This window comes from Chiloscyllium plagiosum, chromosome 44, assembly GCF_004010195.1.
Source record: "Chiloscyllium plagiosum isolate BGI_BamShark_2017 chromosome 44, ASM401019v2, whole genome shotgun sequence".
In the NCBI taxonomy this organism is placed as follows: Eukaryota; Metazoa; Chordata; class Chondrichthyes; order Orectolobiformes; family Hemiscylliidae; genus Chiloscyllium; species Chiloscyllium plagiosum.
In genome coordinates this window covers 8,498,894-8,570,982 of record NC_057753.1, presented here as the reverse complement: position 1 = coordinate 8,570,982, position 72,089 = coordinate 8,498,894, and positions in this window count along the sequence as shown.

Below are 72,089 nucleotides of genomic sequence, written 5' to 3'. Positions count from 1 at the left end.
TTAAAGTCCCCCATAACAACCACCCTATTACTTTCACTCTTCTCTTGAATCATCCTCGCAATCCTTTCTTCTACGTTTCTAGGACTATTAGGAGGCCTGTAAAAAACTCCTAACAGGGTGAGCTCACCTTTCCTATTCCTAACCTCAGCCCAAACTACCTCAGATGGCGAGTCTTCATCCATCGTCCTTTCCACAGCTGTAATACTATCTTTGACAAGCAATGCCACACCTACCCCTCTTTTACCCCCACCTCTGATCCTACTAAAATATTTAAACCCTGGAACCTGCAACAGCCAATACTGTCCCTGTTCTACCCATGTCTCCGTAATAGCCACAACATCGAAGTCCCAGGTACCAACCCACGCTGCAAGTTCACCTACCTTATTTCGTATACTTCTTGCATTGAAGTATACACACTTCAAGCCACTTTCCTGTTTACAGGCACCCTCCTTTGAAATTGATGCCATGTTCCTAACCTCCCTACACTCCAGGTCCTGCACCCTAAAGCTACAGTCTGGGTTCCCATGCCCCTGCAGAGTTAGGAAATCCCCGCAGACACGGCAGAATGTGCAAACTCCACACAGACAATTGCCTGAGGCGGGAATTGAACCCGGGCCCCTGGTGCTGTGAGGCAGCAGTGCCAACCATTGTGCCACTGTGCCACCCAAATATAGCAACAAACAATAACTCTGTGAAAATCCCGTAGAGTGTGCATCTAACCAGAGACTGCATCATTGCCGTTCAATCTCATATGTTTGTACAGTTATGTACTGGGTCCAAGGGGGAAAAGAAAGGGTTTATTGGTCACAGAGTCACACAGCATAGAAATCAAACCCTTCTGTTTAACTTGTCATTCGACCATTTTTCACGAACATAGGAATCCAATTTGCCTACGTTTGGCCCATAACCCTCTAAACCTTTCCTATCATGTATATTTCCAAATAAATATATTCTAAATGTTGTAACTTTACCTGCATCTACCACTCTCTCAGGCTGTTCATTCCACGTTCGATCCACCCTCTCTGTGAAAATGTTGCACATCAGGTCCCTTTTAAGTCCTTCGGTTCTGTCTTAAAATGTGTCTTCTAATTTTGAGCTCTCCTACCCAAAGGAAATAACCTCCCTAATCCCTTCTGTATACCCTAATGATTTATAAACTTCTATACGATCATCACTCCACCTCCTGCGCTACATTGAGAAAGGTCCTAGCTTACTCATTTTTTTTCTCCTTATCACCAAAACACGACAATCCCAGTATCATTCTTGTCAATATTTACTGAAACCTCTCAAATTTAATAATGTTCTGCCTACGCCAGTACAATCTGAATTGTACATTGCACTCCACAAGTAGCCTCAACACCATAATGGCAGAAAGGTGGAAATACTATATTTTCCCGTGACAAACTGGACCTGCTGTAAATGATGACAGGTGACTTGTCGAACGTTAAAATGGCGGCTATAAATCTTGTGAGGAATGACAACTTCCCATGGCCCTACAGAGAACAGACTTCGGGTGATTTGAGCACATGCAATGTTTATACAACAGGGCCCCATCAATGAAGCAAAGATCTCAGCTAATGAAACTACAAAGATATTTTAGAGGCACTGGTGTAGGAAATGGGAATCTTCCACATCGGCCGCCTAGAGCCCAGAGGTCTTGACATTGAATTATCCACTTTCAAATAACCTCACTTCCCATTCCCTAACTCCCTTCCAGCCCCTCACCCTCCCTTACATTTCTTTAAGCCACCAACCAGAGTCATCCCTCCAATCCACCAAACAGATTGTACACTCCACCTGTCTCCACATATCCCCACCTCACCATCCTGTCCTATCACCCTTTATCTGCAGTTCCCCTTGCGCCCACTGCCAAGTTATGGAGAAGGTTACACCTGAAACGTCGAATTCTCCATCTCCTGATACTATCTGGATTGCTGTGTTCGCCCTGCCTCCTGCTCGGCAACCTCATTCTTATTGAGTGTCAGAACTCAAGGGGTGCGAAAGCCCACTTCTGCTTCTAGGTTGTGTGCATTTTTCTGTATACTTTTTATCATCTGTCTCCTTTTCTTTCATACTTCATAAAATTGCTGGCAATTAAGTAAAATATATGAAATGCATAGTTGACATTCACCAAGGCTCCTTCAGCAGCATCCTCTAAAATGCAAGTACATGCATTGAAAATGACAATGTTAACAGGTGTATCCGAATACCATGACTTGCAAGTTCTCTTTCAAGCCATCAACAACCTCACTTGGAAATGAATCATAGCTCTATTAGTTACACTGGATCAAAATTCTGAAGTTTTCTCCAACATGATATTTTGGATCCATGTGCAACAAACAGACCGCAGTAGGCGAAGAATGCAACAGGCTACCACTTTTGTTCCAAGAAAACCAGGGATTGGCAATAAATGCCGACTCGGGCTATGACACCACGTCCTCGAATGAATTGAAAACAAGTCAAACTATTACGTACGCTAATATTTCTGGGTGATTTTCATTCTCATGTCCATGTGAAAAGAAACAATGTGTGCACATCGCCTGCAGTAGGTGACCTCCTTCAAAAGTTTGTTACATCGATGGACAGCATCCTGGGAGACAACGCATATCACATCAACTCCTGGCTGGCAAGTTGCGGACCAAAGAAATTCAAATAAATTCTGTGAATTTCATGGCTACCGAGACCAAATTCCACATTTGGTTGAGACTCCACGTGTTGTGAAAGGGGTCGTCCAGCTTTGACACCACCTCTTGTATGAAATGCATTTGTCTCACGACGTGCTCTAGTTTACCGAGTCGTTGGACAAGCGTTCCTGAAAAACTCGGTGAGCGTTTGGGGCGAGTCAAAACTGCCTCATGTTTCTGATGTAAATCACATTGCGCCTTCTCCATTGTTACAAATCTTCCCCATACATGCAGTCTCTTCCCAATTTACCAGTTATGTTGCAGATTCTCACTAAACCTTTGCAGAAGCTCACAATCAACCATCCAAAGAAGATCCACTAACGTTCTAATGACAGAAATATGTAAAATTCCGCACATGTTCAAAACAGTTTCCTTCCCTTTCCTTTTACTGTTCTGCTCGTTTTCCTTTCTGCACTTATTCCCAACAGCCTGAACAAAGGAATACTTGACGCCTCATCGCGACATAGAATTCTTTCACATCTTAACACGCACCATTTTCTGTAATTCATCATCCCCAACGTCAGCATCAGTAGAACTGTGGAGATTGATACCATGTTCAAGGGAGAGAAAGCGAGGGAAACGATTTCACGTTTGGTCACGAACTGGATGCATAATGAACAGAAAAGAATTTCCAGGAAAATTGATGTAGAAAAATAGAAGGGGCCTTTGTTTTAAACAGAATGTGATTCTCATGTCGAACAAACCTGCTGCGGAAATGATGGATTGGGTACAAAACAAAGGGCTTTTGGATAATTACATGAATGGGAATGGTTTAGCGGATCTGTGCCAGGAACAGGCAGGTGGGGCTACTTTGTTGTGGCGTTATGTTCAGAGTGGACCGATCGATTTGTTTACGGCCTGTATGACGCTATGTCTGTAGGAATGAGATTCTTCTTTCTTTTCAATATTCATTCATGACATGTAGGCAATATTGGCAAGACCAGATCTTGTTGTGAGTACCGAATTTCCTTCAGTTGTGTGGCTTGTTCGGCCATTAGAAAGACCAGCTCAGAGCCAATGACATTGTTTCTCATCTGGAGTTGCCGATAATGCAGATTGGGCAAGGAATGCAAATGCCATTTTTTTGTATAGGGCATAGATGAACCACCAAATTTCAAACAAATTCACTAAAATCTACTCCCAGTAATGGCTAGCACTGTTATGTAGTAAATTTTACCATTTGCTAGAGGGGACTTTGAGCCTATGTTTCCATAGTATTTGCGTGGATCTCTGGGCGACAACTACAGTGACATTACACCAATCCCTCCGTCTCCCTATAAAACATTGAAGAGAATGTGGCATTTCTAGTTGTATTATGCACACTTGTAAGTGTGGCCAGAAGAAATTTGCTCATCTAAATTTAAACAAAACAAATGTTCAGTTGATGGTTTATTCAGCATCTGGACTGAGACAGGGTGGAGACTGAGGATGTTATGGAGCTGATGGGAGACAGGATTGCTGCTAGAGATATTATGGCGGATGAAGTCAGCTCATGGCAAAGTTACTGCTCGAGGTGGTAATTAGTTTGGATTCGAATCAGACACTGCCACTTGCATAGTTCGAAAGGAATGGAGTTCATGAAAGTGAATTACTACAATGTCTGTCTTATTTTCAGTATTTATGTAATGCGGACAGTATTTCAGTTCAACGCGATTTACAGATGGATAACACTTGGAAGGATAGCCACTCGGATAAAGCAACTGGCGCATTCAGGTCACTAGCATCACGAAGATTTAGCAAGTAATGTGTGTCGAATCCTAGTCGATCAGTGTTCATAGTGGATTTACAAACGAAAAACAGAGAAGCATTTCTGTAACTCTGACTGAGACTCCACAATGGTGCGTTGTGCCCTGACACCAGAGTCAAAGGTATATCTGAATGGGCACAGGCCATTCTGAACACATGTGGTCCGTACTGTTGCAAACAACATCGGCAGAAAGACAGATAAGGTCCTGAAATGAAAATTGATGGTATTGAATAGAAAATGTAAAATCAAGATTTCTCGGCTTGTGATATCATTATTAATCCCTGTGCCACGTGCTATTGAGGCTACAACTGGGAAAACAATTCAGTTAAATGTGTAATTAAGGAAGTTATGTAGGTGAGAGAGTTATAAGCATCTGTATCACTGGGATATATTCCAGAGCATGTGGTGTCTGTGCAAGAGTAGCCAGTTGAAGTTAAACTAGAGGCGCTCCAATATCCTAACAGAGACGTTGGCTTGTGTCATTCGGCGTTGGAGAGACACGTTAAAATATTGTGATTGAGGGAAGAAAACCAGAGAAATAATTCAACATATAGAATGTGTGAATAGAAGAGAGAAGCTAAATCGAGAATGCATAATATGAAGAATAACAGGTCCAGAGTAATGAACACAGCAGGACTGAGCTCTGGAATGTATTTATTTTCATGGAAGCAGAATAACACATAAACGAGATGAGATTACAAAATGGAATATTACATGTAACTACGATGCTGTCGTCATTACAGAAAATCGGTCAACAGAAGGACAGGACTGGATGTTCAATTTATTAAGACATAGATTTTTCAAGAGTGATACGAGAGATGTAAAAGTGTTGTGGTAGTTAGAATGTTGATCAAGAAGGAAGTCACAGCTGTACAAAGAGAGAACATCGTGCAGGAATCATCTTGAAAGGCCATATGTGTATCTTTCAGAAAGGGTGAAGACTCTTTGGTCCAACTCGGCCAGGATTGCTAAGTTAACGTCGTCTAATTTCCAAACAGTTGCCCATTCTTTCTAAAACTTGCCTACCTACGCACTTGCCCAAGTGTTTTGCTAATGCTCTAATTGTGCTCATCTTGACAACTTCATTTGATACATTTTTCTATGTATTCTCCGAACTCTGTGAAAATGTTGCCGCTCTAGTCCCTTATTTTCAACTTTTCTTTCTCATGTTGAAACTATGCCTCATCTTTTGGAATACCTCCCTTAGGGGAAAGTACCTTGTCTATTCATCTTATCTATACCCTTCATGATTTTATATACATCTAGAAGGTCACCACTCAACATCCCACACTTCAGCAGAAAAGAGTGCCAGCCTATTCAGGCTTTCATTCTAACTCAAACTTTTCACTTCCAGTAAAATCTATGAAATTATTTTTGCACCTTCAACAGTTTGATAGCACCCTTCCGATAGTGGAGCGACCAGAATTGTATGAAGTCCTCCAAATCTAGGCTTCTGAATGTCTTGTGCAGGGGTAACATGATGTCCTAACTCCTACACTCAGTACTCTGACCAATGAAGTGTGCCCAGCACGTTCACCATATTTTCTATCTGTGCCACCACTCACACAGAACTATATACCTGCACCATTTGCATTCTCTGTTCAACAAGCCCTCTTAGGGCTGTATCATTAACTGTTGTAAGTTCTGCTTTGGTTTTCATTACTAAAATATATCAGTCTCTCAATTCATAAAAAATAAACTTCACCTGCCAGTCTGTAGCCCACTGAAAGTAGAGATAAATCTCTTTGTACTTTGAGATAAATTTCTTCACTGTCTAACAATTTTTGTCTCATTTGCAAACTTGGGACAATATCTCACACTTTCTCATCCAAATCATATATATATAAATAATGAATAACAGTCGATCTAGAATGAATCTTTGTGGCATACCGCTGATCACAAACTTCCAGTCTGAACAACAAGCGATTACCATCACACTCTGTCTCCTACCGCCAGCTGTTCCTGATCCCATAATAATCATCCTACTAAATAGTCTACCAACTTGTGCCATGTCGAAGACCTTGTGAATGTCCGTGTAGATCAAATCTATTGTCTGCCTTCATTGACCTTCTTGATCACTTCTTCAAAAACTGGGTCAAGATAGACAGACAAGATTGAGCACACACAAAAGCATGTTCAGGATTCTTTATCAGTCGTTAGCTTTCCAAATGCATATGGATCCTATCTCTCAGAGTCCCCTCCAACAATGTATCACTAGTGATGTCAGCCTCACCAGTATGTAGATGGACAGACACGATTCACCACACACACAAAAGCATGTTCAGGAGTCTAACTCAGTCCTTAGCTTTCCAAATGCATATGCAGTCTGTCTCTCAGAATCCCCCCCCAACAAAGCACTCACTATTGATGTCAGTATCACCAGTATGTAGGGTCATGGCTTTTCCTTGCAGTCTTTCGTAAATATTTGGGCAACTTTATCTAACCACCATTCTCTAGCACCACACCCGTGGCTGTCATGATACTAATATCTCAGCAAGGGGCCGGCAATTACTTCCCAAGTTTCCATAATACCTTGGGTAGACTTGATCAGGTTCTAGGAATTTATCTACGATTATGCCTTTTAAGATATCCAGAACCTCCTCTTAGAACATAGAACATTGCAGCCTAGTTCAAGAACTTCAGTCCCCGACGTTGCACCGACCCATAAAAACAATCTGAAGCCTACCTAACGTACACTATTCCATTATGATTCATATGTTTATCCAATGACCATGTAAATGCCCTCAAAGTTGACGAGTCTACTACTGTTGCAGGCAGAACATTCCATGCCCTTACTACTCTCTGAGTAAAGACACTACTTTTGACATCTGTCCGATATCCATCATCCCCCAATTTAAATGTATGTCCTTATGTGCTAGCCATCACCATCCGATGCAAAAGACTCTCACTCTCCATCCGATCGATAGCTCTGCTCATCTTGTATGTCTCTATTAAGTCAACTTTCAACCTCATATCTAATGAAAGCAGCCTCAATCCCTCAGACGTTCCTCGTAAGATGTTTTCTCCATACCAGGCAATATCCTGATAAATCTCTTCTGCATCCTTTCCAATGTTTATACTCCCTTCCTTCCAGAAATACTGCAAGTGCAGCCACACCAGAGGTCTGCACAGCTTCAACATGACCTCACGGCTCAGAAGCTCAATCTCTCTAACAATAAAAGCTAACACACCGTATGCCTTCTTAACAACTCTATCAATCTGGGTAGCAACTTTCAGGGATCTACATACATGGAGACCCAAATCTCTCTGCACATCCACACGACCAAGAATCTTACCATTAGCCGAATACTGTGTTTTTGTTACTCCTTCAACAATGATTCACCTGGCATTTTCCACAATAAACTGCATTTGCCGCCACTCAGCCCAGCTCTTAAAAATCGCGAGGCGCGATCTACCTATCACAAAACCGTGTTGGCTACCTCTAATCAAATCAATCCTTTCGATATGATTATAAATCCTATAATCATATAATCATTTATAATCATTTCCAACACTTCAACTACAACTGAAACAAGGCTCACTGATCAATAATTAGCAGTGTTGTCCCTAGTCACTTTCTTGATCAAGTGGGTAACGTTTGCTACTCTCCAGTCTTCTGGACTATTCCTGCAGAAAATGATAACATAAAGATCCAAGCTCAATATTCTACAATCTCATCGTTAGCTTAGCAGAGAATCCAAGGAAAGCTCTTATCCAAACCAGCGTGCTTATCTATTTTCACACGTTCAAGGATTGCAAAACCACCTCCTTATGAAACTCAACCACATCTAGACTAATAGCCTGTATCTCAGTAATCTACTTGACAACATTGTCATTTTCCAGTGTGAATACTGGCGAAAAATATGCATTTAGCTCCTCTCCTATGTCCTAGGACACCACGTCCAAGTTTCCAATACTGACCTTGACTGGCACTAACTTTACTCTCGTCATTCTTTGATTCCTGACATTCTGAAAGAAAGCTTTAGGGTTTTTCTTGATTGTACCTGCCAAAGAATTCTTGTATCCCCTCCTGGCTCTTCTTCACTGTCTGTTTTGGTCCTTCCTGGCGAACATGTAACTCTCAAGCGCCCTAATTGAGACTTCACGTCTCATCTTTACATAATACTTCTTTTTCCTCTTGACAAGAGATACAAATTCTTTAATAAACCGTGGCACTCTCGCTCGACCACTTCTTTCCTGCCTGACAAATACATATTGGTCCTGGAAGACTGAGGTGTAGCATATGTTGTGCTATTACTCAAGAAGTGCCGCCAAGAAAATATTAGAGATTATAAATTCGTCAGCTCAACATCTGTAGTGTGTAAGTCTCTTGAGAACATTCTGAAGGATGAGATGAACAAAAATTTGGAAAAGCAGGTTTTGATTAGGAATAGACAACATGGCTTTGTATCTGGAAGGTCATGCCTTACAAATTTGTCAGAGTTCTTTGATGAAGAGACCAGCAATGTTCACGAGACCAAAGATGTAGGAGTAGTGTACATGGATTCAAATAAGGCATTTAATAACGTTCAACATGGTAGGCTGCTCTGGAAGTTTAGATCATATGGAACCCAAGGCGAGCTGGCAAATTCGATACAAAATAGGCTTGATGATAAGAAGCAGACGATAATAATGGAAAGCTGCTTGTCGGTTTGGAGGCCTGTGACTAGTGGAATGCGTTCGGGTTCTTTGCTGGGCCCATTATTGTTTGCTATCTGTATCAATGCTTTCAATGACAACGTACAAAGCATGATTAGTAAGTTTGCAGATTACAGGAAAATAGGCAGTATCGTGCAAAGTTAGGAAAGTTATCAGAAGATGCAGCAGAACCTTGATCAGCTGGGAAAGTTGCCTGAGAAATGGAAAATAGAGTTTAATGTACATAAATGTGAGGTAATGCATTTTAGAAAATCAAATCAGTTAGGTGTTTCAGGGTGAATGACACAACTTTAAGATGAGTAGTGTAAAAGAGTGATCTTGGACTTCAGACTCACAGTCCTCATAAAGTCGAGTCGCCGATGGAGAGGCCAGTTCACATGCTGAAATTCATCAATCAGGGCATTGACCATAGAAGTTGTGAAGTTTAGTTGTAGTTACACGGGACGTTGCTAAGTATGCAATTAGAGTATTGTGCTCAGTTTTGTTCATCTTACTTTAGGAAGGATGTTATTAAGCTGGAAAGAATGCAGAAGAAATTTACAAGGATGTTCCCTGGACTTAGAAGTCTGAGTTATAGGGAGATATCGGACAAGCTGGGACACTTTTCTTCAGAGTATAGGAGACTGAGGGAGGCGGGTCGTGTAGAGCTGTATAAGATCACGAGAGACATGGATAGGATGAATGTACTCAGTATTTTTCCCAGGATTGAGGAAGAGAAGATAAGAAGGCATGAGTGTAAGGTTCAAGGGGAAAGAATAAAAGGGAACCCGAGGGGCCACTGTTTTTTACACAGAAGTTGGTACACATATGGAATGAATTGCTAGTGGAAGCGATTGAGTCGAGTACATCAAGAACTATTAAAAGGCATTTGGACAAATACATGGATCGCAAATGCTTAGAAGGATATGGACCAAGAGCAGGATAATGCGGGTGGCGTGGACAGACACTTTTGTCAGCACGGACCAGTCTGGGCGAATGGGCCTGCCTCCATGCTGTCTCCATACGACTCTATGAATCTAAATCAACATTGTGTTTGTTACATCGAAGTCACTTCCATTTTCCTCTTCTGAAACCATTGAGACTGTGTGCATGCATTTTATTACTTCCCAGAATCCCTTTAAATGTTAAGGTAATTATTGCATTTAGACGTTTTAGAATATCAAGGCATTTGAGATTTAACGTAATTTTTATCAGGATGTATGGAAGTGTACCCAGGCTCAGTGCATTCGAGATTCCTGATGTTCACTGCAATGATGTTTTCCCACTCTACTTCTCCAACACAGAAATGTTATTGATGAATGGCTTTATGGGTTGAGGTTGCCTCATGAATCACTATAATTCGAAGTTGAAATTCTACAAATAGGTTCAGACTTCAGTGTTTCTATTTTCTAAAAGGAAAAATCAGGTTTATCCATTCCACATCAAGTAGAATGGGTTAGTTGGTATTAATCAACTACGGGTAAACGAAAGGGGTTGGGGAGTAATTTCGTGCACATAAGAACGACATCCATCTCTACTGTCAAGTGGGTATGTCCACCGAGATGGGAATTCGATTTGCAGACGTTTCATCACCTGTCTAGTTGACCTCTTTGGTGCTTTGGGTCCTTTTGTGAAACGCTGCTGTACTGCACCTTATGGAATGTATTTGGTTCCGTATTTGTTCTTCCAGCTGCCGTTTCCAGTCGTTCACTGTAGTGACCGGTATATTGGATCTTGATCAATGTGCTTGTTGATGCGGTCTGTGGCTGGCTGCCATGCTTCTAGGAATTCTGTGGCTGACCTACGTTTAGCTTTTCCTATGATCATTGTGCAATCTCAATCGAATTCATGGTCTTGGTTATCACAACTGGTTGTGACATTTAGTGGAAGTTGCTGTACATGGATGCAGGTTGTTAGTTGCATGCTTTTTTTCCAATTTGTAGTGTTTTGTGCAGTCTTTCTATAGAATTCTGCAAATTATGTCTGTCTTGTACATGATGGGTACAGGGTATTTTGTTCTCGTGAGTAGATGTCTGAGTCTGGCTGTCAGTTTATGGTCTGTTGTGAATCCGACTGTTCGGTGAAGTCTGGCAATCAGTTCTGATACCTTTTCATGTAAGTTAGCGAGGCCAGTGAGTTATGTCGTGGCATGCCCTCGACGTGTTGTTCGTCTGTTAGGCAGCGGCAGATGAAGTTGCAGGGATATCGTTCTTGACAAATACATTGTAGAGCTGTTCTTCCCTTCGACGGTCGGAGTGTTGCAGTACACTGAAGCCCATTTGAGTAGGGATAATTGCAGCCTCTCTTGCACATGTTTGGGTGTTTCTACAGTAATTAAGGACATGGTCGTTATGTGTGGCTTTCTTGCTCACTTTTGTGGTGCATTCAATATTCTGTGTTCTTGTACACATCCAGAAATGGGAGTCGATTGTTGGCTTGTTTCTCTTTCAGAAATCTGATCCTTGCAATTACGGTGCTGCTAATCTGGTGTGTATTCTCTTAATGATTTTTTCAAAAGTGTCATCTTCGTATATGATCCAGAGTTTGCACTGGATTTGCCGAGAGCTGTTTGTTTCAATCTTTGCATCGCTGTTTCTGCTATGAACCCAGAAATGGGAAAGACGAAAGGTATTTCATTGATCTGTTTCATATATTTGGTTGTTGAATGTAACGTGTGTCGTCAAGGCTAGGTCTCCCCCAATCCCTCCTCCATGTCGTGGACACTTAGATCGATGGATGGTCTGCAGGCTTAGGTTCATTCCTACCAACTTGCATTATCCCGTTCCAAGGTGAAGTTTGATGACTTGTAACGAAACTCCTTCGTATATAGTGTAACAAATGGGCAGTACACAAAATCAATTTTCATTATGCTATCTGTGGCACAGAAAAAAAAATCATATGGCTCATTCAAGATCATGCAGCTGTCAAATATCATCAACAGATTTAGCCCTTCAGCCCATCCTATAAAATTACCTCTCAACTGATTAAATGAGGTAGGAAAAGGTGAACGCAGGTAAGCGGTACGACCTGGTTGTTCGATGGGAGGAATTGATTCAGTTGGTATCTGGAAGGATTGGTTAATGAGAGGAATAAAAGGCGGGGGAAGGGCTGGAAACGGAGTCGTGGGATGGGACGGGAGCATTTTGAAATTGGAGAACTCAGTGTTAAGTCTTCTGGGCTATTCGTTGCTCAAGCAGAAGTATAAGCACTCGCAGAGATCTTGCGTAATGAAATAAATAACTGGAAGATGCCCAATTCATTTTGAGGTCCGATGCCTTTAGGGAAAAAATAATAAAACTTATCTCCTGGAGATCTCTTTGTGAGCCAGTCTGTTTTCCTCTCAGCAAATTTATGCCACCACAAAGAACATTATCCACAAAATTGATTTACCCATAGAACTTGTCCTGCTTGGGAATGTAGTGGACACTTGGCACCGCAGTGAGCACAAACGTATTAGGCAGCTTAATATACTTCCATGAACTATTTAGTTAATGATGGACATTAACATTTAATAGCACATGATGCATCAATTTATTGAATACAAATCAATTTGAGTCTTTTCACATAGGAATTTTACAGCGTGCATTTATGTGTCACTGAATGTTTAGATGCCTGATAAAACTTTTGGAAATATCCAAATTATTCAACAAATGCGCATGCTTAAAAAGATTTTTTTTGATGCAATAACGATAACATTAATGATTAGACTCTCATTCAGATTGTTGGGACGAAGCTGTGTTCAACTGGCAGCATCACTGGGGCAGAAGTGTTTACTGGATTTGGCATCCTTGCTCCATTTCTACGACCTGTTCCCATAAAACCATAAAATAGTCAGAGACTTGAATCAATACTGATAACAGGGATTCAAAGAAGTGTTATTTACACTTTGTGGTCATTAGAAAATGCCTCTGCATTGATTGTTCCCTTTATAATTTCAGGCCCGTTTCATATTGTGTAAGCACATATAATTGCACCATTCTGTTGTCGCTGAATACCTCACTTGAGGTTTTATTCAAATCCAGTTCAGGAAACGTAACTTTGTCTGAAAAGGTATATGCCATCGTCACAGCAACTACACTCATTTATTACAAATAAAAATGTAATCAAGGAGAAAATATCAGACTTTCTAATTGTATCCCTAGAGCATGAAATAATGTATAAATGTGACAATGTTAACCGGAGTGTAACAAATGCATAGAACTTCTATAGAAATGCATGTGTCACCACAAGGTCTCCTGTTCGAAATCTACTATCCTGCTCTTGCAGTTATCGGCTTTCCAGGTAGAAGTATATTTTATTTAATTGGAGTTTCATGAAGTGCTGGTTTATTGAATTAGTTTTCCGAATCACCACTTGCGAATCTTTGCGATACTGGTATTCATTCCCTGAACTATAACAGCATGTTTAGCTAGTTCAGCCAGAATTTCTTCTTAATTGGCAGACGTTTTTCTTCACATTACTTTTTTTCTTATATATCTTATGAAGCATACTAGTTCCACATTTTGAGGGTATAATTTATTTCGTTCATTCCCACAATTTATTGTTAACATATGTAAAAGTATTCTACAGTAGCAGCGTCGCTTCCCCATTCATTAGCTTAGTCTATGCATTATTTCTCATGAACATGTTCCAACATATTATGACACGCATGTGGAGAAGTTAGGACATCAAGCCGGTTCTCAACAACTTACTCTATTCACATTATTTTTATCCCGCTTTAATTATTTGTCATTTACCTATGAGGGGAAAAATATTCACCCTTCACAAATGTAATTTCTCGCACTTTTGATTTTGACTACTTGGGCTGGGTGCTTCATGAATCTGAAACTAATTTCACAGTGAAAACAGGTTATATTTTACTGTTCAAAATTCTATTACTATTCAGTGACTGTAGAGATGCTATGTTACAAGTTTAATTCCACTGTGTTAATGTCACAGTTGCTCTGTGTGAATATTCTTTCAGTTATCATATGTAATTAACGTGTGCTACTGGCTTGTTTTTTGGGACTTACGTTTCATAATATCTATCATGCCTTAATAAACATATATCTATTGTTGCATTTTTAATGTTACATGTGATACCTTATTACAAGGGGACATAAATTTAAGGTGAAGGGTGGAAGGTATAGGGGAGATGTCAGGGGTGGGTTCTTTACCCAGAGAGTGGTGGGGGCATGGAATGCGCTGCCTGTGGGAGTGGTGACCTTTAAGCGGCAATTGGATAGGTACATGGATGGGTGCTTAAGCTAGGACAAATGTTCGGCACAACTTCGTGGGCCGAAGGGCCTGTTCTGTGCTGTATTGTTCTATGTTCTATGTTCTATAATCGTCTCAGTGTAAGTGTACATTTATTATGTTATTTGTACTCCTGCTCAAGACATGTTAAACGCAAGTTATATTCTGTTGCTGACATTCATTGTAGCGTAGCACTTCACACAATTAACTGATTGAACAGGAGAATTAAATGTTTAACTGGCTTATAAATTTACCGAATGAAGTCATTAAATTGGTATCAAAGGAGGTGTGGTTTTGGCAGGATGCAGGATAAATGCAGGAGTTCTCGTTTATAGAATCATTAACATTTGACTCGATCTGAAAAGGCTAATGCCCAAAACGTCAATTCTCCCGCTCCTCGGATGTTGTATGACCTGACGGGTTTTTCTAGCACCACACTCTCGACTCTGAACAATCAATTCCAAGAATCTCTGTACGAATCGTAGCTGGTTAGACCACATTGTCGTTTTGTTCTGTTCTCCCGATTAGTTGATTTTCTGACTTCCATGCATTGAACTCCACAAACGTTTTCTTGCTCCGTTCACTTCGTAATATTGCAACCAGTATCATTTTCGTTCTTTTTCTCTCTAGAATGAATAAAGCTAGAGCAGTTGAAATGTCTCATAACTGAGACTAGAATTTTTGATTTCAAATTCCCATTATATGAATAAAAATCTCACACAACACCTTGCAACTTTAAGATTATACATTTAGAAACAGACATTTCTCTGAATGAAATCTCATTATCTCTACACTACAGTGGTTCAGTTCGACATGAACAGTTCCAAGTGACTGTCATGGGAAGAGTTAGATACTTTGTTGCATTCTAACCAGTCTTTTCATTGCAAACTCAAAAATATGTCAATTGTCCGTTCTGCCGTTCCTCATGAGGTTTTTGTTTTGTCAAAGTTGATTACAGGCATTTCAAACAAATAATTTGATGAATATCGCTATTTTTGAAACTCAAAACATATAATTTTTCTTGACTTACTGTTGTTTTTGTTCCTTGCGTGTCACACATTCGACGCATTATTCCTCGATTTCTTTCTCCCATTTGGTAATTCATTTTACCTATTCTACTTTTGGTTTTGAAGATTTTTTTGTATTAACTACGTGTTTCTATTATATTTCACTACTGACTTCGCTGCATCATTATGCTAATTTACTTTTAAGTTGGTTGATTGTACCAAATGGAGAAACATTGCTATACAAGAGATATTTGTTAATACAGGTCACTGTTTTGGAGATACACAATTGATTAAACGCTCTGAAAATTTTTAATGGAGGTTAAACTACATGTTTTCATGTTCGATCTCTGAAGGATATTAATTGTATTTTACCCTCGCTTTTTTTTCGATTGCAGCAAACTTGGCGGTAATACTGATATTGTCTCGAAAAACATGCGGGCTCTCTAAATGTATCACATATTATCTGGTGTCCATGGCAGTGACAGATCTCCAGGTCATTATCACGGCTGTGATATTAAGTCGCATTGCTGGAATTTTCTTCCCATTGAGTTTTCTGTCCATCACACCAGTATGCAGTCTTCGTGTTGCATTAATTTATGAAGCCATAGACAGTTCTGCTTGGTTGACGGTCGCTTTCACCTTTGATCGATTTGTGGCGATTTGTTGCCAGAAGCTGAAAATAAAATACTGTACAGAGAAGACAGCAGGCTGGATTATTGGAAGTGTTTGCACACTGAGCTGTATAAAGAATGCCTTCTGGTATTTTGTATTCGAACCTTTGTACATACTGAATGACACACCTTGGTTCTGTGTCCATAAATTAATGTTCTATGCATCACCCGCGTGGATTGTATTTGATTGGATGCGATCCATTTTAACTCCTTGTTTTCCCTTCATTTTAATTTTATTGCTCAATGTTCTGACTGTCAGACACATTCTAGCAGCCAATCGAGTCCGCAAGAGATTTCGATCCCAGAGTGCTGAAGAGAACCAAAATGATCCAGAGGTTGAGAAGCGGCGAAAGTCCATTGTGTTACTCTTTGGTATCTCAGGCAGTTTCATTCTGTCATATTTGCTATATTTTGTAACTATCTTCTACGTTCGAGTCAGAAGTGTGACTTACTCTTCGGGTTCCAGTGTAACTGATTCAATATCATTTCTTCAGGAAAGTGGATATATGCTTCAGTTACTGAGTTCCTGCATCAATCCATTTATTTATGCCGTGACACAGGGTAAAATCCGAGATGAATTTAAGAATGGATTGAGATATCCACTTAATTTGTTTGGTAAATTATGTAAATGTTGAAAAGATACAAATATTATCTGTATTCTGCATGATTTTAGAAAAGGTTCTTCAAATTGCCCGTATTAAGTCTGACTTTCATTGAAAGCTGCATATATTTTGGAAACTTACTAAGAGTGCGACTGAAAAAATAGCATTAATATAAAAATTGATGTTGCAAATCGTTCTGATATTGTAATATGCTGTCAGATCCAGTGAATTTCTATCTGTCATGAGGGTGTCAGAATATCAGAATTAATGCTGAGCAGCCACTGAGTCCGCATTTGGTTTATTAGTAAGCAGAACACAAGCTTCCTGCATGCGTTCAACACTGGCTTTCTCATTTTTCATCAATTGAGAATGATGACTGTATGCTTAGATTGGGGATTTATCCACAAAGCATACATGGCAGTACAAAGCCTTTTGAAACTGATCGAGGCATTCTCACGTCAGGAGTTCTAACTTGAACATCTTTTATTCAACTTGTTTGTTCAGAGTTAGGTCATCAGCCTGAAGTTAGTTGTGATGGGGATAGAACACAACCTGAACAAAGAGATAACAAATGTCAGTTCTGTAGCCACCAACATGATTTCGTCCGACTGGGCGTAAAAAAAAACACACTTCATAAACTGAATCTAACAATAGGGCTGAACTTCATATGGCATTTCTCTTCGAAGACTTATTCTCTTTCAATACGGTAACCAGGTATGTGAGAAAAGCACATGACGAATCATATCTGCATCATCTGTATGCATCAGTTTTATATATCGAGGTAATCGCCTACAGGCAGCGCGAAAGTACAATATGTGTCTTGAACAAAATCATGTGTAGTGAAATACCTGTCAGGAGATGACAAAAGTTTTGTGCATAGCTCTTTTCCTGCCTTCTGCTATATTGCTATCTTCACGATTTTTCACTGTTCCATCGGAAATAAAACCTTTCAAAAATGAGAGCGTCCATTACTTCAGAGGTCCTTTCTCCAGGTCACCACTCTGAAGTCGCCATTGCCACCAACTTCTATATATTCTTGCCCAGAACAGTGAATTCTAAATTCTAGTTTTAGGGCCAAGACATATCTTTATTTACCCACTTTGTGATTTTCCGTCTCGCAGAAAGTGGCAGCTTCCTTGAAAACGGGTTACTGTATCGTTGTAAACTGATGAATTATGGTGGTGCTAAATTAATTCGTTATTTTCTGTCTTATTGCTGTAAAATCAGCAGATTTCTGCGTCAATCTTACATTTGCATATTTACAGACGCTAATGTATTCCCGCTAGACTCTGGAACATTTCTTTCTTCTTCGCAAGTATTGAGATACTCATTGTTTTCTCACATATTACAGCTGCACGTGACAAAGTTTAAGAACGTATGATTGCTAATGTTCAAGAGAAAACGAATCAAAGACCAAATACCCCAATCAGTTTGAGTCAAGAGAAACTCGAATGTGTTTTACCACTCAGCCATTGTCCGGAACTGGAAGTTACGTCGTCGTACCAGGGTCAACAAGATTTTTTAGGTGAATATGTAGTTCAAATATTTGTGAGAGAAATGGGTTTGAATTTAGCGGGCATTGGCACTACAACAGCGAAAGATATAAGCAGTTCCAATGGGATTGGTTTTATCCATGTCTTGCAGAGCCTTGGGTAAAAACGTAGCTATGATTATGGATACATCTTTGAATTATAACTTAGGTTCCTGAGATAGTATAGGGAGGTGGGAGATCAGTTGCTTTGAACATTAGAGAATGAAAATTAAGCGAAGACGCAGAACAGCAAGGTAGTGCTGAAGCTGATTTTCTTTTCTAGTTACCAAAATGTAACTAAGGCGTCAGAACATTCAACCTTCAATTATTCTTTGAGGAGGTCACTAACCAGGTGGATGAGCGTTAAGCAGTATATATGGTGCATACGGATTTCAATCAGGCGTATGGTAGGCCATTGCATAAAATACGGAGGAGTGGGATTTAGGGTTATTTCACAGATTGGACCAGATATTGTCGAGCTGAAAGAAGACAGGTGGTTGATGGGAAACATTCATCCTGGAGTTTAGTTACTATTGGCATATCGGAAGGCTTCATTTTGGTGCACTGATGTTTGTCTTTTTTTTGTAAATGACCTGGATGAGGGCGTAAAAGGATGGGTTAGTAAAGTTGCGGATGCCAGAAAGTCACAAGAACTGTGTAAAGTGTGGAAGGCTTTTGCAGGTCACAGAGAGACATAGCATAGCTGCAGAACTGTGCTGAGAGGTGACAAATTGAGTTTAATGTGAAATGATGGGAGATTATTCACTTTGGAAGGAGTAACAGGAATGCACAGTACTGGACTAATGGTAAGATTCGTAGTAGCATGGATGAGCAGAGGATCTTAGTGTCCATGTGAATCAATCCCCGAAATTCCCCATTCAGATTGATAGGGTGGTTAAGAAGGTGTACGGTGTTTTCGGTTCTATTGGTAGAGGAATTGAGTGTTGAAATCACGAGGTCATGTTGCAGCTATACAAAACACTGTTGCATCCGCTCTTGGAGTATTGTGTACAGTTCTGGTCACCACATCATAGAGAAGATGTGGAAGCATTAGAAAGGGTGAGTGGGAGATTTTACAGGATGTTGCTTGGTTTGGTGGCAAGGTCTTATGAGGAAAGTCTGAGGGATCCGTGGCTGATTTCGTTCGAGAGAAAGTTAAAAGGGGAGTTAATCGAAACATGCAAGATGATCAGAGGATTAGATAGGGTGGACGGCGAGAGCCTTTTTCCTCGAAAGATGATGGCTAGCAGGAGGAGACATAGCTTTGATTTGACGGGTGGTAGATACAGGACATACGTTAAATGTTGGTTCGTTACTCAGTGAGTAGTCAGGGCGTGGTATACCCTACCTGCAGTAGTAGTAGACTCGCAAACTTTGAACACATTTCCATTTCCATTGGATAAACAAATGAAAGACAATGGAATAGTGGAGGTTACATGGTCTTCAGATTGGTTTCACAGGTTGGCGCAACATCGAGGACAGAAGGGCTTGTACTGCGCTGTTATATTCTAGACTTTATGTTCTATAAGTTTCTCAGCCCATTTTCACGCTTCCTCCCGGTAACCACTCATCCTCTTCATACACAAAAACTTATCCGTCTCTGTCTTACATGTATTCAATGAGCTGGCCTCCACAATCTTCTGTGATAGTGAATTCCATAGATTCACCACTGTCTGGCTGAAGACCTATCTCCTCATCTTCATTCTAAAAGACCGACCCTTTATTTTAAGGCTATGCCATCGGATCTTAATCTCTCCCAACAATGGAAACATCTTCACCATATCTCCGCTTTTCAGGACATTCAGTATTCTCTATTCTTCAGTTACATGCCCCTGCAACCTTCTGAACTCCACGAGTATAAACTCAGTCCTCAAACAATTCTCATATGTTCAGCTTTTCAGCTTGGGACCATTCTCATGAACCACCTCTGAACACACCCCAGGGTCAATACATCTTTCCTGAGATATCGGATGCAAAGCTGCGCGCAATACTGGAAGTGAGGTATGACTAGAGCCTTGTAGAGCCTCAGAAGTACATCTCTGCTTTTATATTCAAGTCCTCTCAAAATAAATGCCAGTATTGCATTTGCTTTCCGAATCACTGAATCAGCCTGCAAGTTTAGCTTGAGAGAAATCGGGAATATACCTCTCAGTAGCTTTGCATTTCAGACTTCTGGTTTTTTCTGATTTAGAAAATAAACCATGCCTCAATTCTTCCTATCAAAATGCATGATCTCACATTTCCCACGTGGTGCTTCATCTGCCACTTCTTTGCCCATTCTCCTAACCGGTACAAATCTGAAACCTCTCCACTTTCTAAATGCTACGTGACTTTTGACCTATCGTTGTATCACCTGCAAACGTAGCTGGAATGACCAATCATGTTGGTCATTAATGTGTAAAGTGAAAAGTTGTCGTCGCAACACTGAACCTTGTGGACTTGTCAGCGGCTGCCATCCTGAGAAAGACCATTTTATCCCCACTCTCTCCTTTCTGCCAGTCAGCCAAGTCATTCATGCTAGCAGGAGAAAGTGAGGACTGCAGATGCTGGGGATCAGAGCTTAAAAATGTGTTGCTGGAAAAGCGCAGCTGGTCAGGCAGCATCAAAGGAGAAGGGGAATCGACGTTTCGGGCATAAGCCCTTCTTCAGGAATGAGGAGGGTGTGCCAAGCAGGCTAAGATAAAAGGTAGGGAGGAGGGACTTGGGGAAGTGGCGTTGGGAATGCGATAGGTGGAAGGAGGTCAAGATGAGGGTGATAGGCCGGAGAGGGGGTGGGGGCGGAGAGGTCGGGAAGAAGATTGCAGGTCAAGAAGGCGGTGCTGAGATTTTGCTAATCGGTCTGTAATTCTCCGTTTTTTCCATTACTCCCTTTAAAAATAGGGTGTCAATTTAGCGATTTCCAGTACTCTGGAACCTCCCATATTCCAGCGAATACTGGCACATCATCACTTCCGCCTCCTCTACCTCTTCTGTGATCTCCCTTATACCTCTAGGGTGTAGTCCATCGTTTCCAGGTCATTTATCTGTGTTCAGGCAATTCATTTTTAGCATCTTCTCCTTGGTGATGGTCACCATACTCAGCTCTGCCATATCACTCTCTTGAATGATTAAATGCAGGGAGATTATGCTTTAAATGTATGAACAATTCCTTCAGCTAAAATGAGAATAGTATCGTGTATTCCACATTAGAGCAGAGATATTATTAGAGATATGAGACTGATGAGGCTGCAGGGATCTACCAGAATTTGACTAACCATTTGGTTGTGAAGACAGTTTTGACCGACTGCGGTTGCTTTCTTTGGAACAGAGAAGACTGAGAGATATATGATTGAAATGGGCAAAACTGTGAGTGGCACTGAGAGGAAGAAACATTTCCTATTTTTCACCACTAGAAGGATACTGACAAATAACACTCCCAACAGTTTCTACGGATTTCTCCAATTCTTCACCATGTATCAGACAGGATAATGAACCCAGATTCTTCAGAGTACACTCTATGAGCCTACAACATTCAGAAGGGTCAGTGTCAATGCTCACTGCAGGAGTGATCACAGATTGACTGTCAGGTTCACACCCTCATGGATGTTCCAGGATGTGACGATTCACGCATTCTGGTGTATAGCCCACACGCACCAATTAAGCAGGGAATTCTAATAGAATAGAACAGAATCCCTACAGTGTGGAAACAGACCGTTCCAGAGAGAAATTAAGTGGTTGTACTAGTGTGAATGGGTTTGTGTTTCAGCAGATACATTTTGCTTCAAAGTCTCTGCCCGTATGAAGAACTTTGAAAAAGATTATTTTTAGTGTGAACACGTTGTTGTGTGTTGATGTGGGAATGATTGACTGACTGAATTTACTCCTATAATAGAAGCTACTGAAAGGTTTCTCCTCAGTGTAAGTGCGCTGGTAGACACTGAATGTGAATCTAGGAATGTGCGAGCACTTCTAATGAATTAATGAATTCATTCACACACAAGACAAAGTTGACTGACCTGTCCCCGGGTGAGCTTGCTGTTGTTGCTGAATGTTTAACAATCACCTGAACTTCTCCCACAGTGAGAGCGAATAGAAGGAGTGGAAAGGCGGTGAATACACTGGTGCAGCGTTACTGAGTGGTGGGAGGTGTCTCAATCGCGGTGACAAAGAGGCTCCGTGACCTTCTCACACTTGCTGATTGATGTGAGGGTGGAGAATGCAGGGGAAAGAGGCAGAATCTCCAAGGCCCAAAATATCAGAATTTTAGAAAAAGCCGTTGTACAATTTTACACAAAGCTGATTGATTCGCATTTTATTTGGCAATTTAGCATGTAGAATTGACCTGGAGTTTCGCAGGAGATTGCTGTCTAGTGAGAATGTCGCTGGGCGAGTGATCCAGATGTTAATGCTCAGGTGATACAAGATCACAGCATTTGATGGAGTTTAGATTCTATTCAACAAATCTATAATCTATTGGCCATGCTATAAAACTACCATTTCTTGTTGAACAACTGATCTAGTTCATCAATGTTCTTGAAGGAAAGTATTCGGCCATCATTTCCTGGTCTGGTCTACATGCGATTCCAGAACCAAAATAATGCGGGACACTCGAACTGCCGACTAAAATTATCCATACAGCCACTTTGTTGTGCAACAAAGAACAAACAATCACATCCAACCATTAAAACAGCCTTGTTTGCTAAAATCTGCAGAAACAGACCCAATAAAGTTAGTTCACTTCTGGAAGTCATTAACAATAAAATCCAAGCAGTTGTGAACTTGGAACTTGTTGTTGCAGCAGTTTGGATGAGTGAGCAATGTTTTACCCACAGTTAGAGCAGGTGAATAAAATCTCTGGTGGACACTGAGTTGAGAAGTTCACTTGAACACAGTCCACAAGTGAGATGACCTGAATGGTCACTAGCCAGAGTGAATACGTTGATGGCTCATCACTTCCCAGGAATTTTTACAGCACTTCCCATAGTCTGGGTGTTTGAAAGATCTCTCTTCAGTGAGTACTCGCTGGTCCATTAGCAGGTAGGATAACAAAATGAATCAATTCACACACCCATAGCAGATGATTGGACTTCCGGCAGCGTGGACTTGCTGGAGTCTCAGCAAAGTGGAGAAACAATGAATCTCCTGTCACACTGTGAGCAGGACAATGGTCTATCCGCAGTGTGAATTCGCTGGTCTCTCAACAAATATCGTAACTGACTGAATCATTTCCCAGACTCAAAGCGGGTGAATATTTTTGTTTCCCCATTATGAATCCGCTGGTGTAAGTCGGGATGTGTGACTGAAGCAACTGCCCGTTTGCTCCTTAGTGTAAGCAAATTGATGAGACATCAAGTCACTGAAACCTTCACAGCAATTACTACAATCGCACCATTTAAAAAAAGCCTCCAGAATGTGAACTCGCTTGTGTGTCAGTGCATTGGATAATCAAGTGAATCCCTTAACACAATCGGTGCAGATGAATGGTCTCTCCTCAGCCTAAAGTCGCTGGAGTAATATGAGTTGAGAGGAGTATCTGAACCCACTCCTTCCGTGAGAATATTTGAATGTTCTTTGGTCAGTGGGAACACATTGATTGGACGTCAGTTCCTTGGAAGGTGTAAGTATCTCCTAATGTCTGAATATTTAAAAACGTTCCACCTACTGTGAAGTCGCTGGTGTTACAGAAGATGGGATATCTGACTTAAGGCTTTCCCGCATTTGGAACAGGAAAATGGACTTTCCCCAATGTGACTGCGCTAATGTCTTTCCACCTCAGATGGGGATTTGAAGTAATTCTCACAGTGTCCACATTCCCATGATTTCATGCCAGTGTGAATGCATTTATGTGCCAAGAGGTCAGGTGATTTTTCTAAATCCTGGCTCAAACATAGCATATATATATATATATATATATATATATATATATATATATATATATATATATATATATATTCTTCACAATATAATTGTTGCTTTTATTGTTCATGTTCAAAATCGACGATATTTAAGTTAGAACACATTGTGTGTCAATATCAGATTCTGATGTGACATGTGATTTAATTTCCAACTTCGAAGCTCTCCCTCAATAAATTTCAAGTAGATAAATAGAATGAAACAAGCCCACAAAAACACAAAATTTGGGCATCGAGCTCATTAAATTATCTAAGAATTGTATACGAATTTACAAGCGCCCTAAGGGTGACCATGAAAACTGTTGATTTGTCCCTAAAACGGTGAAGGGCAAGGGCAGCAAAACCCGGATGTTCAGGGATATCTAGAGTTTGATTCAGATTACTTACAGTGTGGAAACAGGCCCTTCAGCCCAACAAGTCCACACCAACCCGCCACCCACTCAGACCCACTCCCCTACATTTACCCCTTGACCTAACACTAGGGGCAATTTAGCATGGCCAATTCGCCTAACCTGCACATTTTTGGACTGTGGGAAGAAACCGGAGCATGCGGAGGAAACCCACGCAGACACGGGGAGAACGTGCAAACTCCACACAGTCAGCTGCCTGAGCCAGGAATTGAACTGTGAGGCAGTAGTGCTAACCACTGTGCCACCGTGCCGCTCCTGTGCTACCGTGCCGCCCCTTTGAAAAGGCAAAAAAATGCAGAGATTATGTCGATTGTAATAAAAACAAGGGAGGTCCTTTAAAGGCACAGAGAGTGCTCTGTGGGTATTTAAAATATTAATTAGGAGGACGAGTGACCACAAAATATCTTCAGCACAATTTATCAATGGAAGTCTTGAAAGCATTTTATTCGTGTATTTACAATAAGATTATTGCCAGGAAAACCGGGACGCAATTTAGAATCAAAAGGGGCAGAGGCACGTAGAGCCGGCGGACGTTCAGTAACACATTTCATTTGTATTCACAGTAGAGAATGACTTTGCAATTGAGATTTCAGTCCGATTGCTAAGGTTCTAGAACACATGAGGAATGTCAAGGAGCGCATGCGCGATGCTTTGCGGGCATCACTGTATATAAAGCCCAGAGCCTGTTGAGATATTGAGTCATACAAGTATACAGCACAGACACAGACCCTGCTGTCCAAAGAGCCCCTGTCGAGCAGATGTCCTAAATTAATCTAGACCCACGTTCCAGCATTTGGCTCATATCCATCTAACTTCGTCCGGATGCTCACTGAAGCTGTTACTTAGTATGATGACGAAACGTCTGAAAATCAGCCTCCAGCTCAGCGAGCATAGCGAATCCCAGAACCTCAACCTGATCTACAAATTTCGGTAAGTCAGATAAATGCTGTAATTTCTTCTTTCATGAGTGACGAAAGATCATCAGTTCATCAATGCAAACAATACAGTTAGGTAACCCAGCAATGAACTTATTCGTCAGTCTGAAAGGTAGCTGGACCGTTTTTCATACCAAATGGCATGATTGTAAACCGATATAGTCCATTTGGCATTACGAAAGCCAAGATTGTTTTTGCTCTGTCTGACAGAGGTATCTGCCAGTTGCCTTTGAGAAACTCCAAATTAGAAATATAAGTTGCTTATCCACATCTTCGACACAGTCCTCCAACCGCGAATTGTATAACATTAATCTCTGTCATGGCGTTGACTTTGAGTTAGCCCACACATAACATTTGGGTACCATCTGGTTTTGGTGTCATGACTATGGATGAGCTCCAGTCACTGTAACTCACTTTGATTATGCCGTCATGTAGCATGCGCTCTATGTCCTTCTGAAATTGCACCAACTTTAGAGGATCATGCCGATAAGGATGTTGCTTAATCGGGACACCATCTGTTGTATCTACATCATCCACAACGCGGTTAGTACTTCTCGGCTTATTTCCAATATCTGCCCATGTGACAGTAATTTCGATGTTCTTGTGGAAGGTAACACGATGACGAATCCCATTTTTTGCCAACTTCTTTAGTGTCCAATTTGATTTGAGACATTAGAATAGATTACTTACAGTGTGGAAACAGGCCCAACAGCCCAACAAGTCCACAACAACCCTCCGAAGAGCAACCCACCCAGATCCATTCCCCTACATTTACCCCTTTACCTAATACTACGAGCTATTTAGCATGGACAATTCACCTAACTTGGACATCTTTGGACTGTAGGAGGAAACCCACGCAGACACGGGGCGAATGTGCAAACTCCACACAGATAGTTGCCTGAGACGGGAATTGAACCCACATCTCTGGCGCTGATGAGGCAGCAGTGCGAACCACTGTGCCACCGTGCCGCCCCTGTCCAATTCAGAATGCTCTGAACTTGGTTCTTCCTTCTGTGCTGCAATTATTAACACCTTTTCCTCTTGCTTTCCTTTCCTGTCAAAATACCTTTTGAGCATTTTCACATGACACATTCTGTGAGATGGATTCCTGACTGGAGTCGTTATCAAGTAATCTACATCATTCCATTTCTTCCAGATTTGATAAGGTTTACTCAACCTTACTTTTAAAAGTTCATTTATTACTGGAAATAACACCCATACCTTATCCCCAATGGCAAATTTTCGAATTTGTAATTTCTTATCTGCATCCTGTTTCGTTGTATGCTGCGATTCCTGAAAGTGCTGTTTAGCCAACTCCACAGCTCTACTAAATCGTTCTCTAAAATTTGATACATAATCCAAATGTATGGTCTCTGAATTCTGACTTATTATTTTCTCCTTAATCGATTTCAACGGTTCTCTTGCTTCATTCCCAAAAATGAATTCAAAATGACTGAATTTGGTGCATCTTTGTTCGCAAAAAGTTCAAACGGAGGCTCCCTTATCCCAAACATCAGGATAGTCCTGACTGTAAGCCCTCAACATGGTCTTTAGTGCTTGATGCCATCTTTCTAGTGCTCCCTGCGATTCCGAATGGTACGCAGTCGATTTGAATTGCTTTATTCCTAAGTTATCCAAAACCTTCTTGAATAGCTTGGATGTGTAGTTTGACTCTTAACCTGACTGGATCTCTGTAGGTAGTCCGCATTTAGTAAAAAGAAGTGATTAATATTCTATAACGCTTGTAGCTGTGATATTGCATTTGGGATTGCCTCTGGAAATCTCGTCGATATATCCATTATTGTTAATAAATAGCTGTTCCCCGTTTTTTCATTTGAGATAGGTGACCTACGCAATCAATCAAGAATCTTGTAAGAAATTTTCCAAATGCTGGAATAAGCATTAAAGGTGCAAGGTTTATTACTGCGTATGGTTTTCCGATTAGCTGATATGTCGGACACGTCTGGCAAAATTCAACTACATCCTTGTGTAGTCCAGGCCAGTGAAAATGTCTTTGTATCTTAGCAAGTATTTTCCTCAGGCCTAAATTAACACCAAGTAGTAGCTTATGCGGCACTCACAGCACCTGCTTTCTATCAACGAGGCGCAAGTGAGATTGCAGATGCTAGAGATTACAGTCGAGTGGTGCTGGAAAAGCACAGCAGTTCAGGCTGCGCTCATTTCGAATGAAGGGATCCTGCCCGAAACATCGATTTTCCTGCTCCTTGGATGCTGCCTGAGCGGCTGTGCTTTTCCAGAACCACTCTAATCTTGCTCCTGCTGCCCCTACTGTCAAAACAAAGTGAAACTTCTGTTCATTTCTCATCTGCTTGGATGTGTGATGGTCTCCACTTCCTCATTAGACATCATTTGTTAAGTAACAACACACGGGGATGTATTCACTCTCCTTCTCTGGATACGCCTTTTGATACAACTGTTTTTTAATTATCATCTTTCTGCTGTAACTCAATAAGCTCAGCAGAGCGAAAGAAACTTGCATCTTTACTTAATTGGTCCTGCTCTGTCCCACTTATCTGATCAAAAAAGACTCTGATAATGCTATTTCAGCTTCCTTATCGGTGCCTTTTGATCGCTCCTCCTTCAGCTTGTGCATCTGTGACCTCGGTAAGACGCAACCACAGGAAATTTGTAAATACTAATGCTGCAATTGCCTGCGTCTTCACTGGCCTTTCAACTAGTGTAGGCAGCACGCCTAACAGTGAATCAGATATTTTTCTTTAGATTTCCAATAGTGTGGAAACAGTCCCTTCAGCCCAACAAATCCACACCGACCCACTGTAGAGTAACACACCCAGACCTATTTCCCTCTGACTAATGCACCGAACACTCTGGGCAATTTAGCATGGTCAATCAACCTGACCTGCAACTCTTTGGCCTGTGGGAGAAAACCGGAGCACCCAAAGGAAACCCACACAGACACGGGGAGAATGTGCAAACTCCACACAGACAGTCTGCCCGAGGCTGGAATCGAACCTGGGACCCTAGTGCTATGAGGCAGCAGTGCTAACCACTGAGCCACCGTGCAAGGACAAATTGTATTTCTGGAGCTGAGAGTTTGTTCAATGCTACAACTACAAATTCTCCACTCTTCTCTGGACTCTAGCCTCAATTTACACAATTGAGCACTTCTTGTCTCACCATAGATTCATGTCACGAGCACTTTTTGGCAATAGTCCTTCATGAGTACGTATCTCCTCATCCTTCAGCATCACAGACTGAGAGGATCTTTTGTCCCTTAATATTGTGATCTCTTTACACTGCTACTCCTGGTCTATGTGCATAAACATGGCGCTTGCATGAATACTTTTTAAGCAGATCTGGCACTTCTGCTCCATCAACCTCTGATTCAAGTTTCTAGCTCCCATTGGGCTTTTTGTTACCGTGCCATTAAAACTTCAGGGCTTTTCCTGCTTTACTACATCTGGCTTTCTTCTAGTGCAACACTGTGATTTCATGTGGTCCACTTTATTACAGTGAAACACGGGAGCTTTCGAACTGCTTTGTCCCCTTCAAGGGTTTCCTGCTTATTCTGTGGTAAGTGCTCTTTATGATCTTCAAAGAACAAAGAAAATATATAGCCCAGCAATAGGTCATTCGGCCCTCCAAGCCTGAGCCGATCCAAATCCACAGTCTAAACCTATCGCCCAATTCCTAAGCATCGGTATCCCTCTGCTCCCCACTAACTCATGCATCTGTCTAGACGCACCTTAAATGAATCTACCGTGCCTGCCTCTACTACCTCTGCTGGCGACGCTCTAGGCACCTACCCTTCTCTGTATAAAGTACTTGTCATTTATATCCCCCTTAAAATTTTCACCTCTCACATTGAACGTGTGACCTCTCGTTACTGAACCCTCACCCTGGGAAAAAGGTTATCCCTATCTATGCTGTCCATATCCTTCATGATTTTGTAGACCTCAATCAAGTGCCTCCAAATCTCTTTTTTATCTAATGAAAACAATCCTAACCTACTCAACCTCTCTTCATAGCTACCATCTTCCATCCCAGGCAACATCCTCGTAAACCTTCTCAGCACCCTCTCCGAAACGTCCACATCATTTTGGTAATGTGACGACCAGAACTGTACACAGTATTCTAAATGCGGCCAAACCATGTTTTGTATAATTATAACAAAACCTGCCAGCTCTTATACTTAATACCCCGTCAGATGAGGACAAGCATACCGTTTGCCTTCTTGACCACTCTATTCACCTATGCAGCCCCTTTCAAGGTACAATGGACCTGAACTCCCAGATTTCTCTGCTCATCAACTTTTCCCAAAGCTCTTCCGTTTACAGTATAGTTCACTCTAGAATTAGACTTCCCAAAATCCATCGCCTCAAATTCACTGAGATCTGCCTTTCCCTTTCCAAGTGACGAATTCTCTTTGACCCAGTGTCTATCCCCATAGACTGAAATTGATTCTGGAAGCCAAACCAGAATGGACTGGTTCATAATCATCAGTCACTTCAGCTGCTAACCTGCCGTTTCAACTCTCTGCTCTTTCACATGAGTTCGTGCTGCTTCCTCGCTAAGGTTACTTTCTGCTTTTATGTCCACCCTTTTAAGCTGATTTCCATTTTTAAAGTGTCAATTTCTGAAGATCAAACACTTTCTCTTTCTCTCTATCTTCTGCTACTCTCTCATTGTCCCACTCTTTTGCTTTTAATCGTAACTCCAACTGTATCAAAATCTGCTGCTTTTTTCTTATCTCTCGCCTCTAACCCAGCTACTTCATTTGCATTTAATTCTTGCCATCTTTAGGGATTCTGATGCTGTTTCCAGCAAGTGCAAATGCTGAGCTACTGCTGTAATGAACTTTCCTTTCCTCTAGAAGGAGGCAGCTCCAATCCTCGCTTGCCTTTTTATTCCTGCAGCTCGCCATTAACCATCTTTTGCAAAACTTCTATGTTCATCTCGTCCAACTTCACAAAACTCTTGGTGACTGAAAGAGACATTGCTATCTCAAGCTTTGTCTACGTAAACAAACCAAAAACCGAATTAAAGACACTAACACCTAACATTTGCTAATTCAAATCCGGCAAGGAGCTCCAAATCTGCTATGGACGAGGTAAGTTTACACAAATCATTTTTAAGCATGCAGTCCCGACCGTGACATTGTAACTTGTTTTGGTGAGTGTGCAGTTAAAATCACCCGTAGTAAGTTAGTTAGGTTGACTGCCAGGTTTTAAAACTAACAAAAATATAGTCACAAAATTCCGGAATGAACCATAAAGAAATGAATAAAAATACCCACAGAATTCAGTCTGTCCAAACTAGACTTACTAATGCTGTACTATATTTAGGAATATGCACAACAGTTCGAATAAACAAATCTCTTCAACACAGCGCAAAAAATGAAACAAAGTGTTATAGGTCGAAGCTCGAACGGCCACGGGATTCAAAGATAAGTATTCATACTGTTCACTTACCTTCCTGGCAACCACTTGGTCCCAATGTCATCTCCGCTCTGTCTCACGCTACTCCCGGACAGGAAAAAGGACACGAGATAGAAGGTAAATGTTTGTATTATTCGGTTAACTTTCGGGAGACTACCTGATCCCAATGTCACCTCCACTCTGTTTCCCTTTGCTCGTGGACAGGAAAAAGGCCCTGGAATTCAAAGGTAAGTATTTATACTTTTCACTTATCTTCTTGGAAACGTCCTGGTTCAAACGTCACCACCGTTCTGTCTCCCGCTGCTCCCAGACAGGAAAAAAGCTGTGAATAGTTGACAGGAAGTTGTCAAAAATTGGGATTAATTATTGAGTTCACTTCCAGAGATATTGAAGCATAACCGAAAGAGTTATTACTATCACATGAGGAGGTAAGTGGAAATACGCTGGAAATTACTAACCTAATTATGCATGGTGTTGATATAGGCGATAGTTATTGGCATACCCTCTAAGGTTGGCACATTTCAAAAGGAGATTGATTGCATGCTTTGAGAGGACATAATCGAAGTAAATTACAGAGAATGAGGCTTACCCATGGTAATTGTGCTAAAACTAAAACTGTTATGTATGGACTATCACAAAGACAATTCAGTTGCTAAGACTGATGCATATTAGATTCTGTGTTTGGAAGGCTGTGTTGAGAAGTTGGGAAAAACAACTTATATATCTAATTTGCACTGGCTCAGAGGATATTGGCAGGTACTTTTGTCAGAGAAAAGCAAAGGCAATTTCGGCTTTTGTAACGCCGAATGGATTACATCAGCTTAAAGTCATGTCTTTTGGCATGAAAAACGCGTCAGCCACATTTCAGAGAATAACCAATAAACTAATTTTTCGACTACCACAGTGTGTCATAGATATCGATGACCTGGTAATTTTTAGTCACACATGGAAGGGTTATTTGTAAGAGCGAAGTCATAGAGTCACAGAGATGTACAGCATGGAAACAGACCCTTTGGGTCAACTCGTCCATGCCGACCAGATATCCCAAGCCAATCTAGTCCCACCTGCCAGCACCCGGGCCATATCCCTCCAAACCCTTCCTATTCATATACCCATACAGATGCCTTTTAAATGTTGTAATTGTATTAGCCTCTACCATTTCCTCTTGAAGCTTGTTCCATACACGTAACACCCTCTGTGTAAAAAAAGTTACCCATTAGATCTCTTTTATATCTTTCCCCTCTAACCTAAACCTATGCCGTCTAGTTCTGGATTCACGACCTCAGGGAAAAGACTTTGTCTATTTATCCTATCTATGTCCCTCATAATTTTGTAAACCTCTGTAAGGTCACCCCTCAGCCTCCGATTCCCCAGGGAAAACAAACCCAGCCTGTTCAGCCTCTCCCCATAGCTCAAATCCTCCAACCCTGGCAACATCCATGTAAATCTTTTCTGATAACTTTCAAGTTTTACAGTATCCTTCCGATAGTAAGGAGACCAGAATTGCACGTAATATTCCAATAGTGACCTAACCAATGACTTGTACAGCTGCAACATGACCTCCCAACTCCTGTACTCAATACGCTGACCAATAAAGGAAAGCATACCAAACGCCTTCTTCACTATCCTATCTACCTGCGACTCCAATTTCAAGGAGCTATCAACCTGCATTCCAAGGACCTTACCATTAAGTGTATGAGTCCTGTTAAGATTTGCTTTCCCAAAATGCAGCACCTCGCATTTATCTGAATTAAACTCTATCTGCCACTTCGCAACCCATTCGCCCATCTGATCAAGATCCTGTTGTAATCTGATTTAACCTTCTTCGCTGTCCACCACCCTTCCAATTTTGGTGTCGTTTGCAAACTTCCTAACCATACCTCTTACGCTCGCATACAAATCATTTATATGAATGACAAAAAGTATCACACTTGTTCAACTGATTTCCAAATGCAAGCGTGATGATAAATCTGACTAAAAGTGAATTTGCTGGAGGAGAAAGGAAAATGGATGTTTCGGCCAAAAGACCTTCATCAGGATTTCTATTGAAGGGCTTTTGCCCGAAATGTCGATTTTCATGCTCCTCGGATGCTGCCTGACCTGCTGTGCTTTTCCAGCATCACTCTAATTTTGAATCTAATCTCCAATATCTGCAGTACCCACTTCTGCCGAAAAGTAAGTGTATTTGTCGACAATTCATACCAAATGTTAGCCGCATTGGCTGCCACACTCACTGAATTGTTGAAGAAAACAACAAGTTTCAGTGAACAGCGACATGTCAGAAGACATCTGAAATCCTGAAACCTGCGTTAACCACTGACCTGGTATTTGCCACAGCTAATTACACAAAACCATTCACGGCATCTATTGATTTAATTGATATTTGTGTCGGTAGGGTCGAAGACTTCAAGAAGATAGAAAGAAACTATCGGGAATATCTCCTAAAAGGTGAACATACATCACCAGAAATCTTCGACAGTTGAGAAGGATACTTTGAATTGATGCTGGTATTGGAACGATTTAGTGTTTATGTTTCCAGTATTGCATTTGAGACAATCATTTGCACGTATTGCACCCATTGAAGCTTGTGGAGAAATTTAAGGACAAACATGTCAGACAGTTGAGATGGGAAGTTTTGCTACAACCATTCAATTTGACAATTGTGCATATGGCAGGACGAGAAAACCTGATTGCCGACGCATTGGTGAGACTCGTATGAGGAAAGGAGGCATTCGATGGCAGGAATTCAAGAGACTGAATCAGAATATGGAAGTGCATGCTTGCACGTTTATAGTCGATATGAAGTGTATGTGTATTTGAGGATACTAACAATTTCAGCTTAACGGTTTTGAAATGAAGCCATCTTTGTGTATAAATGTTTTCGTTTCAAGGGGAGAGGTATGATGAAGCCGCTCCTTTAACAGGGTCATGCTGTTCTTGGCTATAGCTTTCAGAGAGGTAATGGGGGACACGGTGGTGCAGTGGTTAGCACTGCTGCCTCACAGCACCAGGAACCCAGGTCTGATTCCAGCCTTGGGCGACTGTCTGTGTCCCAAAGTCACAAAGATGTGTAGGTTCGGTGAATTGGCCATGCTAAACTGCCCGTAGTGTTAGGTGCATTAGTCAGGAGTGAATGCAGGAGAATGTGTCTGGGTGGGCTCCTTTTCGGAGGGTCATTGTGGACTTGTTGAGTCGAAGGGCCTGTTTCCATACTCTAGGTAATCTAATCTAAACTCCGAAAAGTCTTGGAACTTGGAAGTACTCAGGAATGCCCTCATAAGAACGGGGTGCGAAGCGCAACTCATCGACCGCCAGTTCCATGTGCCACGGAGAGGAACCGTAATGACTTCCCCAGCAGTGGGTGAATTCGTACCTGCAGAATTACATTTTACTTTGCTCAAAAACTGCATGAATCCATGTAAGATTCTGAAAAACCGTTTTTATAGATTAGAATCAGTCTGACCATTGTGACACAGACAACCTCACAGGGAGTTAACACCTCCAATACCTTAACTGGGTCAACATGACTCCAATTGTTAATGTGCACGTGAGAATGTAACTTTTGAAAAAAAAAACGTTTTGCAATTTACATATGAAAGAACTGAAACCAACATAGTCATTCTGAAAGATGAGAAACTTAATAAACATTTCGAGTCATTTTCAATATATAAATTCAGTTACTTCACACTGGAATCTTTAGCAATAAATTCTGTGTCTGACAATCATACTCTCCACAATCAACTGATGAAGGAGCAGCGCTCAGATAGCTAGTGCTTCCAAATAAATCTGTTGGACTATAACCTGGTTTTGTGTGATTTCTAAGTTTGTACACCCCAGTCCAACACCGGCATCTCCAAATCATCTGAAAAGTCTGGTGTTGAAGGGCTTAATGCTTATTTTGTAACAGCGAACAGATACTGCCTCAGACCGAAGGGTTTCAATTAAAAAAAATCACGTGCACATTGAAAGAGGAGTTGCCCGTTCACCCAGCTTAGCTATCCTCTGATTTGGTTTCGATTTTAAGTTGTCTGAAAAAAAAGCTGCTAAACCCAAAGAAGCAGGTGCAGGCTGTTATTCTCTTTCTGAGTTCTATGCTTGAAGAACCTTTGTTTTATTTTACCTTTTGTACTAAGGCATATTTATGGAGTATGTTGCAAATATTTGGAATGGCACTATCAAGTTAGGATAATCTGTTTAATTTTCGAAGAGGTTAAATTTGTTTGCATTCTGTTCTCTTTTGTTTGTGTTCATTCAGTAATCTTCTAAATAAATTCTGTTTTATTTGAAACTACGTAGGTTGACCAGCTTGACCAGAATCCTGGGATATCTGTCTTACATCTGCTTGAAATAACTATCAAATTTAGAGTCAGGTCCACTTTCCTGAAATGTTTTGAGGGGGTCTAGCCTGGTCGATAGCATATGGAATTAGAAAGGCTCAAAGGTGCTCTCAATGTGCTTGAGAATCTGGTGATGGATATTGTGACAGAATCTTTCAAAGGATATCCTAGAATTCGTTGCATTTCTTTTTCCCAAAATCCTTTGGCCCTGGAAAAGTGCCCAAGCATTAGAAAACGGAAAATGTGAACCTTTCAAAGAATATGGGAAGGAAGCAAAAGTCATGTAACTGGTTTGGTGAGCGTAACGTCTATTGTTGGCAAAGTGTTGAACCAATTAGTAAAGAACAGATAGCAGCATGTTTGGAAAATCATAATCACTTCAAGAAGAATCATATTTTTTCATGAAAGAGAATAACCAGGAAACAATAAATGGGAGTGAGCAGTTCTTTTTCAGTTTCGCAACCACAGGAATCAGTGCTACAAAAACAACTGTTTGCAAAATGTATTAACCTCTTGGAGGAATGAAATTAAACCACTATATCCAATTTTGCAGGTTACACATAAATCGGTGGAAAAAATAAACACAATTTTCATATAATTAGTTTAAGAGAGATATCGATCAGTTCAGTTAGTGAGCAAAATTTGGAAAGTGGATGATAACATGCGAAATTTTGAAATTGTCTTTAGGAAGGGAGAACAAAATAAGAGTGTGTTCATTAAATTGAGGAAAATGACAAGGCTGCAACACAAAAAGACTTGCAGGTGCTTGTGCATGGAATATGGAAAGCTAGCACAACGCTACAGCAGGTAATCAGGAAGGTGAACGAAATGTTGGCGCTTATTTCAAGGGGATTCATGGATAAGAGTAGTGGAGTCTACTGTTAACTGGACAAGTTGCAGGCGAGACGATATCTTCAGCAGGGTGAGCAACTTGGTTCATATTATTTGAGGAAAGAGATCAATTCGTTGCAGGCAGTTCAGAGAAGGTTCATGAAGATGACCCGTGCTATAAAGAGATAAAAGCAAATTACTGCGGATGCTGGAATCAGAAACCAAAAGAGAAAATGCTGGAAAATCTCAGAAGGTCTGGCAGTATCTGTAAGGAGAGAAAAGAGCTGACGTTTCGAGTCTAACTGACCCTTTGAGCTCTTTTCTCTCCTTACAGATGCTGCCAGACCTGCTGAGATTTTCCAGCATTTTCTCTTTTGGTGCGATAAAGAGATTGTCATCCGATCGAAGGTTAAACACAGTGGAACTCTACTCATTGGAGGTTAGAAGAATCAGATGTGATCTCATTCAAACATATCGAATTATTAAGGTGTTTACCCGAGTAAATGCTGGAAAGGATAGTTCCCCTCATGGGAGAGTTCAAGACCAGCCTTACAATGAAACGGTGCCAACTAAACAGCGAAATGTGAAGGAATTGTGTCTCTCAGTCGTTTGTCAATCTTTGGACCTCCTTGTTGTGGTTCTGTTCGCCGAGCTGGGAATTTGTGTTGCAGACGTTTCGTCCCCGTCTAGGTGACATCCTCAGTGGTTGGGAGCCTCCTGTGAAGCCTCCTTTGGTCCTCCTTGTTGTGGACAGCTGTAGGGCAAAGTCTAGTATACATTTAACGCTGACATCGAGAGTGTTTTTGGAGAGTGACTGTGATTTTTGTCTTTTTAACTGTGCTTCTTGTTTTCCTGATCGCTGCTCATACTGTGTATCACTGTAACATAACTTTGTTTTTACTTTCTCTTTTCTGTAACTAAGGAGTTTTCCTCGGCCCCTTAGTACCTAAGATAACGCTGTAAGTGGCGGCGTACATGCTATTCACTGTACTCGTTGAGTATTTGTGATAGTAAAGCTAATTCAACTCAATTCAATTCTTCTTCGTTTGAAAAATCAAATGATCGGGCGAATAGGCATGAAAGTGTGCATGATGGATGTCAGATCAGCCACCCCATTTTATGAATGATGGAGCTTGCTCTTTTGGGCGGGATGTCCTAATTCTATTCATATTTGTTATGTTACAATGACCATCATGTTCTTTTGTGAAGTTGGATACTATCTATCCTCATCATGTGGCAATATCACCCCTCACTGTTCACTTCGTGTTGATGTCCAATATGCCCGAAGCAGTTATTTTCTGAACATGTTTCCCACGTTGGACGTAAACCATTTGTAATGAGGTCCTGCGTTTCTGACGCCAGATGTGGTACTCATTAGGGTGTGTCGTTTCCTGTTACTTTCTGCACTGAAATAGTTCATTACTTCGTTCCTTGTTGGGGGGGGCGGGGTTATAATGAGGAGATTTAGGAAAAGCAACACTGTAAATTTAATAAGACTGAGTTTAGATTACTTACAGTGTGGAAACAGGCCCTTCAGCCCAACATGTCCACACCGACCGGCCGAAGCGCAACCCACCCAGACCCATTCCCCTAACACTACGGGCAATTTAACATGGCCAATTCATCTAACTCGCACTGTTTTCTGGACTGTGGGAGGAAACCAGAGCACCGGGAGGAAACCCACGCAGACAAAGGGAGAATATGCAAACTCCACACAGTCAGTCACCTGAGGCGGGAATTGAACCCAGGTCTCTGGCGTTGTGAGGCAGTAGTGCTAACCGTGCCACCCACTAAGCACTGATTATTCAACGCACATACAAGAATTTAGGACGTTTAGACGATTTTTTTCTTTTGATGTTGACAATTATTTCTGCAAACGCCCAGTTCGAGTTAGAAACGGTCAGGGATAAAGGATTTGAACCTGCCTGACAGATATATTACTTTCACCTCTTGGTTACATCTGCAGGCTCCATACAGAATGTGATGTTCTTTCTTATTAACCACAGTCCAGCTAAAGGAAAGAAATGAAGCATTTGGCACCTTCGCTGTTCCTGTCACAATACCAAATAATTTGGCAGCTCATTGCTGCTGGTTATCAGAGGTTTATAGCATAGAAATGTCCCTTTGGCCTATTGAGTCTGCTGTGGTCAGAAACAAACACCCGATTAGTATAATCAACAAAACAAAACAGACAAAGAACTGTGGGCGCTGGAAAGCAGCGAACGCCAGAAAACCTTCCAGGTGATTTCTGAGAAAGTGTCATCATAAAGTAAGATTTACTCTGTGTCTCTACCTGACTTCGCCAATCTAACTTTCCAGCAGTTGGCACACAGCCTTGCCTAACTTTGCATCGCAAACATTAATCGAAATCCTTCTTTATTCATGTGAAGATTTTCGACTCTACAACACTTGCAGAGTGTGAGATTCAGAATCCCAACTCCTTTTGAATGAAAAAAAATCGCCTTGTTACCATGAGGAAAATCCACTCTCCACCAACTCCATTCCAAGTACTGTCAGCAAGGCTTGGAGCTGTAGGGCGAAATCAGAATAAATTTCTTAATCCATCACTTTAGCCACTCAGCAAGGACTACAGAACCAAACAGTATTGCGTATTAATCTGCTTACTGCTCACACTCCGTAATTAGATTCTCATCAATGTCCAACACAAAATGATATACAGAACTGAAGAAAAACAACGCTAAACAAGTCACTCACTGGCACAAATCCCATGAAACCTACTTTCAGAATCACTACAATTACATTTTTCCTTGAATTGAAGCACTTCTGCCGGAAAAAAAATTGGGATGTTGGTGAGACGTTTATTCCTGAGTCTCCTCTTCGGGGATTGTGTCAATGATGCTCGAAGATGTAGTGAATAGGATATAATCTGCCTGCGTTTTCCTGAGCCTGTCCTCAATGCATCGCGAGGATAAGCCGGGATCTGACGATCTTCTGTCCTTGGGATGAGCACTGAGCCACTTTTGAAGCTACAGTCTCGACCACTTGACAGAAATTCTGCCCTGCTCTGATTTTATTGTCATCAGTATTAGCCACACAACACCTGGCGTTTAGGCCTGAAAAAATAGATTGTCCCTGAAATCTATGACTTTTATATTGGCGGAAATTTTCACAGATTTATTACAGTTTGAATGAGGTAATTCTTCCTTGTCTCCGTCGTAAATGGCTGAGCACTTGTTCAAGGATTTTCCCTTTGGTTCTGTAGTCCCTCAACCAGGCGAGTAATCGTTCCTATTTCTCCCCTGCCAGTTCGTGTAGGAATTGTGTATGAAATTTTGTTACAGTTCTCCCAGTACCCTGGCGAGCATTTCCAGCTTGTGTCCACAGCAACTAATCAGCCAAATTCCATTTTAAACTCTCAGGTTGTTTCAGCTGAATTATAATGGTAACCATCTGTTGGTGAAAAACCTGGAGGGAAATTTGAAAGACTTGTTGTAGACCATACCAGCAGCACTATTGTTCGTATAATGTAAAGGCAAATTAATACTGCTCTGAATTAAAAGGAATTTGCTAAAATCTGTCGGATGTGTTAATTATAGAGATATCAAAATTATTCCCTCCTGTGGAGGAAGTGATGCACTTGTCTTCCAGGTGGTCAAAGACATGTGTTAGGAACGTGCTGCACATGTAGCCTTTGTCAATTGCTGTGTTGCATCCAGTAGGTGATATCCATTGCTGCTAAACAGAACCAGAATGCGAGTTACTCACTTCCCACCGACAAGCACAGGAATTCAGACAAGTAATCAAATTAAGCCCCTCGAGTCTGCTTTGTCATTCAGTAAGATCATGGCTGATTGGTTTATGATGTCGAACACTCCTGATAAGTTTTCAATCTATTGTTTCGCAGAAAGCATTGACCTCTGCAGATGCCATTTTTAAGATGACTTAAAATTAATTTTGCATCACAGAGGTGACTGTGAACAATACGGAATGATTAAGGATACGGTAAAGATGTTTTGTGGCCAAGATTTGTGTCATTCACGGCATTCACTGCATTGTTTTCACATGCAGGATTCTATGATTATATATGTCTTTAGTATGTTCTATGTAAGTGCCTAATTAGCACAATTTGCACAAGAAGGGTTTCGCATCGCTTACCAATAACTGGTGCCCTCGGACAGGAAAGAAAAATAACTACTCTGTCCACCCTGTGTGTTCTACAGTTGTTTCTACAGCCGTTTCCGCAGTTCAATCACAGGCTCAGCCTTTAACGCGAGGTGATTCCCCAAACCGTCATTATTTCTTTATTTCTCGCAATCTTTACTTCTCAGCTTCCACATATTTCTTCACAGCTCTTTCGATAGTCTTAAAAGCGAAGTGTTGAACTGTACTCGTAATGCATCAGGGATGTATCGTGACGTGATAGTGAGAGTGGTACGTTTTTGATGTTGACGTCAGATGATGAAAAATGTTGGTATTTGCTGCCCATGGAGCATGTCCTGAAATGTTGTGAAATGCTGCCGAGATGGAGACCCGCAGCCACAAGCTGGAGAGGTCAAATACCCACTCAGACGTCCATGTTGGAAGTCGCTACGAGCATAACATTTCTCTGTGCCGCATGGGATATAATGAAATTCCAAATTAATCAGGTGAGAATAGAGAATAATGAGGTATACGTGGATGCAAATAGGTGTCTCACCACTTACCAGCAAGATTCTTGTCTCTCCCTTGACTCCTTAATTGGAAAATCTGACTTTTATACTTTGACATTGAGAATCTTATTTCCAGTATCTCATTATAGTTCGCCAAGAGAATCACCATTCCGCACGACATTCAGGGACCGAAGGAGTGTTTGAAACCAAACGAGGTCATTTCACGTTTCTCACATATTATGTAGAATCGCTGAAAGTGATGGAAACATGAGATGATTCGGGGTTTGATGATCCGCGCTGACAAGGTGGTCTGAAGGGCGTGTTTGCATACTTTAAAAGTCCGATAGATTGATCAGTTTACTAGTGAAAATAAATTGAAATGAGAGAAGCGAAAATATACGTAATTAGGAAAAATGTCAACTGGTCTCGTGTTCTCTAAGATAATCTAATGATTAGGATTTGGAACTCACACTGTCATTGCCAGGGTTTGCTTTCTGGCCAAGGACAGAGGATTCATTCTGCTGGTGCAAAGTATTACACTGACCAGAATTCCTCATCGTGAAAACAGCAAGAACACAGCAGCCTTGTCAGATTGACTTCACATCAGAGATGAAAGCATTACATATGACCACGAACAAATCGTACATCTGTCTGCTCCTGAGCATTTAGACGCTCTGAAATACTGAGCTGCTAAACATAGACTCCGCTCCGTATGGAAATACATAACATTCATTAGGGCTTGTCAGTTTGAATACAAGAACAAAGAACAACAAAGCACACCGACAGACCATTGAGCCCTCCAAGCCAGCGCTGACACATTTTGACCTCCTGTACTAAAACTGCTTTCACTTACAAGATGGGTATCCTTCTGTTCGTTTCCTGTTCAATTATTCATCCAGGTGTTTGTTGAAAGCAGCAATTGAGTCTGCTTCCAACACCTCGCCCAGCATCGTGTTTCAAGACTCGCCAGCTTTTCTGTGGATATCTTGCCTCACGCATCTCCTTCAACTCCCTCCACCCCAACCGACTCACCTGTGTATCCTAGCAATTGACATTTCAATGCTCAGAAAAGCTTACTCTCCATCAATGACATTCACAATTTATAAATTGCTATCATGTCACTTTCTCAGTCTCTCGCGCTCCAGCGAAAACAAACCCAGTGTATTCAACCTTTCTTCATAGCTATCATCCTCCAAAGCAGGAAAGTCCTGGTCAACATTTTGTATAACCTGGACAAAGCATCCACATCTTTCTGGTCGTGTGGTGATCTAATCTAATCAAGTATTTTGTGTTTCCTTCCAAACTCTGCAGAAAATAAAGGAATGGAAATAAAACTATCGCATTGAACACATACAGTCAATACACCTTTCGTTTCTTTAAGGCTCTACGAAGATTATTTGTAATATTCTCGGCTATATTAAGTAAAGTGAGAATTTGAAAGTTTTCTCTTTCCTTTATTTTGGCATTTGTATGCGCATGTCGGTTCACTTAGAGTCAGGGAGTTGTTCAGAAGAGAAGTAAACTTGGAAGGCTTGAAGGGCTACATCTCCATTTGAAGGATGGAAATAGACTCACGGGACGTGTTGTATCTGCAGCAGTGGGAACTGGATTCACTGGAGGGTGATGCGTCTGCAGGGGTGGGATTAGATTGATCCTATGCCTTCATAATGAATGGCTCAGCATTTATCTTAGAAGGTTAAACCTGATTGATATCAGTTACCATTTAGCAAGCAGTAAGAGTCATTAACACTCAGATAACTTGTTCAACTTCATCGTGATTTAATAAGTATAGTTAGAACCTCCTGAGAGAAGTAAATATAAAGTTGGGCGATCATCACTGGAGTCTTAAATGATAAGGATAAAAAAAACATTGATCTCAATGAAGTATATCCAGGAAGGCTATTGTTGGTTTAATGATAAACTTGTTGTGTTTTACTGCTCATTCTGGAAAGCAGCACATTTATACAAATAGTAATCACAACATCTCCATAAAATGCTGTTTTGATTTGAAACTGTCATCAAGACTGTCTGTAACAGGGAAGATGTATAATCGAGAAACACCGTTATACTGATAAACATCTCTTCACAACAAGTTATGCCTTGGTAGGAAAAAGAAGAATTCGAAGTGAGCCGCGCTGGTATTGCACCAAAGCCTAGCCACTAATGCGTATTTCTCCGCAAGATTAAGGGAAAGAATCGTGATAACTTTGCTTAAAAGTATAGCTGACAACGGTTTCCAAAGAACTGCACAAAACCTTTGGTTTTTGGAATGGTCTGAAACGAAGTGAAGACACGAAGGAGGTCCAGAACATAACGCCTACTTAAGCACGTTCATAAGTAACTGTTGTGCTCCCTTAACATTATTTAAATGAAGGAAAAATGCAGAAGTTATAGATTAGATTAGATTCCCTACAGCGTGGGAACAGGCCCTTCGGCCCAATAAGTCCACACCGACCCTCCGAAGAGTAACCCATCCAGACCGATTTCCCTCTGACTAATGCACAAATTCGCTGTGAGGTAGCAGTGCTAACCATTGAGCCACCGTGCCGACATGTTCTCTGTGATTTCGTGACATCATACCTGATCTGAATCTTCACTTTATTTAACTGAGTTGGTACTGAAAACATTCAAACCTTAACCTCAGATTTCTGTTTGCTTCTGTTTTACAATTTTTACTTGATAATTAATTTTCAGAGGAATTTCAGAAAATATATTTCGGGCGGCACTGTGGCTCAGTGGCTAGCACTGTTGCCTCACAGCACCAGGGATCCGTGACCAAATCCTATCTCGGGCAACTGCCTGTGTGGAGTTTGCACATTTTCCCCGTGTCTGCGTGGGTTTCCTCCGGGTTCTGTGGTTTCCTCCCACAGTCCAAGGATGTGCAGGTTCGGTTAATTGTCCATTCTAAATTGCCCGTAGTGTTAGGTGCCTTAGTCAGGGGTAAATGTAGGGGAATGGTTCTGGATGGGTTGCTGTTCGGAGGATCGGTGTGGACTTATTTCCGAAGCGCCTGTTTCCACACAGTAGGCATTCTAATTTAATCTATATTCAGCTTCCATAGGTCTTTTCCTGGCGTACTATCTCCTCAAATTAAGCTCAATGCATTGAATTTATTTTTATCCTTTTCTTGCCTCCTTCCCTCGGAACTAAATCATTTTGCACTATTTTGCTCACAGAAGGATTTAAGCATTTGTAATATCTCAAGTGGATAAGACAAACCATCCAAATTCACAAAGCAACATGGCACGTTGAATGCTTCCTCCCCAGCTGCTTACATACTGCTGCATTGCACCGATGTCTTGGCAAATAATACAAGTGTTACTTGGGATGTTTTCTATTCATCCATGGGTAAGATTTCAATTGTCACTGCTGTTCATGTTGTCAGCTCTGAATGAGATTCTTCCATTTTATTTTTCATCTGGGACTTCGATTTTGCGGACATTTCAGAGACATGGACAGAGTAGGGAGAGAAACGGTTGTGGTCGGTTTGAGAGTTTGGACGTTTCAGTAAGATCAGGGAAGGTTGTAAAAAAGGGGTAGGTGAGATATTGTTCAACAAAAGGACAGTATTACGGTGGCAGATAGGACGTTTGATGATGATTTGTCTATCCAGGTAGTTTGGGCTAAGGTTAGAAACATGAAAGGGAAGGTCACCTCATTGAGAGCTTTCTATCGACCTCCGGAAAGTTTCACAGAAGCTGAGGAAAGGATTGCAAAGATGATTCTGGATAGAAGCGAAAGTAACTCGGCAGTTGTCATTGGGGACTTCAACTTTCCAAATATTGACTGGAAACACGATAGTCCGATCACTTTAGATGGGTCAGTTTCTGTCCAATGTGCGCAGGAGGGTTACTTGACACAGGATGAGAAAGGCCAATAAGAGGCGAGGCCACTTTGGATTTTGTCCCGGCTGAGTGTGTTAGATTTGGAGGTAGGTGAGCACTTTGGTAGTGGTGATCACAGTTTGGTGACGTTTACTTTAATGACGGAAAGGGACAGGCATATACCACAGGATGGCGTTATAGCTGGAGAGCAGGCAATTATGAATCGATTAAGCAAGACTAAGATGCAGACGGTGGGGAATGAAACTGCAGGGGAAAGGCACAATTGGAACGTGCAGCTTGTTCAAAGCTGTACTTCATAAATACGTACCTGTAAGATGGGGAGGACGTGGTCGAGCGTGGGAACTGTGGTTGACGAAAAACGTTGAATCTCTTGTCAAGAGGCAGAAGCAGGCTTATGTAAAGATGAGGCGTGAAGGTTCAGTTAGGGCGCATGAAAGTTACAAGTTAGTCGGGAAGAACGTAAAGCGAGAGTTAAGAAGAGCCAGGATGGGACTTGAGAAGTCTTTGGCTAATAGGATCAAGTAAAGCCTTAAAGCTTTCTGTAGGTATGTCAGGAAAAAAGAAATGGCTCGATTAATAGGGCCAGTCAAGAAAAATAGGGCGAAGGTGAGTTGGGAGTTCGAAGAAATGGGAGAAGAGCTAAATGAATCTTTATCATCAGTATTCACTCAGGAAAAAAAGACAACGTCGTTGAGAAGAATACTGAGATACAGGCTATTAGATTCGACGGGATTGAGGTTCATGAGCTGGAGATGTCAGCAATTCTGTAAAATGTTAAAATAGATAAGTTCCCTGGGCCAGACAACATTTATCCTAGAATGCTCTGGGAAGCTAAGCAGTAGATTGCAGAGCCTTTGACTTTCATCTTTATATCGTCATTGTCTACAAGAATAATGCCAGAGGGCTGGAGGACAGTAAATGTTGTCCCCTTGTTCAAGAAGGGGAATGGAAACAAACCTAGTTATTATCACCCAGTGAGCCTGACCTTTCTTGTGGACAAAGCTTTTTAAATGATCATGAGAACTAGTATTTATAATGATCTGGAAAGAAATGATTTGACTACGGATTGTTAGCATGATTTTGTGAAGAATAGTTCGTGCGTCACACATCTTATTGAGTTCTTTTAGAAGATGACCAAACAGGGAATGAAGATAAAATGGTTGACCTGGTGCATCCCGATTGCGGTAAAGCGTTTGATAAGTTTAACCATGGTGGAGATTCAAGATGGTGGCGACCCAGCAAGTCTGAGTCTGTCGTGCTCTGCCTAAAACTATGGCAAAGTGGCGCACCCGCCTTAGCCACACCTTTTAATTCATTCAAAATAGCTTTTCCCAGCATGCTTAGTCATTTTCCATCAAACTTGACTAGTTTGGTGTTGTTCTTAAAATGACTAAGGGCAAAAGTTCCCGAAGTTCGCAATAGGCAGGGACCCCTCCACCACCCCTTCCAGCAGCAGCAGAGACGTCCTCGGCCGCCTCAGGGGACTTACCCGCAGAGGCGAGCCTGATCTCTGTGATCAACAAGCTGCAGGACAGGATCGACGCCTTCATCGAAGAATCCAGGACCAGGTGGGAGTCATTCTCGGTCGTGCTGCAGAAGCGTTGGAGGGGTGGAGCAAAAGGCCACGACCTCGGAAACTACTGCCGCGTCGGTCTTGGCCGGGTGCGGCCTCTCGAGCAGCGAGTCCGGACCTTGGAAGAGCACATCGATGACCTCGATAATCGGGTCATGGAAAAATTATTTCGTTGCTGGGCCTTCCTGAGCAGGAAGAGAAAGGCCAGCTTGCAGTTTTTTTGGAGCAATGGCTCCCTCAAATATTAAAGTTGGAGTCCAGAAGAGGGCAGGTACAGGTGGGGTGGGCCCACCGGGTTGTTATACATACGCCCAGGCCGGACCAGCGCCCCCGCCCGGTTCTGTACTGGCTCCAAAGCTGTAAAGAGAAACAGATGCACCTGGAAGCCTCCAGAGTCCTGTGGAAGGATCCCCAGTCCATGATTCACAAGGGTTCCAGGATTATGTTCTTCCAGGATTTATCTCCAACCATGGCCCACAAGTGGAGGGCATTCGATGAGGCGAAGAAGCGCCTAAGAGACCTAAATATCCAATATCCCTTGCATTACGCAGCAACCCTGCACTTCAGCCACGAAGGATCCTATTAAAACTTTGGATCAGTGGAGATTGCTAAAGAATTTTTTGTATTCTCTTAAATAGACTGTAAGATTTAAATCGTATGGATAACGATTTTGCTTTACGCCCCCTTCCCCTCGCAGTTTACCCCTTCTTTCCTTCTCCATACCTTTTTTGTTCATTACTTCTCCGAGGGACAGGGAGGGGGCCTATTTGTTATTCATTATGTGATTTCTTTTTTTTACAGGCCGTATGGCTTATTTGGTTTATGTCGGAGGGGGTTTGTTTTGTCCTACTTTTTTTTTAGAACGGGATTCTCTTCTTCTTTCAGCTTACTTAGTTTTCTAATAAACGATACGATTGTAACTTTGTAGTTTTATATATTCACCGAGGGGTTGGTGTGTGTGGGGGGTGGCGTTGGACACTCACTTTTAACTATGGATTTAAAGAACACTTGAATTTGTCTAATCCATTTCATAATGCCTGGGTCGATGGTGGGGCACTAGTTAGGAGAGGTTATGGTGGGGTTATTGATAGGTAGTTACGCCCTCTGAGAGCAAGGGGGAAAATCTACTTTCAAATATGTTTTGTATTTTTTTTTACTTAGGAATAGTTTTAATTGTATTGGTTTAAATATCTTAAAGAATATTTGCTTTTGTGAATTATTCATGGTCTTTACTCAGGGCATTTTGGGTGGGGTTCTTCCTCTTGGGGGGTCTCGGGCTTGCCTGGACGATCATGGCGAGCTATTCGCTTAGGTGGTGCACCTGGAATGTCAAGGGTAGTAATTCACCAATCAAAAGGAAGGAGGTACTATCAACCTTAAAAAAGAAAGGGTTGATATAGCTCTATAACAGGAGACAGATCTACTTGACAAACAGCTCTTAAAATTACAAGAGGCTGGATATGACCAGGCTTCTTTCTCATCCTTTAGATCAAAAAGTAGGGGAGTAGTCATTCTCATTTGGAAGAATCTTCCTTTTAAAATCTTAATCTAGATAAAAGATGATTATGGATAGTATATACTGATCAAGGCCCTGATAAATGGTTAGGAGTATGGCATTTTGAATCTTTATTGCCCCCTGGCACACCCCTTCAAATTTGTTTCAGAAGCGTCCTCCATGTTGATGGCTTTTGGGGCCATCAATTATAAGAGGAGATTTTAATTGTATTATGGACTCAGAGACAGATAGGATACCCAAGAGTACTATGGGTATATTTCTCAGATCCAGACAATTGGCGGATCTGAGTAAGGAGCCAGGGCTAGTAGTACAGTAGTAGATATGTGGAGGTGTCTTCACCCCCAGGGCAGAGACGTTACTTTCTACTCTAACCCATACGAATGTCATACTAAAATTGATATGATTTTTTTGCTCCCTCGACCATTTGAATTCTATATTATCCTGCAAAATAGGTAACATAGTAATTTCTGATCATGTTGCGGTATGTATGGAAGTTAAGACTAGGGGCGACGGGACAGGCCCCCGACATTGGCGTATGGATTTCTTTTTAACAAAAGATAGCAAATTTATGAAATATTTTTTCTCAAGACCACAAAACTTTTTTGGAAATTAATTCAGGTACGGCCAGTAACCTGTCGACGATGTAGGAGACTTTTAAGGTTTATGCATGAGGTTTGATCATCTCATGTTCTGCGACCCAGAAAAGACAAAAGGGAGAACAACAGCGCTTACTCGAGGCGCGCTTGAAGGCAGCTGATACACCATATGTTGATAGGCCCTCTATTACCATTCTACAAAAGGATCACAGCCCTTAGGCCAGCCTTGAATACCGCACTTTCCCAAACAGCAAAGAGGGAACTATTATTTGCAAAGCAAAGACTTTATGAATATGGCGACAAGCCTGGCAGAACCTGGCGTATCTTGTTAGGTAAAGAAAATGATCCTCAAACTATTATGGCCATTAGGGAAAGTGCTGGTACTCTGACAGCCTTTACAAAGTTCTATTTTGAACTGTTTAAATCGCCGGACTGTGAGGATAGAATTAGGAAGATGGAGCCATTCTTCAAAAACTTGGTCTTTCCAGATTTAACCTCGGAGCAGGTGTCGACTCTGAATGCGCCTCTGGTAACCCAGGAAGTACTCGACGCAATTAGACAGCTTCAGAGTGGCAAAGCACATGGACCAAACGGATTCCAGGTTGACTTTTACAAAGAATTCATAGGGGAACTGGCTGGTCCACTTATAGACATGTATAATTACTCACATAGTCAGGGCTGCCTCACGCCTTCATTGAGAGAAACAAATATTTCTCTCATTCTTAAAAAAGGAAAAGCCCCAGAAGATTGCTCATTATACAGACCAATATCCTAGCTAAATGTAGATTTTTAAATCGTTTTTAAAACGTTAGCATTAAGATTGGAGATGGTCTTATCATATATGATAAAAGTGGACCAGACGGGGTTTATCAAGGGATGTAGATCATCTAACACCATTAGAAGGGTCTTAAATACGATAAAAGCCGGTCAATAGGAAGGAATATCGGGGATAGTTGTCTCCTGGATGCAGAGAAGACATTTGACCGGGTTGAATGGTCATATCTTTTTTTACACAGTGGAAAGGTTAGGTGATGGAGAGGTATTTTCTAAATGGGTCTCAATATTGTATAATGACCCCAAAGATTTAGGTTTGGATAGCTTCAGCTTGGTTAGGGGCTGTCGTCAAGGATGTCCTCCCTCACCGTTATTATTCACGCTAATAATTGAACCACTAGCAGAAGCTATGCGAACCGACTCTAACATAGTGGTTCCAAGGGTTGGTTCAGGTAAACATAAAATCACTCTCTGTGCTGATGATGTCCTCCTGTTCTTACGTAATCCTTTGATATTCGTACCCCGCTTAATTCAAGTAATTAATCTATTTAGTATGTTCTCAGTCTACAAAATCAAATTTATGAAATTGGAGACCATGCTGTTGGGTGATCTCGCTAGTATATCCAATTTATCGGACAGATCTTGTTTTCCCTTTCGGTGGTCACTGGAGGGCTTTCAATACTTAGGTATTTTTACCACCCCAGTATTTGGTCAGCTGTATAAAGCCAATTTTATATACCTACTGGAGAAAATAAGGGAGCATCTTCAACGCTGTGGAGATCTCCCAATATCCTGGTTAGGCAGAGTAGATCTAGTTAAAATGAATATTCTGCCTCGTCTCTGATATCCTATGAGAATGTTCCCTTTGATGTTGCCGAGACTGACGTTATATAAACGACACGGCTGACTTGGTTCCTTTATTTGGAATCATAGATGGCTCCTTATCAAATTAGAGAGGCTGTAGCTTCCACAAGAAAGGAAAGTTCCAGACTTTAGAAGGTATCAGTTGAGTTCTCTATTCGGACATGTAGCTGATTGTGTCTCTTGTGACCCATAATCAATTTGATTTGACATCGAGACCTCCAAGCAAAGTGTCCCCTCAACAATCTTTTATTTTTAGATAAGATGAGAGTTATTATGGACTATTGTAAAAACCCTATTGTATTAAATACAATTAAAGGCTGGAGGAAAATGTGGCAACATGAGGGTAACTTACGAAAACGGCTCCTTATACTCAGATAGTTGGAACATGGGGTTTTCAGCCAGGGCAGACAGATGCTACATTTAAAACCTGGAGGTCCAGATATATATCTTGCTTAGGGGACCTCTTCGATGGGGAGGTTATGATGTCTTTTGACCAGCTGCACCAGAAATTTGGACTGTCCAACGGAGACCTTTTTCGGTATTTCCAAATACAACATTATATACAGAAGAGACCACATTATTAGACAGTCCCTACAATTCAGATAGAGAGACAAGTGTGCAATGGTCAATGGGTCCACGCTCAGTCAGTATTCTTTATCATTCATTACAGACCGAGGTATCGAAAGACAAGGACTGACTGTTTAAAATATGGAACCAGGAATTGGGGTTAGAAATCCCTTCAGAAATGTGGTAGCCACAAAGATCTCTATTTGTAATAGAACTCAAGCTATTCAATTACAGGGCTTATATAGCAACGGAACGACTGGCAAAATCTATGGTAGAAACATCCCCAGTGTGTCCTAAATGTAAAATAGAAGTGGGCACTCTCACACACTGTTTATGGATATGTCACAAGGTCCGCAAATACTGGGACAAAATAACAAATGCTCTGACAGAAATCTTGGGAACGGAGATTGGATTGGATCCAATGTCTCTTCTCCTGGGCTTTTCACATCAGCCCTCCCTGGATTTGCACGGGAGGAAATTATTCTCCATTCTCTCTTTCTGTGCAAGGAAAACTATCTTAGTTAATTGGGTAGCTGAGGGTCCTCCAGGACATTAGAGTTGGCATAGGTTAATCATGGAATATATCCCCCTTGACTTCCTCATAAATATGGTGCAACGAAAAACTGAATTATTGCATAAAATATGGCAGCCCTTTCTGAACTATATAGACACAAATATTACAAATATTGTCAAGGGCTTTTGTCTGGCTGCAGCAGTGGTTCTGGCTGGACCAGGGGACCTCTGGGGGAGGAATCTCGTATAAATACGGTTTTATCATTACATGATGTTAATCCATTTTGAGTACATACTTAATTATTTAGTTATTACGTTATTTCTTACTAGTAATGCAAGATATTTTATTTTTTGGTTGTTTGTAGGATAGATTAGTAGTTAGCTGAGTTTTTTTCTCTTTTTTGTTTTGTTGTGTTTTAGTTTTTATTTTTTTCATGTATATATTTAATTGTATATTAGTGCTTATATTTGTTTGTATTACTTTGTAATTTTGTAAAAAAAGTTTTAAAATCTCTTTTATCTTTCAATAAAAATACCAATTTTAAAAAAAGGTTAACCATGGTACGCTCTTGCAAAAATTATGGAGGTTAAATTTGAAGGTGATTTAGTGGTTTGGATCAGAAATTGGATAGCTGTAAAACGACAGAGGCTGGTGATTGATAGGAAATGATCATCCTGGAGTGCAGCTACTAGTGGTGTAACGGAAGGATCTGTTTTGGGGCCACATTTTATAAATGACCTGGATGAGTGTGTAGAAGGATGGGAAGTAAAAATCGGCGGAGTTGTGGATGGTGCAGAAGAATGTTGTAGGCTACAAAGGAATACAGTTAAGTTGCAGAGCTGGGCTGAGAATCGGCAAATCGAGTTTAATGCGGAAAAGTGTGAGGTGACTTATTTAGTAGGAGTAACAGGAATACAGAATTTTTGGCCTAGCAGAAAGGTTCTTGTTAGTGTGGATGAACAGAGAAATCTCTGTGTCTATGGACATAGATACCTGAAAGTTGCCACCTAGGTTGACAGGGTTGTTAAAAAGGCTTACATTGTGTTAGCTTTTCCTTGTAGACGGATTGAGTTTCAGAGCGATGAGGTCATGTTGCAGATGTAAAAAAAAGCTCTGGTGTAGCCGCACTTAGAGTATTGCTTACTGTTCTGGTCACCACGTTATCGGAAGGACGTTGGAAAGGGTGCAGCAGAGATTTACCAGTATGCTGTAGAATAGGGAGGAAAAGACTTATGAGGAAGGGCTGTGTGACTTGATGCTGTTTTCATTAAAGGCACCGAAGTTGAGGGGAGATTTAATAGACGCATAAAACATGATCAGTGGATTAGTTATGGTGAACAGTGAGAGCGTTTTTTCTTGGACTGTGTTGTTTAGCACCGGAGACATACCTTTAAATGGAGGGATCATAGATATAGGACAGATGTCAGAGGTAGGTCCTTTACTCAAGGAGTAGTAGGGGCGTAGAATGACCTTGGCACAACAGTCGTAGACTCGTCAAAACTAAGGGCTTTTAAATGGTTATTGGATAAACATATGGAGGATAATGGGATCGTATAGGGAAAATGGGCATCCGATTGGTTTCACAGGTCGATGCAACATCGAGGGCCGAAGGGCTTGTACTCCGCTGAAACGTTTTATATTCCATATTCGATACTCGATCTCTCTCAATCAGACGAAATCTCATTTAATTTTCACGAACATTTGAGGTAAAATACAAGTCATTATAAAACACTTTTCAAAAGTCACCGTATATCTTGAAGGGAGCCAAAGATTCCCGATCCACCTTTTGAAACGTTTAATGAAAGAATCAACAAACGGTCGACTGCCAATTGTCTTAATTTTCCAGTCACTTTGTCACACGTGTGAAGGCCAGGTAGTCAGCCATCAGCCTTTTGTTGACAAAAACAAGTGTGTAATCCACTGCCATCGGTGCCTTAGCAAGCAGCATAGAATACAGAACATAGAAAAATGCAGTTCAGAGCAGGCCATTCGGCCCTCGATGTTACACCGATCTGCGAATTAATTTAAGCCCATCCCCCTTCGCTATCCCATCATCATACATATACTTATCTAACGACTGTCAAAATGCCCCTAATGTGGCTGAGTTAATTATATTGGCAGGCTGGGCATTCCACGCTCTGAGTAAAGAATTTTCCTCTGACATCGTAAATCTATCACCCCTCAATTTGCACGTATGCCCCCTCGTACAAGCCAACATCATCTTCCTAAGAAAAAAACCTCTCAGTTCCACCCTATTTAATCCCCTGATCATCTTGTATATCTCTATTAAATCCTCTCTTAGCCTTCCTCTCTCGAATGAGAACAGACCCATGTCCCCCAGCCTTTCCTGATAAGACCTTTCCTCCATATCAAGCAACATCCTCTGAACTCTTCCAAAGCTTCCACATCCTTCCTATAACGCGGTGACCAGAACTGTACACAATATTCCATGTGTGACCGCACCTGAGTTTTGTACATCTGTGACATAACCTCATTGCTCAGAAGCTCAATCCCTCTAACAATAAAAGCAAAGACACTACATGCTGTCTTAACAATCCTATCAATCTGGGTGGCAACTTTCAGGGATATATGTACATAGAAACCAAGATCCCTCTGCACATCCACACTACTAAGGATCTTTTCATTGACCTAGTATTCTGCCTTCCTGTTATTCTTCGCAAAGTGAATCACCTCACATTTATCTGCATGAACTCCATTTGCCACCTCTCAGCCCAATTCTGTAGCTTATCCAAGTCCCCTAACATTCCAATTGTAAGATTGGAAACGTGCTACCTGCAGAAAAAAGAAATTCCAGCTACATCAGAGCTGTGTCTTACATTTACATTGCATTACATTACAGCGTGGAAACAGGCCCTTCGGTCCAACAAGTCCACACCGACCCGCCGAAGCGTAACCCACCCATACCCCTACATTTACCCCTTATCTAACACGATGGGCAATTTAGCATGGCCAATTCACCCGACCTGCACATCTTTGGACCGTGGGAGGAAACCGGAGCACCCGAAGGAAACCCACGCAGACACGGGGAGAACGTGCAAACTCCACACAGTCAGTCGCCTGAGGCGGGAATTGAACCCGGGTCTCTGGCGCTGTGAGGCAGCAGTGCTGACCACTGTGCCACCGTGCCGCCCACCTACAGGATTTAATCTGATGTGAACCATTTCCAGAGTGGGAAAACTAGAAGATGTAATGATCAGAAACCTCGTGTTTAAAATTGCCTTTACTGTGAAACCTCTGACAATCTCACGGTGATTGCAAATTCTCAAATGCCGAACTGATCTCGCTGGGAAGTGAGATTGAACTTCAGATGATTAGTGATGATAAGTTTAAAGGCAACACGGTTATTCGTGTAAATCGAGAACTCTACATCTAATATTAACTTTATTTGACATTTGCCACCATGCAGACTTTGCGAGAATTGTAAACCAATGCTCTGATCCCAGCTGATGATAACAGCGAAGAAGTCATATCCAAGGCAGAAACCTGGCCAGATAGATCTTGTGTTTATTTTTGTATTTTATTTCGTGGTGTTGATGAGTTACTTGATCTGACCACAATGAAAATAAAGGGAATGATATGAGTAAGTGTGTGCAGCTGTGTCTGACCTTTCTGGGATATGTCCTGAATGAAACTATACATGGTTGCGTTATACCGCATGTACTGTCTCAGAGAGCTAAGTAACACGTTTGTTCAGAAAGGAAAGAATGAACACGACAGACAGATTGACGTCCTGCTCTTTGCAAAAGTCAGATTTTTTTTATAGTGCATTCACTTGCGAGCACCTCAGTTTTGTCCAGACACCAACATCTAAAGAATCAGGGTATAACATTTTAAAGCCTTATTCGATTCTTTGAAAAGTATACTATTCCATGGAAGCATCAAATTCAGTGGAGCATAAGCAATCCGCTAATTACAGTAAATTAAATAAAAAGGAATGATCAAGCAGAGAATTGTCTCCCTGGAGGCTGCCATCAGATTAATATGTGGATGTTTTTTTAGGAAATTGTGAAATTTATTTCGAATGTTTGTTAAAAATGCATGGGGTACCAAACGGTCTGCTGTTTGCCATTTATTATCCTGTCCTTGCAGCTATCGGGCTTCCAGGTAAGCAGTTAGTTAACAGCTGCGAGTCAATGGTCAATTCTACCAGTGCTGATATTTTATCTGTAGTTTATATATGTGTATATATATATATATATATATATATAGCACCGTATTATATTTTGTCCACTTCCATTTCTAAAACGAATTCAGCAGGGGAATGGGAACCTAAATTGTAGTTCCAGTGTCCAAAAGGTTGAGCGTACTGAGGTCAAACAGAAGGTTTCAAGGTCGCAAGCGTGCACTGGCAAGCCGGAAGGTGTGTCTACTTCAACGCCAGGAGCATCTGGAATAATCGGATGAACTTTCAGCATGGTTTGGTACCTGGGACTTGGATGTTGTGCCTATTTAGGAAACATTGATAGAGCAGAGACAGGACTGGTTGTTGCAGGATTTGGGATTTACATGTAAGAATGAAAATGGTAAAAGATGAGGAGGGTTGGCATTGTTCGCCAAGGACTGTTTCACGGTGTCAGAAAGGGCAATTGAGAACTCGTCTACTGAGATAATATGGGCTGAGATTAGAAAAAGGAATGGAAAGGTCACCCTGTTGGAGGTTTCTATAGGCATCCGAAAAGTTCCAACAATGTAGAGGAAAGGATTGCAAAGATGATTCTGGAACAGAGCGAGAGGTACAGGATACTTCTGAAGGGGTCTTTAACTTTACAAATATTGACTGAAAATGCTATTGTTCGGGCACGTTAGATGGGTCAGCATTTGTCAAATGTGCGCAGGATGGTTTCCTGACACAATATGCAGACTAGTCAACAAAGGCGAGGCTACAGTCGATTTGGACGGGGTAATGAACTCGACCAGGTGTTAGATTTGAATGTAGGTGAGCACCTTGGTGATAGAGAATATGTTTCGATTCTGTTTACTTTAGCGATGGAAAGGGGTAGTTAGATGCCGCATGGAAAGAGTTATCGCTGGGGAAAAGGCAAGTATGATGCGATTAGGCAAGATTTAGGATCCATAGGATGGGGAAGAAACTGCATGGGATGGGTACAATTGAAATGTGTAGCACATTCAGGGAACACCGACCGTGTGTCCTTGGGAAGGATGGACCTGTCAGGCAGGGATGAAGTGGTCGAGTGAGGAAGCCGTGGTTTAATAAAGAAATTAAATTTCTTGTCGAGCCGGAAAAAAAAGGGTATGTAAGGATGAGATGTGAAGGCCCAGTTAGGCACTTCAGAGCTACAAGTTAGCCAGGAAAGACTTAAAGTGAGATTTAAGAAGAGCCGAGAGGGAACATGAGCAGCTGTTGGCAGATAGAGTCAAGGAAAACCCTAAAGCTTTCTATAGGTATATCAGGAAAAAAAATGACATGAATAAGATTTGGTCCATTGAAGAACAGTAGTGAGAAGTTGTGCGTAGAGTCCGAGGAGAGAGGAGACGCACTAAAGGAATATTTTCCACTAGCTTTAACATTGGAAAAGCATGATGTTGTCGACGAGAATATTGAGATTACGGTTAATAGATTAGACAGGATTAAGGTTCACAAGGAGGAGGTGTTAGCAAGTTTGGAAAGTCTGACAATAGGTAAGACTCTGAGCCGGACAGGATTTATCCTAGGGTTCTCTGGGAAGCCAAGGGGTGACTGCAGACACTTTGTCTTTGATCATTACATCATTATTGTCTACAAGAACAGTGCCAGAAAACTGAAAGGTAGCAAATCTTGTCCCCTTGTTCAAGAAGGGGAGTCGAGAAAACCCTGGTAATTATAAATCAGTGAGCCTTACTTCGGTTGTGGGTAAAGTGTTGGAAAAAATGAGAAGAATAGTAATTATAATCATCTCGAGAGGAATAAGTTGATTATGAATAGTCGACTCGGCTTCATAAAGGGCAGTTAGTGCCTCACATACCTTATTTAGTTCTTTGAGAAGGTGACCGGACAGGTGGATTAGGGTATAGCAGTTGATGTGGTGTATATGGATTGCAATAAAACGATTGATAAGGTTCCTCAAGGTCGGCTAATGCAGAAAGTACTAGGGGGATTTAGTAGTTTGGTTCCGAAATTGGATCGCTGTGAGAAGACAGAGGGTGATGGTTGATGGGACATATTCATCCTGGAGTTCAGTTACTGGTCGTATACCACAAGAATTTGTTTTGGGGTTGCTGCTGTTTATCATTTTTATAATTGACTTGGATAAGGGCGTGTCAGACGGGTTAGTAAATGTGCGAATGGCACTAAGGCCAGTGGAGTTGTGGCAGTTCTGAAGAATGTTTTGTTACTGAGGGAACTAGAGAAGCTGCAGAGCTGGGCGAAGAGGTGGCTAATGTAGATCAATGCTGAAAAATGCGATTTGATTCACTTTGGAAGGAGCAAGAGGAGTAAGGTGTACTGGGCTAATGGTAAGATTCTTGGCAGTGTAGAGAGATCTCCATGTCCATGTACATATATCCTTGAAAGTTGCCACCCAGATTGTTAGGGTTTTTTAAGACGGCACAGGATGCATTCGCTTTTATTGCTAAAGGATTGAGTTTCGGAGCAATGAGGACACGTTGCAGCTGTACAAAACTCAGGTGCGGCCACACATGGAATGTTGCGTACAGTTCTGGTCACCACGTTAAAGGAAGGATTTGGAAGCTTTGGAAGAGTTCAGAGGAGATTTACTAGGATGTTGCTTGATATGGAATTAAAATCTTATGAGGAACTTGAGACTGTTTTCGTTATAAAGAAAGTTGAAAGTTGACTTAATTGCGACATAAAGGACAATCAGAGGATAAGGTTGGGTGGACAGTGAGAGCCTTTTTCTCTCGGATGTTGATGGCTCACACGAGGGCACACGACTTTAAATTGAGGGGAGAAAGATTTACGACAAATGTCAAACGTTCTTTCTTTACAATGAGAGAAGTAGGGGAGTAGAACGCCCTGCCTGCAACTGCAATAGACTCGCGAACTTTAAGGGCATTTAAATGGTCATTGGATAAACATGTAGACGAAAATGGAATAGTGTATGATCGATAGGCTTCAGATTGATTTCAAAGGTCAACACAACAGCGAGGACCAAGGGGCCTGTACTGCGCTGTAATGATCTATGTTCGAATTATTGCTCAATTTCTTTGCCACCACCTGTCAAATTATACCTGTCTCTACCTTCACATATTTTCTTCATTACTAGTATTCATTTGATATATGAATACTTAACTTACTTTACGCATTCACAATTTTTTGGTCTTGTTTAACGACTCACTATTAGCTGTTTTGGTTAGTTAACAGCTTCTAATACAGTACTTTCACATCATAATAGCAAATTATTCCCGTCACGTTTAGAATGTTTGTCGTGACAGAAGTTATCTCATGCCTTTTACAGGTTCTTTATTTGTAAACACTATCACCTGGAGTGCACCATCGCGCTGAAAGCGTTTTCTATTTTGGTTTTCAATGAGAAAGCAAGTTAATATTTTTCAGAAGTAAGAGAATGATTTAGTATAATGTATTAATGAATAATTTGGTCATATCTTGGAATTCAAGATATGAATGGATATCAGCACCTACAAGAATCTTGTTGCAATTGTACCAGGCTCCACCACGTCCTCTGGCAGCTCATTCCATACACGTACCACCCTCTGTGATAAAACGTTGCCCCTTAGGTCTCTTTTATATCTTACCTCTGTCACCCTAAACCTATGCCATCTAGCTCTGGACTCCCCGACTCCGGGGAAAAGACTTTGCCTATTTACTCTGCCCATGCCCCTCATAATTTTGTAAAACTCTATAAGGTCACCCCTCAGCCTCCGACGCTCAAGGAAAGCAGCCCCAGCCTGTTCAACCTCTTCCTATAGCTCAAATCCTGCAACCATGGCAACATCCTTGTAAATCTTTTCTGAACCCTTTCAAGTTTCACATCACCTTTCTGATAGGAAGGAGACCAGAATTGCACGCAATATCCCAACAGTGGCCTAACCAATGTCCTGTACAGCTGCAACATGACCTCACAACTCGTGTACTCAATACTCTGACCAATAAAAGAAAGCAGACGAAACACCTTCTTCACTATTCTATCGACCTGCGACTCCACTTTCAAGGAGCTGTTAACCTGCACTCCAAGGTCTCTTTGTTCAGCAACACTCCCTAGGAACTTACCATCTGGCAGCTCATTCCATACACGTACCACCCTCTGTGATAAAACGTTGCCCCTTAGGTCTCTTTTATATCTTACCTCTGTCACCCTAAACCTATGCCATCTAGCTCTGGACTCCCCGACTCCGGGGAAAAGACTTTGCCTATTTACTCTGCCTATGCCCCTCATAATTTTGTAAAACTCTATAAGGTCACCCCTCAGCCTCCGACGATCAAGGAAAGCAGCCCCAGCCTATTCAACCTCTTCCTATAGCTCAAATCCTCCAACCATGGCAACATCCTTGTAAATCTTTTCTGAACCCTTTCAAGTTTCACATCACCTTTCTGATAGGAAGGAGACCAGAATTGCACGCAAAATCCCAACAGTGGCCTAACCAATGTCCTGTACAGCTGCAACATGACCTCCCAACTCGTGTACTCAATACTCTGACCAATAAAAGAAAGCATACGAAACACCTTCTTCACTATCCTATCGACCTGCGACTCCACTTTCAAGGAGCTGTTAACCTGCACTCCAAGGTCTCTTTGTTCAGCAACACTCCCTAGGACCTTACCATTAAGTGTATAAGTACTGCTAAGATTTGCTTTCCCAAATGAAGCACCTCACATTTATCTGATTTAAACTCCATCTGCCACTTCTCAGCCCATTGGCCCATCTGTTCAAGATCCTGTTGTAATCTGAGATAATCCGCTTCGCTGTCCACTACACCTCCAATGTTGGTGTCATCTGCAAAATTACTAACTGTACCTTTTATGGTCGTATCCAAATCATTTATGTAAATGACACAAATGGCACTCCACTGGTCACAGTCCTCCAGTCTGAAAAATAACCCTCCCCCACCACTCTCTGTCTTCTACCTTTGAGCCTGTTCTGTATCCAAATGGCTAGTTCTCCCGAAATTCCATGAGATCTAACCTTGCTATTCAGCCTCCGATGGGTAACCTTTTCGAATGCCTTATTGAAGTCCATATACATCACATCTACTGCTCTGCCCTCATCAATCCTCTTTGTTACTTCCCCCAATCAATTGTCGAAAGTTCTTGCCTTATGCCGTCTAATTTCTCCAATTTAGAACTTCAAATTTTAGATCCGGTCCATCCATTTCCATCACTATTTCAAGTCTAATAGAATTATGTTTGCTGGCCCCAAAGTGCTCCCTCACTGACAACTCAGTCACCTTCCCTGTTTTATTTCCCAAGAGTAGGTCAAGTTTTGTACCTTCTCTAGTCGGTACATCCACATACTGAATCAGAAAATTGTCTTGTCCACACTTAACAAATTCCTCTCCATCTAAACCTGTAACACTATGGCAGTCCCAGTCTATGTTTGGAAAGTTAAAATCCCCTACCATAACGACCTTATTATTTTTACAGATAGCTGAGATCTCCTTACAAGTTTGTTTCGCAATTTCCCTCTGACTATTAGGGGGTGTATAATACAATCCCAATAAGGTTATCATCCCTTTCTTATTTCTCAGTTGAATACTTAGAAAGCAAAGAGAGGTAGACATCAAACGGAAAATTGAAAATCGGTCAGTGATTTATGGGGATTAGTGATATCAGGCTGCAAGGCCACTTCAAGGATTTTTTTTCATGGAACATTTATGCCAATGGTCAGCTTTGTAGTGACACAATCGGTCAGTATTCTGCCGCACTCTTATCATCATTGTGTCAGGTACTCAAATTATAGTTTTTGTGATGAACTTATTATTCATATTGTGGTAACACTTAATTTGCTGATATTTATACCAGGTCCTCCATGGAAGACAAGAATGTGAGCTTGCCCACACACCCATTATAATAGTAGACAATCTAAGTTGTTTACTGGTGTTGTGGGATTTCTACAAGTGGCATCTGCAATGCTGGAGCTGTTTCCTTCATTATTCACACCTTCACATTGATTGAATCCCAAATTCTTAATTACAGTTCTCATTTAATTCACCAGTTCATTTTATAAATTGTGCAGATTATATTACATTTGGTCATTTATCCAGAATCCGCTCTGCAGCACAAAAGAAGTATTATGTTTTAGGAAGCTCTTTTTGTCTATTAAAACGTCCTAATCTGCAACTTTCCGGGGATGATTGCATGAAGATTCCAAATTATTGTTCGTTATAAAAACAAACTTATCACTGAATTCCACCTAAAAAAAGTCCTCTGCAAATGTCATGGTGGTTAATTATCAAGCCAAATAATTCTGCTTGAGGACAGTTTTGAAGACTATTTTCAGATTTTTCCAAGACTGAAGAATTTTGCAATTTAAGTGAAATGAACCACTTTGGATTTCTGTGAGACTTCATCTCCGTTCAATTTAGTATGTTACTTTATTTGATTCGTTTTATGTTTGCTTGCATTTAAGATAGGTGCAACACATGCGCCAGGGAACTATAGGCTAGTGAGCTTGACGCCAGTGGTGGGTACGTTTCTGGAGGGAATGCTGAGGGAACAGGATTTGGATGTATTCAGCAAAGCCAGTCCCAATTAGGGATATTCAACATTGGTGCCTTAGAAATCGTGTCTCACAAGCAAGTTTTGGAGAAAATGACTAACAACACTGATTGGGGCATGGCGGTGCAAGCTGTCTGTATAAACCTCATTATGACGTATGACAAAATTCTGGATGCTATACTGGTTAGAAAGTTATATAATTTGGAATGCAGGGAGAGCTGGCCATTTGGATAGAAAATTGGCTTGAAGGTAGGAGACATAGAATAGTGGGGGAGGGTTGCTCTTCAGACTTGCGGCCTATGGCCAACGGTGTGCTGCAAGGATTGGTGTTTGGTCCAGTGATTTGTATCGTTTATAAAAGTGACCTGGATGTGAATATTGGAGAAAAGGTTACACAGTTTGCAGATGACATCAAAATTGATGGTGTCATGGACAGTGAAGGAAGTTATCTCAGTTTACAACAGGGTCCTGGTCTGAAGGACCAATGGGCAGAAGAGTGGAAGATGGGGCAGGTTTCGATTAGTGTGCAGTGTATCATTTTGTTCAGGCAAATCATGGCAGGACTTTTTCAGTGAATTATATAACTGTATGTAGTCTTGCCAAGCAAAGATATCTTGTGATGCAGATTCATGGTTCCCTGAAGGTGGATCTACAGCTTGACAAGTGGTGAAGAAGTCACTTCGTATGTTTTATTGGTCAGAGCATTGTATTTAGGTGTCCAGACGTCCAGTTGCAGTTGTACAGTACATTGTTTCGCCCACTTTTGGTATACTGCATTCAATTTTGTATACCCTGCAACAGGAATTATATTGTTAAACTTGAAAGGATGCAGAAAATATCGGCAAGACTGTTCTCAGAATTGGACGGTTTGAATTATACGAAGAGGCTTAATAGGTTGTGTTTATTTTTCCCTGCAGTATTAAAAGCTGCATGATGTCATTTCTTGAGGTTTATAAAAGCATAAAGAGCAAGGATAGGTTGAACAGCCAACGTATTTCTTTTTCTTGGATAGGGAGTCCAAATCTAGAGTATGAACGTTTAAGGTGAGAAAGCTTTGAAAGGGTCTTAAGGGGCAACCTCTTAAGCTGGTGCAAGAGCAGCACTGGAAAAGCATCAGGATGGGTATATAAATAGGAAGGGTTCAGAGGGGCACGGACCAAATGCTGACAAATATAATGATATTAATTTAAGACATCTGGTCGGCATGGACAATTGGCGTGCTGTACAGCTCTATTGGCTCCATGACTGAAATTCTTGAAGTTATTATTTGTTTGTGTTTTTGTTTTCTGTTGTTGGATGTTCTGCCCTGGAATTCTAAGGGCTTTGCTTCTTCTTTCTTTCTATTATGCCCTCCTTGACATCTCTTTGCATCATTCCATTATGTTATGACACTGCATTTCAATGGATAATGTTAAAACCATTGAATAATTTTCTGCATAGAAGTAACAATTTTCACCTGAAGATCACATTGCAAGACTGTAAACTTCAGGCATAAACTTGCGGATTCTAAAGCAAAACAAATCAGTAATGAACATTGTTGTTGTTTTCTCTCTTTTCCTATGTCCTCTGCCACCAACTGAGTCTCTCTCTTTCTCTCGCAGCGAATTTGGCAGTAATTGTCATCCTAAGTCAAAGAAGATGTGGTCTGTCTGGATGTATCGGTTATTACCTCGTATCCATGGCGGTGACAGATCTCCTGATTATTGTCACGGCTGTAATATTAAACCGGATTGTTGGGATTTATTTCCCATCTAGTTTCCTATCTATCACACCGGTCTGTAATGTTCGAGCAGCTTTAAACAATGCAGCAATTGACAGTTCTGTCTGGTTAACGGTCGCTTTTACTTTTGATCGATTTGTGGCTATTTCTTTACAGAAAGTAAAAATATGGTATTGTAAACGGAGCACGGCAGCATGGATTATAGGAATCATAACCATACTGGTCTGCATAAAAAATGCCTTTTTATGTTTTATATTTGAACCCAGGTATATAATTAACAACATACCATGGTTTTGCGTCATTAAAGAAATATATTATCAGTCATCTGCATGGACTGTGTATGACTGGATTCGGTACATGTTAAACCCCGCCCTTCCATTCGTTCTGATTTTACTTTTCAATGCTCTGACGGTTAGAGGTATTGTAGCTGCCAATACAGTGCGCAAGAGAGTCCGGGTCCAGAACAGAGATGAGAATAAGAGTGATCCAGAGATGAGAAAACGAAAAAAGTCAATTGTTTTACTATTCGCCATCTCAGTCAATTTCATCCTGCTATATTTGGTATTTTTCGTAACCATGCTCTATGTCCGAATTGGGAATGTCACTTACTCTTCAGGTTTCAATGTCAGCAATTCCACGTTTATTCTCCAGCAAACTGGTTTAATGCTTCAATTGTTGAGTTCCTGCATCAACCCATTTATTTATGCTGGCACCCAGAGCAAATTCAGAATGGAGTTAAAAAATGGACTGAAATATCCACTAAGATTATTTCTTTAAATAAAAAAAAATGGATATAAGATAACCTGTAATGGGCTAAACAGATTCCAATATTATACACGTTATGCAATGTATCATTAGTCGCTTTAATTGGGTACAGGCCTTTCTGACAATGCCATGAGATGATGTTGACCATTCTCAGCATTCCCTTCATGTTTTGGCTGCAATTGGCAGCAAATGTCACTGCCCATTACAGCTGCTTCATTACAACGGTGGTGTCTTAAATGTTCAGCAGTAGCAGTATACATGGACTTGAGTGAGTCGAACTGGTGAAAAACATTGGATCAATTAAATGACATGTTTTCCAGGACAACCATTCGTTCTCCTCAAGTAAGAGATACAGTGCATCTTTGATACAGACAATCGAACGTGCAATAAGTCAGAAAGTCATGGAGTCATGCAGCAGAAGAACACACTGTCTGGTCAAAACACGTCCGCATCAACCATGTTTTCAGAATACACTTGTCCCACTTGCCTGCGTCAGAATAGTATGATTTGTGCATGACAGATAGTCACTTTCACTCAATCATTAGACGATGCACTCACTGGGACAATTAGATATTTATAACTCTGACTCCATAACTTCCGTGTTAAGATCCTCTTTCTATTCTCGTTTCTGGATAGCTTTGTATAGTACACCCTCTGCTTTTTCCTTTCTGATTTTAGTTTGAAATTCGCTTTATTTATTGTTTCCTGTGCACTCATCATTTTCTGTTGTGACACACAGCGACCTCTATGAGGATGGCAGCCTAACTGTCCAGTAGGATGCGGCAACCAATGCTCCTGCATGGAGTCGCTCAATACTGAGTATTTAGGAGGCACCAACCCATCAGCACTGTCTTCTCTGTATGAAAACTACACGTGTGATAAGTAGTATTAATGCTCCAACTACTGACTTGAGAATTAGAATCCCATTCATGCTTATTCTTGTAAGGATTCCAGCTCTAATGCATGCCTTATAATGCTAACATAAATTCCCACGGAAATCATGCATTTTAACCCTTCACGTCTCCGACTGTCACTTAAAGCTCTGCTCAGTTTTCCGAAAGAATCTGTTTTAATCAGAATACTCGTCTCATGCTTCACATCCTCGACAAGCATATTGATGGAGGCACCATTGTGTAGAAGAATCCTATTCCTCTTATCACGTAGGTATTCCTGATTGCTTATTCACCAATGTTGTAATCTTTGAAAATAATGTTGGCTGCATTTTGAATGTGACACCCATGCAAATATTTGTGCTCCTTTACATCTACAACTGCATAATTTTCCTCAATTCATCAGTCTTTAATTAATTGAAAACAGGAAAAACTGGAGATGCACGGCAGAACTGGCAGCAGCCATGAAGCGAAAACAGAATTAATGCTTATGAAGAAGTGTCAATACACAAGAAACATTTCTCCAGCAATTTCTGTTTCGGTTTCATATTCAAATTGTAACTGTTGTGTGCATCCTGCCGCAAACAAAGGTTGAGGAAACTCTGGATGTGCTGTGCTCGATCACTAACACCCTGGAGCTGGAAAACCCCGAGGTCCTGTTTACTGTAACTGGCGACGTCAATCAAGCCAATCTAACTATGGTGTTGTCCAAGTACCAGCAGAACATTACTTGCCCCACGAGGTGCACGAACACATTCGACCACTGCAACACCACTGTGAAAGATGCCTACCGCTCCATCCACTGCCCTAATTTTGGGAACTCTGCCCACAATGCTGGGTTTCTTCTCCTGGTGTACAGGTAAAAGATCAAGCAGGAGACGCTCTCGCGGATATAGGTCCAATGCTGGTCGGAGGAGATAGAGGATCATCTCTAGTGTTGTCTTTATTCGGCTGATTGGGTCATGTTCAAACAGTTCGCACGTATCTTGGACGAGTACACCACCACCGTCACATACTGTACCAGCAAGTGTGTGGAGGACTGCATATCGAGGAATTCAATCCGGGTGTTCCCCTCAGAATACCCTGGATGAGTCAGGACGTAGAGAACCTGCAAAAAACCAGGCCTCAGGTCTTCAGAGCAGGAGACCCACGAAAATATAAGGAATCCAAGTATGACCTTCGCAGAGGAGAAAGTGAGGTCTGCAGATGCTGGAGATCAGAGCTGAAAATGTGTTGCTGGAAACAGGCAGCATCCAAGGAGCAGGAGAATCTACGTTTCAGGCATGAGCCCTTCTTCAGGCTTCTGTACCTTCTTCTTCCTGAAGAAGGGCTCATGCCCGAAACATCGATTCTCCTGCTCCTTGGATGCTGCCTGACCTGCTGCACGTTTCCAGCATGACCTTCGTAGAGCCAATAAGACAGCCAAGGACCAATGCAGATCAAAACTAGAGAAGCAGACAGATGCCTGGCGATTATGGCAATGGCTGAATGATATCACAGGTCCTAAAAAGAGACAGTGCAAGATAGCAGACGATTTTACGTCCCTCCCAGATTGTCTGAACGCCTTCAATGCTCGCTTTGAGCAGAATTTCGGCGGAGAGATAACACCTATTCCGACAACTCCTGGCGAACCAATGCCAACAGTCACTGAATCAGAGGTCAGATCAGTTTTCCTTTGTGTGAATCCAAGGAACGTGGTGGGACGAGATGGAGCACTCAGGCCGTGCACTCAGAGCATGCGCAGATCAACTGGCAAAGGTCTTCTCAGATATCGGCCACTGTTCCTGCCTGGTTCAAGAGTGCCAACATCATCAAGAGTGCCTAGGAACGCTTATGCAGCATGTATCAATGACTACAGCACACTCTTCCTAACTTCGGTGGTCATGAAGTGCTTTGAAAGGCTGGTCATGGCATTAATCAATTCCAGTCTCCCCACTACTCTTGACCCACTCCAATTTGCTTATTTGACCAAAAGATATACGTCAGATTCCATATCACTTGCCCTTCACTGCTCCCGAGAACATCTTGAAACCAAAAACAGTTACGTAAGAATGCTACTCATTCACTACAGTTCATCCTTCAACACTATCATCCCCTTGAGAGTGGTTACTAAACTTAATGATGTCGGACTAAGCCTGACTTGCTGCAACTGTAGCCTCAGTTTCCTGACAGACAGGCCACAATCAGTGAAAATTGGGGGCAATATTTCATCCTCACTAACACTCAAAACTGGAGCCTCCCAGGGGTGCGTACTCATCCCCCTGCTGTAATCAGTGTATACCATGACTGCGTCACTAAATACCGGACTAATGCCATTTGCAAGTTCGCTGATGACATCACCGTAGTCGGTCGAATTTCAGATGACGACGAAACAGACTACAGACGGGAGGTTCAAGACCTGGAAAATGATGCACTGAGAACAACCTGGCAAAACAAAGGAACTCATTATTGACTTTGGGCAGGACATTAGTCATGCCCCCTACACATTAACAGCACAGAGGTGAAACGAATGGAGATTGTCAAGCTCCTGGGTCATCCACAACAGGCTTTCTTGGACTCTTCACGTGGACGCACTAATTAGAAAGGCCCAACAACGTCTCTTCTTCCTCAGGCAGCTGAGGAAATTTGGGCATGACGGCGAATACCCTTGCCAACGTTTATAGGTGCGCCATCGAGAGCATTCTGTCTGGATGTATCACTACCTGGTATGGTAGCTGTACCATTCAAGATCGGAAACGGTTACCGAGAGTGGTGAACTGGGCCTGGATATCCACAAAGGCCAACCTCCAATCTATAGAATGCATCGACAAGGCCCACTGTCGAGGAAAGGCCGCCAGAATGCTCAAAGATCCATCCCACCCTGTCAACGCTTTTCTAAAACCTCTACTATCGGGCAGAAGATGCAGAAGCCTGAACACACGCACCAGCTGGTTTCGAAACAGTTTCTAACCTACTGTTGTTAGAGTACTGAACGGACTCACAAACTCTTAACATTCGCTTGTACCTGTGTTTTTTTTTTAGCCTCTGTTTACCTATTATTTACTTAACTATGCTACTGAACTCTATGATATGGCTGCATTGCTCGCAAGACAAAGCTTTTTACTGTGCCTCAGTACACATGACAATAAATTCAATTCAATTCAATATTTTCTTTTAAATTCAACATACTTTAATGATGAAATTTTCATTCGTGCATCACCAACATGCCGTACAGTTTAGATATCAGTGTCAGGATCTTGAAGGTATTGATAAATTGCGAGTTGATTTAATTAGTGCCTTAGGGCATGTTTATTCAGCTGCCCAATTTACAATAATAAATTCACGCAATTCTTCCGGGTGTAATGACACCCACTTTTTCATGTGGAACAGAAGTTTATCATCATTGGATTCCCACAGTTTGGGAATGTTCGTTCATTTCTTCCTTCTAAAGACTGACAAACTGATCCACATCGGTGCTCAGATAAGCAACGCATGCAAGTGCAGCAATGCCTCTGATTGTAATTTACTGTGCTTACACACCGGCACAACAATACACCTGACACCAGAGTTTTGTTTCCTGTTCCTTCCTGTCAGAACATTATATATTTCCACAACAAATGAGAAACTCTATTTCTGCTTGTCCTAAGTTTGTGTCTTCAACTGGCTGGCACAAACCGCAGAAGCAGCTATCCGGAGGAATGTTGGATATATGCGTTAATTTCACTTGGTGAAATAACACTAGAAACAGACCATAAAAGAGCTGCAAATCTTCATTATGCCGGAAATACTCTGCAATTCGTTCATTCCAAATGGACACTTTTTTTCACAATGAGTAGGAGTGGAACCAGAAATTAGCAGTATAACATTGCTCAGAAGAAATCAGTAAAATACAATTCCAATGTTTATATAGCTTCAGACCGATAAATTCTTCAGGATCTTAGATAGTTGTTACCTCTGGATCGATGCATTATGACTATCTGACTGGCGAATCATGAGTTTGCAGGTATCATTAAATCGATAGCTTTGAGAAGAAAATACGTACACTGAACAGTTTCTTGAGATTTCGATGAAATTACAAATTACATAAAGTAATTAACAAGATCATGACTAATTGTATGCTCATATCTGCTAACTGCTCTCGACTTGTTAAATCAGTGAGAGTGGAACGATATCCAGCTCCCTGCAAACACAGTCATGATTTGAAATTTGGCCACACAGTTAAAAGGTATTGATATAGAACATAGAACACTTATGGAAGTTCGATATTCATACCCCACACATTGGCGTTGTGAATGGAACGTCTTTCATTTGTCTGCATTTAAAAATTGAAAATCAAAAAAGCACCAAGCTTGGAGTAAAATATCGCATGTAATTATTAAGATACGACCTAGCCATCTGTTGATTATGCAATTTTCTCAGATCCGATCATTGTATTACAACAGTGAATGCATTTTAAAAGCACATCCTTGATCTTTCATAAGTTTTTACTGTTTTATTGATTTTTGTGCGTCTATGGTTACAGTTGCCTAGGAGCAGCAGTCGATGATTTGTTCGTAAGCTTCTGATAGTGTTCCTTTAGGTTGTTAAGACCCATGTATATGCCATATGACTGAATTCATTAAAGAAGGTTTACAAAGATGAGAATTCGGGAGATTCACTGATATCAGACGACAAATAGCCTGTCAATATAGCATGTTGGGCTCTCGTTAAGGTAGTTTGGGGACCACTCTGCTCTCTAACCGAGCTGTTAAGGAAGACACGACATGATCGTCCTTCTCTCTTTCTGATCTGCCTCCGACTTTACTGTTGTGTTCTGCTAATTAAAAAAAAAGTGCCGTCGAAGGACCACCCGATTAGCCCTGCTGTCTCTCAGGGCTACTTGTTGAGAACTGTCCTCTGAGAGAATCTACTCTGTCCAGGTACAGTTACTCCAGGCCAGAGATGACCTAATCTGTTGTTATTCCCTGCGCAGATCCTTCAGCGCAGACCTCATCGAGCCCCAACTCCTCCTATCCTAAGTACTCTGAGACTGACACTTATTGATGGAATGTATTTTGAGGGGCAGATAGCCAACATTGTATCATTGAACTTTCTGGACCCTTTAGCAGAATATACGACATTGCAATAAACTGATTTGATAATGATGACCAGTTGTAAAGATTCTTTCTGTGTGACTGCTACCGCTGAGTTCTGAAAGAAAGTTTTTAGAATTTGAACTGAAAGGATTAATCCAGCAGTTGGAAATGTGGGTTCAGCTAATGCATGTAATTTTATCTGCAAACTTCAGATTTAAAGAGTAAGTCAAAATCAATAAACGCAAGTAGAACATTGAGAAAGTTAATTAAATTAAAATTGAGATCTGAAGAATTCCTGATTTAGCTGACAGCAAGGTAACTAATTTCAGAAATTTCTACATAAGATGTGTGCATTTCATATGCAAGCTATCCTTGCCCCAAGGACAAAAGTCACTAAACAGTTTGCAATACAATAGCACGCCCATATGACAATTGGACATTCTGAGTGAAATAACGACAAATCACACCACCCCTTACACCAGCCCCCACCCACAAATTCCAGCTCTCAGTTTATTGGCTATTTTCTGTACCTATTTTATCCGATTCACATTCTTTCATAAATGGAGAGTATAAAGCTGTAAACAATGCGATTGACGTCGTCCCATCAACATCTTGTGCACTGGAGAAAACGTTTTAATTTCTCTTCCTGAACATGTGTTCAGCCTGCAAATCAACAACAGATGATTCACAAAACGGGCTCCCAGAACCATCTGCAACTTAAAGTTCTGCAACATCCCTCCATTTAATTAAAGAAAAACACCATTAATATTCTTACTAACAAAATGTGGAAGTTGATATTTTCCACACATTATAGTTGACATTCCAGATTTTTGTCCACTGATTTCACCTTCGTATGACTCAAAGCAAAGTTCCTCTGCTGTCTTCACCGCTGACGTTTCAAAAAGTCTATACATCAAATACAAAAGAAATTGGAGCATACATTTATTTCTTTTGTCGAATTCATGATTATAGATGGTGAAGGGTTGAGACAACGGCACTCATTACTAAGATGCACTCGACATTAATTCTTACCCATCCTCTTGTGCCCTTCTATTGCAATGTTTTATTTCCTGTTATCTATCTAATCCTGATGCGTAATAGGAAGTTGGGTTGAGAACACAGGGCATGTCAATAATATAAACAACTATCCAGCAGAAGAAGATAGCACCTGATAAATATCTGGCAGAACAGAGAACATTACAGTGTCGGAACGGCCTCTTGGCCATCGATGTTGAGCCAACCCGTGAAACCAATCCTAAACTCATCTATCCTACACTATTCCATTATTATATATATGTTTATCCAATGACCATTTCAGTACCTTTAAAGTTGGAGAGTCTACTACTGTTGCTGGCTGGGCGTTCAACATTCCCACAATTCTCTGAGTAAATAAACTACCTCTGATATCTGCCCTATATCTGTCACCCCTTAATATAATGCCATGTCCCGACGTGCTAGCCATCACCAGCTGAGACAAAAAACTATGAATTTCCGGCCGATCTAACCCTCTGATTACCTTATATGCTTCAATTAAATCACCTATCAACCTTCTTCTTTCTGACAAAAACAGCATCAGTCCCTCAGTCTTTCCTCATAAGACGTTCCCTCCGGATCAGGCAACATCCTAGTCAACCTATTCTGAACACTTTCCGAAGCTGCCACATCCTTCTGAAATGTGGTGACCAGAATTGCATGCAATGCGCCAAGTTGAACCACATCAGAGTTTTTTTTACAGCTGCAACATTACCTCGTGGATCTGAAACTTAATCTCTCTACCACAAGAAGCTAACACACCGTACACCTTCTTAACAACCCTATCAACTTGGGTGGCGACTTTCAGGGATCGCTGTACATGGACACTGATATCTCCCTGCTCATCAACACTACCAATAACCTTAGCATTAGTCCAGTACTCTTTATTCCATTTGTTCCTTCCACAGTGAAATAATACAACGACATTATTCATAGGGTACATTCAAATCCTGCAGGGATTAAAAGAACCAACATGAATACGATCTATAACGAGAATGGTAGAACGGTTGCAGTACAGAAGCAGGTCCTCAGGCCCATTGCATCTGCGTCTGCTTGCTGAATATTGTAATTCATTTCAGATTTCTTGCCTTTGGACGCCAATTGCTCGTGGCATTGTCCATTATATTCATCTAAACAACCATGCAATACCATCTTCAATATCCAATCTGAACCTTG